This window comes from Mesocricetus auratus, unplaced genomic scaffold, assembly GCF_017639785.1.
Source record: "Mesocricetus auratus isolate SY011 unplaced genomic scaffold, BCM_Maur_2.0 Super-Scaffold_100021, whole genome shotgun sequence".
Lineage (NCBI taxonomy): Eukaryota > Metazoa > Chordata > Mammalia > Rodentia > Cricetidae > Mesocricetus > Mesocricetus auratus.
The window spans coordinates 13,500,480-13,572,568 of record NW_024429202.1 but is presented as its reverse complement, the minus strand read 5'-3'; the positions used below and the strand labels follow the sequence as shown (position 1 = coordinate 13,572,568).

The 72,089-nt window shown below is 38.3% G+C and overlaps 1 long non-coding RNA gene across 2 annotated transcripts; it reads right to left on the bottom strand.

Moving 5' to 3' along the window:
• Nucleotides 1-20,281: 20,281 nt before the first annotated feature.
• On the bottom strand, nt 20,282-34,323 carry LOC110341274. Of its 2 annotated transcripts, XR_002383153.1 has the most exons (5): nt 34,043-34,323; nt 33,479-33,702; nt 22,172-22,274; nt 20,878-20,976; nt 20,282-20,527 (listed from the first exon to the last, which is right to left on the bottom strand). It is a non-coding gene; the product is annotated as an uncharacterized LOC110341274 (long non-coding RNA). The 2 variants fall into 2 exon arrangements; XR_002383154.1 differs by lacking the exon at nt 20,878-20,976 and having other exon boundaries at nt 34,043-34,321.
• Nucleotides 34,324-72,089: the final 37,766 nt, after the last annotated feature.

Below are 72,089 nucleotides of genomic sequence, written 5' to 3'. Positions count from 1 at the left end.
GTGACACCCCCCAAGTCCGTTCTCCAGTACTCTCTTTCAGTACTCTCCCCCTCCACCCCACCCGAACTCCAACCTGATCGCTCATGTTCCCATTCCCAGCTGCTCTTAGCCCACTCACGAAATCTCTTCTATTTCCCCTTCCCAGGGAGATCCTGGCATCTTCCCATGAACCCTCCTTGTTACCTAGTCTCTCTGGATCCATTTTTTTAAAATAGTAAATTTTATTACATTTTGATACTTTTATGTATACTTACACACATTTGTGTGTGCGTCTGTGCGTGTGTGTGCGCGAGCGCGTGCAGAGGTCAGAGGACAATTGTAGGAACTACTTCTCTCCTTGCAGTATGTTCCACCAGTGATCAAACTGAGGTCTTTATGATCTTGGAAGCAGATGGTTTCCTGCTGGGTCATCTCACCAGCCTCCATCCGTCTCTTTACTCGTGCCACCCTTTACTCCTAAAATGCCTTTCAAGCTATAAGGTCAAGGCTAAGCAGTTGTAGATACGCAAAAGAAAAGGGAGCAAAGCAAGCTAGAAAGCAGTCTTTTCAGGGTCTCTCACAGCGCCCCCTAGGGTGGTTTCTTTTAACTACCAGGAAGTTTCACATTACCTTCCTTCTTGCCATTACTCCTGGCTGTATATCCAGGTCTTGCTTCCCCCAGTCATGGCTGTTTAACCACAGACCGTCTGGCCTCCCGATTCCCTCCCTTTCTCCTTGCTTTACAGCACCGCTTGCTTCATATACTCAGATCTTCCCTTCTGCCTCTTATGTCTTCCTTGTGAAGAGCTGCCTTTAGCCTTACAAGAGGACACCTGGGTTTGGTTGGTAGAGGGTCCGAGACTCAATGTCATGGTTTATTAACACCATTAGGGTGTAATTAGCAAATGAAGCAGAATTTCTTGTACTTCAATAGCAGGAACTTATTTCAAAACTTAGAAATACTTTTTTCTTCATGTTACTTTTAGTGTTTGGATCAAAGAGTGAAAGACTTCAGAGAATCAACATGGCGTCTTTCCCACCCCAGCCTCTTTCCTCCAGTAGAGCAATGCTGCTGCGTGCTTGTTACTTTGGAGACACAGTGGAGTCTCATTCTATTAACTGTGGCTATGGTTTTCTTTTTCTGAGATTAACAGGCATGTTCGGTCTTTCCTAGTAGCTGGGAGGTTATGCTATGATGCAAAAAAGGAAATAAAAAGAGGCATTATGTTTTCAGATTGGGATTTCTGATCTGTGGTCACTGTGGGAGGAGGCTTTGGGTGGTCCATATCATTTTCTAAGCTCAGCTGAGTCTGTAGGTCAGAGCTCCACCTTCTTACATTGGCATCCTTAGAATGATAAACTGTGAGGCCATTTTTGTCCTGTTTGATCAGAAAGATGGTAAACTGAGCCATAAAGGCCTCTTTGGGAGCGAGACAGAAGAGCAGGCTTCCAACCTGCTGTTTCGCTTCATTAGAAGTGTGAACACAAACTGTGGGGGGGGGGCGTCAGTCAGTGAAGGAGATCTGGGTACCTTAGGTATCAGAAGTTGTTCTCTTAGCTGTTAAGTTGATCTGTATAAAATGTGTATTTCCATCTCTTTTTAACTTGTATTACCCATATAGCTTTGCATGCAAGCTTTCCTCCAACTTCAAACTGGCCCTAAGTTCAGATAAGAGCAGCCCATGGCATTTGGTACCAAGAAAGATGCAAGTTGAGCAATCCTTTCAACCATTTCTATATTAACTTCTGCAAAAGGAACTTTACAACCTCTTAGTGGGAGCTTGGTTTTGAAAGGAAGTCATCCACTGAGTCTGGGCAGAGCCTGAACTTCCCCTTAAGCCCAGAGAACAAGTGGAGCCCCAGGAATGAGTTTTCCTTTCAGCAGGGTGAAATGTTACTGGTCTCTTTCAAGAACAAAGGACCAGAAGCGGGATGAAGTCTCAAAGTCTGATGCTCAACTGATGGAGAGGTGAGGTATTTGCACAAGGTGAGGTGTTTGCACAGCATTCCAGAGAGTTAATGACATCCCGGCTTAGGAGGTTCTGGTACTTAAGAATCTAGGTTTTTGAGTCATTGACATAGTGAATCTCAATGGTCTCTCTCACAAAACTAAGGCTGCGAGCTCTTCCGCTCAGTTCAATCTGCATGCCTCAGTGATCCACAGCTTAAAGAATGCCAGCTTATACATGTCAACATTGGGAGTTGTGTGCCCTATTGTTGAAAAAAATGGCTCAGTGCTTAAGAGCAATTGCTTTTTGTCCTAGAGGACCAGAGTTTGGTTTCCAGCACTTATGTGGGTGGCTCACAATTGATTGTAACATCTGCTCTGGGGGACCTGACATTCTCATTTAGTCTCCATGGGCACTCTAACACAATTTCATATGGTCACACAAGCACACATGCACTTAAATAAAAATGAGTTGTTTACAAAAGTAGTGTATGTCTTTGTGGCCATATGATGTTGGACACTAAGCAAATGCTTACTGAGCAACCAGTGGCTGTCACAAGGACATTTCAGACCAGTCAAAGTCACCAACACAGAACTAAAGTACCTTTAAAGTTTTGGGCAAAAATAGAGAATTATACACTAGTGAAATATTTTGGAATATTTGGATTCCCTTTGCCTTTGATATTATTTATTTGAATCATCTATGAAGCAAGTCTTTTTTTCATAGTCACTCTGCAGACATGTCCAGATTTATTTTTCCAACCTCAAAACGAAGAGAAAGATAGCCAGTGACTTTTGTAGTATTACGCAGCACAGAAAGGGCCAGAGAGAAGGTTCCTGATTGTTCTAGAATTGATCTTCAATGTTTTGTATACTGTGTTTTTCCTCAACTAAATGTGGCCTTCAGAACAGATGCCACCTCTGACCAAAAAAAAACAAAATAAAACAGCCAGAAAAAAAAACCAAAATCAACACACACACACACACACATACACACACACACACACACACACACACACACACACACACACACAAAGTTCAACAAAAAAAAAAAACAAGATTAAAACGAAACAAAAACTGGTGGTAGAACTTGTCCTATGCTTTTAGTGAGCAACTCCTGCTGATTTAACTGTGTCAGATTATAAGGTTAGTTATGTTTATACCAGATAATGAGTTGTTAAACTCCTTTTCACGTGAAGGAGGGGAATATGAACTGGATCTTTAAAATCTCTTATAACTATCCCTCAGAGATTTCTTATAATGTAAAGGTAGCAGACAGCTCTAGAATGCTTAATCATCAAAATGTATTATGTTCCCAATTACACAGCTACAATAACATCTTGAGTCTGTTTAGAGTTAGCTCCAAATGTCAAGTGCTCCCAAAGAAGAGAAATATCAAAGTCCTTGCAATCTGAAAGTTCTGGAACTCTTAGGAGAGAAGTCAAATGTTCCATACTTGCTGATCAGAACCTGCAATTTATCTTGGCTGCTAAGAATCCTTGGGGATATCATACATTAGAAAATGTATTCCAATGCAATGCAGTCTCTCGAGCAATGTGAGCAACCACGGCTGTGACTCAAATCCTGAAAATAGGACATTCTCTTGTCATTGCCTTCCTAAAAAAAAGCTACTTGTTGGAGGGAAAAAAATAACCCTGCAATTATCCATCACCAGACAGCTTCCTGAATCCAGCTCACCTAAGCTATTTTTTTCCTCCCTACTCTGAGAACAAAATGAATACTGCAAGCAACCAGAGTACTAATGGTCTTTTTTCCCCACATTGCACCCTCCCCCTCCCCAAACCCAAAGCAAGGGACTGGAGAGATTTCAGGAGCCTCTTCAAGCTATCACTTCATAGGGTAGAAGGTGACAGCTTCACCAGGGACTAATGCAGTCCGACATAATTGAATGTGGCCTGGAGCAAAGCAGCTGCCTGCAGCCACTCTTGATTGTAGCTGTCACCAGGTAGAGTCTGCTGCAGGAAAATACATTCTGGTGAAAGGCCATTCCACCACCACTCAGCTCCTTGGTGATAGCTTATTCACTCTTATGCTGTGACCACAGTTTTGTAGTTAGTAAGTGTATCATACTGCTGGTTGAGTGCAGGTGCTGCATCTTTGAATTATCAATAATCTTTTTAGTTTTTTCTCTGTCTCTCCTCTTTCACTGTATGTCTCTCTCATTCTCTTTCTATTGAAATTAAGCTTTACCTCAAAATTCTATTTCTTCACTAGAGTTTAGTCTGAGTCAAAAGTACTATGACATTCATTTTTTTAAAAATATGAAGTTTCACGTGTTCAACGTTTATCTGCCAAGTAAACAATTCCAAGTGTCCTAATTCTGTATACTGAATATCTAAAAATTATAAATTTAATTAAGCTTTATGATTAGAAATAAAAATATCTGACAATTTTATTTCTCTTTCAGTGGTTATTTATAAAAGGTCAGTGATTAGAAATGAGTGATTCAATGATTGCATTTTCTTCTCATATTAGGCATGCTATTTAAGGAGAAACAGGTTAAGTCCTATGTAAAAGATTTTAGCTTAAGACTAAATGTTTTATTAGCATATAAAGTATCATACAATGTTACAAGCAAAGGTATGTTCAATATTTGTATAATTTCATTTAAAAAGTTATGTCTATTCTGCAACACAAGTGAATTAAAAACTAAAAAAGAGAACCTTATTTGGATTTTTCTGAATTAATTTGTTCTGATCTTGTGTTTATTTTTGATTAAATAATTCAGTCACATAACTATACCTGGCATTTGCATCCATATATTTTTGAGGTAATTATAATATTTTACATGTTATTTGCTTCAATTTCCCTATTATTTTTATCGAATCCTAAGATCTGATTGTGATGCAAGCACTGTCCCGTGTTTGCTAAATGAAGAGTGTGAATTATGCAAGCATGCTGAAGTCAGGCCTGAGTGCTAAAATGAGTCCTAAGGATTGGGACTAACTTAAATAACAATCCCGTCTCCTTCTTGGAAAGTTCAATTGCTTTCTCACTATGCTGTCCTTACTTTACGGACTAGTATTTCTAACAAATTCTTGACTACATCTGTCTCTGTAGAACCAACCCATCATATACTGATCCTAGAAAAAATTAAGCTTAATTCTTTCCAGCACTTAGGAAGTTATTTGACTGAGAAAAAAAAAAGGACAGACACAATATTGGGTGGGATACGGGGTGTGAGTGCTCGGGGGAGTTGGGAGGACTCAGTGGTGGAAGGATATGACGTGATCATTGTATAAATATACGAAACTTTCAAAGAGTCAAACAAGTAGCTAAAGTGCTATGTGTATGACTAGCTTTAATTCCAACCAAAGCACCGTTTTATTCTTTTTAACAATCATTATTGTGTGTGCGCGCGCACACATGACACAGTACCATATGGAGGTCAGCCAACAACTTGGTGAAGTTTCTTCTCTTCTTCCACCTTTATGAGGGTTCTGGAAGTCAAACACAGGTCTCTAGGCTTACATAGAAAGTGTCCTTATCTGCTGAGCTATTGCTCCAGACCAATAGTTTTGTTCTTGGTACAATCCTAAGTCTTGACTATTGCAGCAAGTATTTATTATTTAATTCTTAAACCTAAAAGATACCAAAACACTAAATGAATGCCTGCTTATGTCTGGCAGCATTATAGACAAAAACAATTAGGTCATTCCAGTTCTTAAATATCGCTTGAAATGTCTGTATAATATCTACACACACACACACACACACACACACACACACACACACACACGCACGCACGCACGCACACACGTTTCTTGAAATAACTACTCATCTCTCTAATATAAGAAATTAGATTTAGGAGAGATTAGAAATTTACAATTTTTCTCTATTAGAAGTTGAAAAAAAGGAACAAAAGGAACTATGGATTGGTTTGCTGTGTGCATCTGAGGTTTTTCATGTTTGATTTTTCTTAATGCTTTCAATAACCTTTCATGTGATCTATGCTGCTTGATATTATGAAATTGGAAGTCAGGTGGTTTCAACTCGTTACAATTTCTGGACTTCCCATGGCTACTGGGAAGCTACTGTGTGCTGGCTTCCTAAAAAAAAAACGTGGGGGTTTTTCATCATTATGGAATTTTCCTGGAGAAGAAAACTGTTGCCTACAAGTATATTATATTTTGTGATATTTTGCATGATTTTATTTTCTGTAAATTATCTTCAGATGTCCCTTTCTGTAGGCTTTAAGCCACATATATTTCATATATTTCTATCGGCTAAGATTTATGGGCATTGAAATTTCACTGCACATTAATGTTCTATGAAGGGTGTGAATGGGGAGAACATTTGCTTTTGAAGGTGATATTGCCTTGCCCTGTACTGGTCATTTCTGTAACTCAGCATGTCATGAATGATGTTTACAACACAGATCTCTAAGGCATTAGTGATTGAGGTCTGCAACGAAGCATGAAGTTACATAAAATTCACATGCAAAACAATTTTTCCTTGGTATATCAAAGAATAAATTTTGAAATTTGATGATTGTATATTTAATATTAAAGGGTGACATATGAAGGTTCATAGGGCATAAATTACCAAAGTCCTCTTTTGTTCATCCTGAAAACAAGTAAAGAATATTTTGACCTTCCATCTCAATATGCCTTTTAACTAGATTGTCTATAACCAATAGGGTGTCAACATGGAACTTTCATATCCAGAGCCTAAATTTCATGAATTATTGTTTATACTGAACTATACTTCAATTTGACAGAAAGTGACAACCCAAATATCAATGATTATATATTTATACATATATGGCAATAATACACACATAAACACCAATCTCTCAGCAAAAGGATAAGAAATCAAATTTGTTTAGAATTTTAGCTACAGTGCACCAACCCTTTTATGCATGTCTAACACATTTTTTGGTACAGACCTCTTTTTCATGATCTGTTCATTTTAAACCATAGCCAAAGATTTTATGAATTGTTCTATTTTAGTTTAAAGATGTTGTTTTGTCGTATATGCTGACCAATGATACCATGCTTTCCTTCTTAATGAATGAGAACTTTGTAATTTAACCTTGTCAGATGTGTAGGCGGTTCATATTCCTTCTGTACTTTGCTTTAAAACTAATTACATTTCACTCCTGGGTTCACTACAATACGATTCACAAAGGCCAAGATACAGAAACCATCAGTGTCCATCAGTGGATAAAATAACCAAACACATACATAAAAGTGTAAGAAGCATTGTTCCGCGTTTAAAAAGTAAATCCTATGCCCTGCAACATTAATGCAACTTTTACTAAGTGAAGACAAATGTAACAAATATACTATATGGTTTTACTTCTCTGTGAAATCTAAAGCAATAAGGTGAATTTGAAGTAGAGTAGGGCTAGGTTAAGAGGATGGAGAAGTTGAGACAGTTTAGTCTTAAGATCAGCCAATTCTGCACACTTACTGTTGAAAATAGAGTCACGTGTATTAAGTGTGTAAAAGTAGAAACATCTTCACACTCATTGTACAACATACGCATTAAGTGCATTTGCCAAGAAAGAATTGTAAGTCCTCAAACACAACAGAAGGTAATTAATTGCATGAGGGAGTGGGTATGTTAACTACAGTGCATCCTGAACAGAACACCGTCACCTTAAGAACAAATAGTTTGCATTTGTTAATCATGCCTTAATAAAGCTGAGGAAAATGGTGGCATTCACTTGTCAGCAATCAATCATTTAGCTAACATGACAGATACCAACAGTAGTTGTGAACTCCACAGGGGCTGTGGCTGTGTTCCTGAGCTAGGTGAACAGGGGCAGTTTGGAGTGATTGCTAAGTGGCTGCCAATGAGATTGTTCTCAGAGGACTCCACAGTCCATGCCTGTGAGTGAGACACAAGTTTGCCCTGTTTCCTTGAACGTGAAGGAAAGAGTCTATTTTTAGGATTCCGCCAACTATGACTAGTCAGCTGTCGGATGGTATTTAGATTTGGGGAAGGCTATGAAAAGAGGAAAACCACTTGTTTCTCCTCTGTGTCACCATTTGTCACTGCCATAAAGTTGGCTCTGGCTCCTGGGAGCCCTTGGTTAAGTACAATGCCCAGGGCTATGGGAGATGGAGGCCTCCATAGCTGATATGAAAGGTCCTTAATTAAGCACTTAGCATTTCAAGGCAGGCATCACAGCTCACCCACAGCCCGATCTGGCAGTCCGTCACTGCAGATAGGCCACCTAGAAGACTAACGTGAGTTGAGTCGAGTCTTTTGTACTTGAGGCAAGGCGCCTCGAGGCACAGGCTGATCCGGTGACCCTCCCATATACACTTTCTCTGCTGGGAGGAACAGGATATAGGATGTGACAACACTCCAGCCAGGAAAGGAATCCCCCCTCCCTGCTGTCCACCCCAAGACCTCAGAAAGATCAGGGATTTGAGGAGAAACTTAGAATGTCAGTGACACTTCCTGGGCTCAGCTGATCAGTATGAATATAACCAAACCCAATGAATGAATGAATAATGATGAATGTATTATGAAGCAAAAAGGGAAATCCTCTTCATTGTTAAAAGTCAATTATTTTGCAATTACCCAGGGCTTCAGAAAAGTTAACTAGTAAAGAAGCATTTTCTCCCAGACCCCTGTATGTCATTCTTAGAATTGGAGAAAGAGAAACCACGAGAAACATGAGTGTTTGGGGGAAGTTTATCTTTATATTAAGGAGCTGGAAGACTTGGCAGCATTAAAACAGAAAGGGTTAATGGAATGAACTATAGATTAAATTGTAAAGCAATCAAAGAAAACCAAACAGTTTATAGCAGACAACCATCTTCTGGTGTTTGGGTCTGTGTCAAGCCATGGATGTGGAAAATTAAAGCCATACTGAGAAGGGAAATGAACCATGTCTAATACATCCCCAGCAATAAAATGTTTTCACTAGGACTGTAAAACTGTGGCTTACATTAGGAAAAAGAAAATCAAACTATATGTCAATTCCACATCATGGGACATGAAGTGTCCACAAAAATTTATATTACTATTTAGAAGTGTTTCATTCTGGTGTTTTATTGTGATTGGATGCGCCCTCCTCAGTATCTTTTGACTGGTATGAAAATGATTTGAACTACTTTTTTAGCATTTATTTTACATCTATTACCTGTTCTATTACTTTTTATTATTTTATTGTGCTTGTGTAGAGGATTTTGCACAGTTTTCATTATAATGTAACATTAAGTCAATTTATTTGTGTATTACACGCTGTATAATTGCACCTTTTTCTAGAACAATTTGGATTTCATTATCTAACAAAGCAGTGCTGTTACATTTCCAAAAGCTCTTGTTGGAAATCAAGTGCATTTTCAAAGTAGGACAACAGAGGTCAAGTTTGCACCAGGAAGACTTCACTAATGCTGGGACTGTTTGAACATCAGGGGAAGGTCATAATGAAAAGAGGAGAAGGCTTGTTCCTTTGAGCAAATATTTAATTATTCACTATTGTACTAGGTTAAGATCAATAAGGATCAATACTGCAAGAAAAGAAATCGTGTAGAACAAAGGGTTCTGACACGGAACAGAGGAGAGTGAGATATAGATCACGGAATGAACAAATTAATCCAGGAAAAATGTCAATTGTAACTGTGTTAGCTTTATCATTATAAAGGATGTCATGATACCATTGAAATGCTTGGTTTACAAGGCCATAAATCAGGCACAATGAATATGTGTTTACATAGGTATTGTATGAAGTGATCTGTGCCCTATGTAGAGCTGGTATAAATCATTTCTGTAGTCACATAGGTAAAATACAAAACCAAAATTAAGCCCCACACACTGAGAAATTGATTAGCATGTTAAAACATTAAGAGAATGTAGACTGATGGTTTATAGGTATAATTAGATTTTAAATTTGCAATGAGTTAGAAAGTAAAGTTGACAAGTTCTTTAATGCCACAATTGTAGATTGCATACTTGATTATTTATCCCATATTATTTTGGGTTGTTGAATGAGTTTCTGAGTGTTTGAATTTAGGTTCTCATTAGATTCTTAATGAGCTCAGGGGACGAATGATTTCATACTTCACCATAGCTCTGCAGCAAGGAGAGATAATAATAATGTTGGCTTCCTAGTGCTTATTAATATTCCCCATCAAAATAATATTCTGTTGGTTAATAAGGTATGTTGCTTGTTTTATTTATCCTTCAAAGGATGAATTGTTAGCTTCATTTCTGATTCTTAGAAAAGAGATGTATCATATAGGAACTTTCAAATTCTTGAGGAATTTTGACTGTCATTTGTCAAGGTCAGTATGACATTTTCTTTTGGTGAACTTGGTGATGTATGCACCAAACTTTACCAAATAAAGGCATTTGACTAGAATAATTAATTATAAAAATTACAAACTTTTGATCATCATTTAAATTTGCTTAATCATAGAAATTCTAATGTAAATATTCTTTCAAATCTGTGAAATCATGAATCTCAATAAGTTACACACTCCTCTCCAAGCCAAAACTGCATGGAGTGTGAAAGGATATCCTAGCAAAAAGTTACAAGTATTTGGACATGTGTGTAATTCTTTATATGTTGGCCTATACTGCTAAATTGATACTTTCACAGATAACTCTGTGACATACTATTTTCTTATTAATACATAATTGGTCAAGTTGGAAAAACCAAACCAATAGCAATAACAGTGACAAAATGTACCCATGTATCCAGTAATTGAAGAAAACTGGAGGGAACTCTTCTTTTTGTTGTTGTTGTTGTTATTTTGGTTTTAGATTTGTTTTACATTCCAACCACAGTTCTTCCACACCTGCTTCTACTGCCAGGGATCCCTCTGATAGTCCAAGCTTCACCACTGTCTCCCACATTTGGAGGGCCTAGTTAGGTCCCCTGGAGGTTCTACTGCTGTTGGTTTAGAGTTCATGAGTTTCCACAAGCTTTATTCAGCAGTCTCTGTAGATTTCTCCATTGTGATCTTGTCCTCCCTGGCTCATATATTTGCTCCTCCCTCTCTTCAACTAGATTCCCAGAACTCAGCCTGGTTCTTGGTTGTGAACCTCTGAATCTGATTCCATCAATTACTAGATGAGTGCTCTATGATGATAGCTGGGGTATTCACCAATCTGGTTACAGGGGTAGGCCAGTTCTTACATCCTCTCCACTATTGCTAAAGTCTTAGCTGGGGTCCTCCTTGTGGATTCTTGGGAGATATCCAGCACCAGATTTTTTTTCCCCTAAACCCATAGGGGCTCTCTCTACTAAGATACCTCTTGTTTTCTTTTTTTAATTTAAATTAAAACAATCCTGTTTTACATATCAATCCTAGTTCCCTCTCCCTCCCACCCTCCCAAAAGAAACAAAGAGAATAATCTTGTCATGGAAGCTTGTGGGGTGTCTCATTGAGTCACACAGTTTACCCTTTATCCCATTCACCTTTACTTGTAAGTGAAAATTTTTATGAGTAACTGGTCTGCTTTGAGGCCTATGGCCTCCCACCCTATCCCCACTCCCTTCCACATAGGGGATATCCAGAGTCTGTCATTTCATTCAGGGCAGGGTTGAGAGCTTCCCTCTCTGTGGTATGGACATACAAAGTCCATTTGTATGCCAGGGATAAATACTGATCTACTGCCCAGGGCCCCATAGGCTGTCCAGGCCACTTCCTTGACATTTACATTCAGGGAGTCAGGATCAGTCCCATGTTGGCCTCCCAGCTGTCGGTCTGGGGTCAAAGAGCTCCCCCCTTGTTCAGGTCAGCTGTTTCTGCTGGGTTCACCAGCCCATTCTTTATGCCTTTGCTCATCACTCCTCCCTCTCTGTCACTGAGTTCCAGGGGTTCAGTTCAGCGTTTAGTTGTGGGTGTTTGGTTCTGCTCCTGTCATTCACTGGATGAAAGTTCTAGGAAGGCATATAAGGTATTAGTCAAACTCATTGTCAGGGATGGGCATTTAAGGTAGTCTCTACACTATTACTCAGTTTGTCAGTTAGTGTCAACCTTGTAGCTCTCTAGAGATATCACTGGTGCCAGATCTCTCTTCAAACACAAAACTTATGTCCAAATGGATCAAAGACCTCAATATAAATCCAGCCACACTGAACATCTTAGAAGAGAAAGTGGGAGGTACTCATGAACCAATTGGTACAGGAAACCACTTCCTGAACATAACACCAGTAGCACAGACACTGACATTGGCAATTAACAAATGGGACCTCCTGAAACTAAGAAGCTTCTGTCAGGCAAAGGACACAGTCTACAAGACAAAAAGGCAGACCCCAGACCAACAGCTGGGAGGCCAGCATGGGACTGATCCAGATCCCCTGAAGGTGAGAGTCAGTGAGGAGGCCTGGGCAACCCATGGGGCCCTGGGCAGTGGGTCAGTGTTTATCCCTGGTATACAAATAGACATCATGGGTCCATAACACAAAGAGGAATGCTCTCTCAGCCTGGACTCTTAGGGGAGGGCCTGGACCCTGCCCTGAGTGAAATGTCAGACTCTAGATATCCCTTATGTGGAAGGAAATGGCAATAGGGTGGGAGGCTGGTGGGGATGGTGGGGAGGTGCGGGAGGAGGGGAGGGAGAGGGAACTGGGATTGACATGTAAAACAAGCTATTTAAAATTAAAAAAAAAAGAATGGGAAAAGATATTCACTAACCCCACATCAGACATAGGGCTGATCTCCAAAATTAACAAAGAACTCAAGAAGCAAGTCTCCAGAACACCAAAGGATCCAATTAAAAAGTGGGGTATAGAACTAAATAGAAAATTCTCAATGGAGAAATCTAAAGTGGCTGAGAGACACTTACGAACAGTGCTCCACATCTGTAGTCATCAGGGAAATGCAAATCAGAAGAACTTTGAGATACCATCTTACTCCTGTCAGGATGGCTAAAATCAAAGTCACCAATGACAGTTTATGCTGGAGAGAATGAGGAGAAAGGGGAACACTCCTTCACTGCTGGTGGGAGTGCCAACTCGTACAGCCACTTTGGAAATCAGTATGGAGATTCCTCAGGAAAGTGGGTTACCACAAGACCCAGCAATTCCACTCTTAGGCATATACCCAAAAGATGCAAATTCATACAACAAAGACATCTATTCCACTATGTTCATAGCAGCATTGTTTGTAGTAGCTAGAACCTGGAAGCAACCTAGATGCCCCTCAACTGTAGAGTGGATAGAGAAAATGTAGTACATTACACAATGGGATACTATTCAGAGGAACAAACTGAATCTTGAAATTTGCAGGCAAATGGACGGCACTAGAAGAAACCATCCTGAATGAGTTAACCCAGTCACAAAAAGAGAAACATGGTATGTACTCATTCATATATGGACTTTAGACATGGATCAGGGAGTGCCAGCCTACAACTCCACTGACAGAGAGTTTGGGGAAACAGGAAAGACCCTAAGAGAGATATGCATGATACCCCAGGGAAGAGGAATGAGGCAAGATCTGCTGACCAGATTGGGAGCATTGGGGGAGGCAAGTGGGAGCTGGGAAAAGGAGAGGGTTGAAGAGAAGGAGAGAGGAGGTCAAGGGGGAGCAAGAAGGTTGAGTTGTCATTATAGATTTGAAGACAAAGTAATTATTAAAAAATGAAATGATTAAAGACTGTCTTTATAATTATTAAAAAGAATGAAAGTATAAAGAACCATCACCAAAGTAGGAAAAATAAAGCATTTAGAGTAGAAATAAAATACTGAACATAAGACCAAAAATATAATGAATATAACATATATATGCACATGCATATATAACTCTTGTATATGTTTTTTCATAGTTTTGAAAGAGTAAGGTTTTGTGAGGTGTAAAAAGCACCTACTCTTCAAAATGAAATAGCTCAAGGTTTACAAATCCAAACAAAAAATACCAGAAAATAATCAATAATTAAGTTAATATTATAGAGTTTTCAAAGTTTATTACTTAGGAAAAGGGTAAATTACTTAAAGAATAACAATAGAAAATTTAATCAAGAATAGTTATCTAAGATGCAGTCAGCTTGCATGTTTGAAATGGAATGGCAGAGAATAATTGAAGTGGTAACATTTTAAGGATTGGATAAATAATGACCATAAGAGTATATATGTTTAATAGATTACTGAATTTAGAACACAGAATAAAGACATGGGCATTTAAATTTAAAGTCATTCCTTTTTAAATTTTTTTATTTATTTAAAAGTTTTTCTTTTTTATTTTATATACTAACTATAGTTCCCACTCCCTCTGGGACAGGGTTTCTCAATGGTATGATGATCACCCATCTAGGCAGGCTGGAATCCATCCAGCAATGGGATCTTCCTGTCTTTGTCCTACCGGTAGAGGTTTTGCATGCACACTCCACTAGGTCTGGCCTTTTCGCACAGGTACTGGAAAATGGTACTCAGACACTCACGCTTGTAAGACAAATGATTTACCCACTGAGCCAGTCTCCACAGTGTTATTTTAAGTAAGTTAACACGATGAATGTGATTAACACTGTTAAACATAATATTAAAAATTTTCATCCTGCAGAGAACACAACTTTTATTTTGCATGCTGTGAACTGTTTGCTAAAAAGGGAACCACAGCTTGGGAATGGCAACATACGAGTATAATTCTAACATTCAGGTAGCTGGGGAAGGTAGATTCCAAATCAGAGGCTGGTTCAGAAGGCTACATAGGAAGGCCTTAGTGACAAACAGTAAAAGTAGAAATACTATGAACCACAATTGCTTTTTTACATAGTAAAATAAATATAAACATCAGCTTGAGAAATAATGAACAGTATCTGCATGGATGGTATCATCTTTGTTCACTGAGACTATTTTAATGAATCTTGACAGACTTTGTTTATGGGGGCAACATTACTCAAAGTATTTAAGGAGTAGTATTATGAGGTTTTGTCAAAAACAATATTTTTAGCATTTAATGCAGTTATTCTAAACCATAGGTGTTGTAATTTAAGAAAAGCAGCACGTGAGAGAAACATGCCATGTGACAGGATTCAAGGAGAGGTTTTCTTTTTTTTTAAATTAGGGAAAGGGATCATAAAAAGAGGGAAGGGGATAGGGAGAACAGCCTCTGGGGACAGCAACAGTGGAGAGAAGAATGAGGGGCAGATATAGATAGATAGATAGATAGATAGATAGATAGATAGATAGATAGATAGATGGATGGATGGATGGATGGATGGATGGATGGATGGATAGATGGATGGGAGGTGGAAAGACCCCTTTTTAAAGGAAACATAGTGAATATGCATAGGTGCTAATCTTAGTGACTGCAGCTGAGGGCATATCCCGTCAGAACCCCAAGGACAGGCCAGTATAGATACCTGAATACTAACAATAGGACCTTTTGTTACTTTTTTCTTGTCTAATTTTGACAATTACATTTCCTTTTATTTTACATGTATGGATGTTTTGCCTGCATGTATGTATGTATACTGGATGTGTCATTGCTTTTGGAAAAAGGTGTTGGATTACTTGGTACTAGAGCTACTTATGATTGTGGGCTGCTGCATGTAGGTGCTGGGAATGGGGAACAAGGGTCTTCTGGAAGAGCAGCCAGTGGTCTTAACCCATGAGCCTGGGTTAGGCTGACAAAGACTTTATTTTTTTCAGAAGGTGCCTGGAAATCTAAGTTGGCCTTCTGTGTAGTTTTTGACAGATTGCAATCTAGAAACTGATAGACATTTCTCAGCTGCATGAGTGAGAAGGATAACCAGAGGCTTCTCCTTGAAGACAGAAAAGGGACAGCTCTTTATGTCTTCTCTAAAGTCCTTTCTGCAAAGTTCTGAAAGGCATAAACATGTAGATATTTTAAAAAGTGATAAAAATAATAGTAAATAAAAGTTGATTGACAAAAGGACATGCTTCCTGAACGAAGAAGTTTTAGTGATTCTGGGAAGTGGAAGAATAAAAGCCCCGCTCCCCCAAAACCCAACAGAAAACAACAGAAGTCACGGAGCAAGACAAAATGGGAGACATGGAGGTGGAAACAGATGTGGATTAAGAAGAGACCACAGAATATTCTGAAGCAGCACAAGGTGAGTTGTAAGTACACCCTCACTGTGCATCCTGTGTGGAGAGAAAAATGTGAATTTTTAGGCCTTTTTTTTGGGGAGATACTTGCTTTGAATATTCCCCTAAGCAAAGTTGGAATTGCGGGTTACAGGCAGAAGTTGATTTTTTTTAGTTGAATTTCTTTTCTTTTCCTGTTTTTTTTTAAAACATTCTTCGTGAATGCAAATTTGTACTATTTGATTATTGATTAGTGGAAAGTTTTGTTATATGTATAAAATATTATTGCAAAGATCCACCCTGCCTCAAATAAACCAGAAACACAAAAATTGGTGAGGCTGATACAGTGGCTTAGTGTGTTACTGTGTGTACCACGAAGTCTGATGGACCAAATTTGATCCCTTGAGCCAACATGGTAGAAGAAAAGGGTTGACTCTAGCAAGCTGTTCTCTGACATCCACACAAGTACTGTGGCACAAACATGCTTGCAGACAGACAGATAGCCAGACAGACAGACAGACAGACACACACACACACATACACAGACTCACAACACTAAAGAACAATTAAAACAAAACAAAATAGGTGGAAGCAGTAACTCATTAATTAGGACCAATACACAGCTTTGATATTTAGATAAGGGAACATATACAAGATAGTCTATTTGGTATAGCATTTTAAGGAAGAAAGGAATAGAAGAGAAGAGAAGAAAAGAGAAGAAAAGAGAAGAAAAGAGAATTTTATGGAAGGTTAGATCCAGAAGATATCAGAGAAATCAGAGTGCTAGTTGAGGAATATGCATTAAAACAGTCTTCCTGGGTACTTATATATCAGATAGGTGACATATAATCTTGGTACTTATATATCAGATAGGTGACATATAATCTATCAAAGCCCCTGCTTCATGCAAAGTAGGTAATGATATTACAGGCAGGATAATGGTCATTCTTGTATGGGGAACCCTATGGCCTCAGGGAAAAGCGCTGCATCATTGATAGCTTGTGATCCTGTTTTTTTTTTTTTTGATGCTATAATCTCTTCAAACATGACAAACTTATTAGTTCCATACATGCAAAGATAAAGATCTCAACAATAGTAATTTTGAGTAGCCATTGGTTGCGAGTCTGCTCACATTGAGTGCTAAGCAAAGTATTTGAGCTATGAAAACACTAGTGTTTGCTTTTAATTTTTAGTTTTCCTCTATATATTATTTTTACCCAAGTTCCATTACAATTTTGTTTTAGCATTTCATTTAACTAGAGTCAGAGCCTTTAATATCCTAGGCTGGCCTTGGACTTATTATCTTGCCCAGGCTGGCCTTGAACTTAAGGTTCTGAGGTTACCAGCAGGCCACACCATTCCTGGTTTCTGAAGTTCAGGGGATCAAACACAGGGCTTTGTACAAGCTGAACAAGCACTCCACCAATGGAGACCCATCTGAGGAAAAGTAGAGATTATTTTCCTAAATATTAGTCCTCTCAGAAGGACAAGCAAACCTTTACCATATCTTCTGGTAACTTCTGTGTAAATCTATTGCAGCCCCTGTACTCTACTACACAACTGCAGTCCTTGGATATTGCCATTTATAATGGTTTCCTCCAGGAGCTATAAGTGCATCAAAAACAGAAATTTTGTCTCTGACCATTGCCTTTCCATTGTTAACATGAGGCTGGCTCTTTGGAGTAAGGGTCTTGTAATAGAAGATATAAAAAGTTGCTTGGATTTGCAGACGTGGGGTGGGGATTATTCCAAAGATAACTACAAAGTAGATCACAACTATTCAAAACCGAACACATATGCTAGCAGTCAGTAGATCACATGAAAACATAGGTGGCAGGATATCGTGATTTAAAGATTTAAGTAGCATTAGGGCAGAGGAGTAAGGGAGAGTAGGAGGTGGGACCGTGTCAGTTAGGACATGTGAGAAACCTACTACTTGTAAACAAATTAAATAAATTTGAGTTTTAAAAAGGTGTTTGATACTTTGCATGAGTACATAATGACTCTCCAAGCACACATGGGATAATACATGCAAATATCATGTCAGGATTTACTTATGAGGTCAGGAAGGCCCTGAAAGCCCCCAAAACAACACAAGTTATTGCCATTGCTCTTGGTCGCTCACCATAAGTAGATGGCAAGATGTTATTGAAGATATAATACATTTTATTTGTAGAACGTAGATAAACCAAATTGGAACTGCCTAGAGAACTCTGATGGCTAGAATGCCAGAAGGTACTATGTAGGCCAAAGGAGAAAAGTCATTAGTAGTCTTATGTAGCAGTGATTCCTTTTTATAATTAATTAAGTCATCAGTTATTTAATCATTTTTCTCAGCCCAATCATAGTTAATCCTGCCTCTTTCTTCTCTTCCCAGTTCCTACTCCAACATCCCACTCCCACCCTGCATTCACTCCTTCCCCTTCAGGATAGTACAGGCCTTCCATTTGCATCAGCCACCATGGGATATCAAGCTGGTGGAAGACAGGTACCTTCTCTCCTACTAAGACTAGATGAGACAACTCAGCAGGTGGAAAAGGGTCCCAAGAGCAGGCAACAGAGTCAGAGACAGCCCTTGCTCTCATTGTTAGGAGTCCCACAAGAAGACTAAGCCACACAGCTGCAACACATGCCGAGGGTCCAGATGAGTTCCATGCAAGTTCTTTGGTTGGCAGTTCAGTCACAGTGAACCCCCATAAGCCAAGGTCAATTGACTGTGTGTTTTTTGATTGTGTTCATGGTCCTCTCTGCTATAATCCTTCCTCCTTTTTTTCCGCAAGATTTCCTTAAGTCTGTCTAATGTTTGGCTATGCATCATCTGTGCATCTCTTCCATCAGTTGCTGGGTAAAGCCTCTCAAAACAGTGATTTCTAAGTGCCACAATATCAACCTTAGGCAAGATGCACCTACGTTTGTTATAGTGTCAGAGAGGTTATAGTGGTTAACTAATTTATGCCTGGTACTATAAACCTTGCCAAGAGTCCATAACAGGGGAGGTCGTAGGCTCTACTTCAGTGATTCTCAACTTTCCTAATGATGTGCTCCATTGATACAGTTCCTCATGTTGTGGTGACTTCCAAACATAAAATCATTTTTGTTGATTTTCGTAACTGTACTTTTGCTGGTGTTATAAATTGTAATGTAATTATTGTGTTTTCCATTGGTCTTCTGGGGGTTGTGGCCCACAGGTTGAGAACCAATGCTTTAGGGGAATGTACTACTCTTGTTTACTAAACTGACATCAAACAGCATTCACATTTGTATTTGTAGATTAAAACACACCAGTAGACATTATCAAAAAGTAGAATGGTAAACATAATTTCTTCTCTCACTAACATTCAAGTGACACATGGATACCATCTGCTCTTGCTTTCTTTGATTTATTTTCCTGATAAAATAAAGAGGAAATTTTCTTCTTTCCTCTTGTTCTTCTGCTCTTCCTCTTCTTCTAATTCTGTTTCTGATTCTGATTAATCTTTTGCTTCTTTTTCTGCACCACCACTACCACCACCACCACCACTACCACCACCACCACCACCACCACCACAGCCACCATCACCACCATCATCATCAATACCACCACCACTACTATCACCACCACCATCACTATCATCACCACCACCAAACCACCATCACTACCACCACCAAAATCATCATCATTATTGGCACAAAGTCACTACACTATAAAAGAGAGGCTGTCTTCAATTTTAAGAAACATATTTTTAGTCACAAAAATAGTCAATAGCTCCTACCTCCACACAAAGAGCTGTATGTAACTCAAGATTGGCACTATGTTCTATTGTTACTGGAACTTTAATTTTGAGCATAGATACACACAAAAGATCATAAAGTCAGAAAAGCCATCTGGTAGTGATTTAGGGAGACTAAATTCCTCACCCATAGAGTGTCTGAGTTTTAGAATTGAGAATTTTAGAGTTGTCTTTGTCCTTTGCTTGGATCCTGCCAACAATTCAGTCTCTTTACAATGAATTCTTGTTTATTTTAGTTGGTTTCTGTTCTAGTAGTCAAAATTTCAGGCCACATTCTAGGGTTTTCTGCTTGCATATGGTCAGCTGTTAGAGTTTTACTCCATTACATATTTACCTTCATTCAAATTCTTACCTTCTTGCTGTATCATCTGAGTTCAGACTGCCCTACTTGTGTCTGCTCATACTGCATCCAGTCAGTGTTATAGTGATGTCATGTTATAGAATTATGTCCTCCTAGACCTGTTGCAGAGGTGGGCAGGGGGAGAGTGAGTGTCTGGGTCTCAGGTACCACTGTCAACAATCAGTGAGGATACCACTTGACCAATCAATTTATTACATGATCAATCAATATAAATGAAGAATAATTTATTTTGTTTTACAGTCTGAGAGGATATAGTCCATCATATATGTGTATCCTGCACCCATAAACATCGTTAAACACAATTAGGAAAGCTGACAGGAGTAAATGGCAGGGGTGGACACATGGTGCTGGGAGGAGTGTAGAGGAGAGTGCTTGAGTTTCCTAGTGAGGTTGAGATGAGAAGAGCATCCTAACTTCCACAGATATGCTTCTCTCTGCTGAGAAAAATGGAAGCTGACATCTCAGGGCAATTCTTTGTCAGAAATACACATCTGCATGAAGAGAAGAGAGTTAAAAATTTAATCTGCAAAGCTATTTAGAGAGTGGATAGGCCTTGACAGGCCTCCCAAATGTATTCCAAGAACAAGAAGAGTGGATTCATGAAATAAAAAGCTGTTGCGGCAAGCAAAATGAAACTAAGCTTTCTTGACAGAATCAGTTTGCCAAATGACTTTAGAATTGCATGGTCTTGTCCTTTTCTTTTTTTCCTGTTAAAAATACCCTAAATGTATAGGAGAAACTTTTAGAATTACATGGTACCTTTAAAGAACACCAATGTAATATACTTATTATTACTCTAGAATGAGACACTTGAAACAAAATTAGAAAACAATGAACTCACTAAGTCATTGGGAATATTGGCAAGGATTCCTGAGGCATCAATCACAAATGACTCAGAGTGCTCCAACTATCACTCAGTACCGGAAATAGTGCTTTCAACCTATGAAATAAAACAACAGAAACCAACTCCAGGACAATATGTTAGCTGAACTCTGTCCTCATTGGTGCTCTCTACTATAGAAAGTTTACATTTATAGTCTAATCTCTAGTTACTGCTGGCATAAGGAAAATGCATCACGTTTTTTGCTGACTTATACTTGGCATGGGCTTTCCTTGTGTTTGTAAATGCACACTGATTGTTACTGAAGGATAATGTGAACTCAGATATATATATATATATATATATATATATCTTTTATTTTTGTCCTTCATAAGTTGTTCTTAGGGCAAGCTGATCCTCATTACCAGATGGTTAAGAAAACAAAACTCAGTGTCATGTGAAATTTTAGACAGAGATATAGATAGTTGCTTAAGACTGAATATTTTACCAAATAGTTTTGATGCATCAACAAAATTCTGGAATTCACTGCTACTTTGTCAGTTCCAAATTTTAAATGTGAGGAGAACACAGACTGGGTGGGCAAAAGCATGCCACTCTATCAGCCTTCTTGCCATTAATATTGTAGAATTTCTATCCATTAAAGTCCTAACAACTACTCAAGCATAGAGGTTAAGCCTTAACATATGAGTCTAATAAAACACTGCTTTAAATCTTTAATACGTAGGACCTAGCAATGGATTTCATTCATTTAAAGTATGAACTTTTAGACTATACATTTTGCGTTTTTTTTGCCTTTCAATACTGTCATGTCTACTTGTCTACTTTTCTTCACCAATTATGTTTCTTGTTAGTGAGTTGTGGGCTATCTTACCCTCTTTTTTTTGAGACAGGGTTTCTCTGTAGCTTTGGAGCCTGTCCTGGAGCTAGCTCTTGTAGAGCAGGCTGGTCTCAAACTCACAGAGATCTGCCTGCCTCTGTCTCCCAAATGCTGGGATTAAAGGCATGCACCACCACTGCCCAGCATGTCTTGTCCTCTTGAACAAGAATGAAGTTGAGGACCAACACTCAAGGTTGTGCTCTCATGCACACTAAGGCATAAAGCCCACTCACAAAACCATTCATATATTCATAAACATCGTTAAAAACAACACACAGCTAATGAAATAGAAGGATTAAGATTAATCTCATTGTAATAGAGCTATGCTTTTTCCTTCCTTTGATATACAAAATTGCAATATGAATTGTGTGTATTTCCCCACAATACAATAAAATTAGCTGTGATCATATTACTTACTTTTACCAATGAGATATGAATAGAAGTGATGTGTAATCTCTCCCAGGAAGAAAGTATTAGAGCAGGCTTCTGATGGGTGACATCCTTCTGTATATATGTTTCTCTTGTTAGTTGATGAAAAACATGGATTAAACATTAGAATTTACAGAAGTGTATTTGTCTCGTTATAACTGCAACACTTTCAGTAGTTAAAGAAGTTCTAGCTATACTAACAGTGCTAACAGTGGATATTAAGCATAAGCCAAGACTCCCAGACTAATCAGGGTATGTGATCACTTGATATTCAATAGAAAGTCCTGTTATGAATTCTTGTTCATTTGTGAGCATATTTTACTTGTTTTCTTTTTTAGCAAACATGATGCATTTGTATTCATCTCACATTTGCAAGCCAGAGTACATGAATATACATGGATATAAATATAGGATTAAATTAAACACTGGGTACTTTTCCTCAGATGGAGCCAAAACAACTGTTGCAATAGGGAAAAAATCCATCCTGTCTTTACAGTGTTCTGCACAGTTTTTGCTGTTAGGTTGATGTGCAATTCATTATCAAACTCATATTTCATGCAGTATCAATATTTTGAGGTCTTATTGTATATACTCTATCAATTTTGTTATGGCTGTACTCATTATTACAGAACACTTTTCAACATTAGACATAGACATGATAGTCCTCCAAAAATTTATATTCAAAAGTACATTTCATGTTTAAGTTGCTTTCTACTATAAGATACACATCAAAGGGGATACTCTTTATATCAAAAGGATCACAGTTCCTGAGACACACTCTCTTTCTTCTTTGTTTTCTTTTGCTCTTCCTCCACTTTCCATTGCAGTGTTCTGTTACCCAACAAACTAAACTCACTTCATTCTCTTTAGTATTGTTTACTCCTAAAAGAAAATGGTGCTAGAATTAGTTAATGAATTATCTGGAATCCCAATTTTTGTGAACACAAAGGTCAATTCTACAAGTTAAATATCTAGACTGCTTCAGTGTATGAATAGGAAATGATGAGCAGTCACTTGATACTGATCCAGAAGGAAGTATTGGCAGTGCGTTCCTGCTTGCACCTTCTTCTTCCCTTTGGAAGACATGTCTTTGATCATTGATAGGACTGTAAGATGCACAGTCTTTAAAACAGCCTGATGAAAGTGCATGAGAGAGATAGAGGGATGAGAGAGAGAGACAGAGAGAGAGAGAGAGAAAGAGAGAGGGAGGAAGGGAGGGAGGGAGGGAGGGAGGGAGGGAGGGAGGAAGGGAGAAACTGTCTTGAAGAAATGGATGGTTTCTTCAAGAACACCCAAGGCTTATGGGAAAGTTGACCATCATGGCTACCCAGGTCAACAGGACTTTAGGCCATCTCTAGGTCCTTCAGACAAGTTAAAGCAACTTTGGGCACTTTCAATATAGACACCAATTTCTTCCTTCACTTTTTTTTTGTCTTCATTTCTTGTTCCTGTAAAGAGTAAACTCATGAGTGGCTTCAGATGACTGAGACATTTCTTTGTAAGGATGTTGCCTCATGATCTGACCACAGATTCAATTCTTTAGAAACTCTAGTTCAGTCCCTGGACTCCAGGAGAGACTGCATAGACTATTAGTGGCAACTCCCTAGGTTTTAGGCCCCTTGCCATGATTTCCATGAATGATTTCTCAGTGTCAGGTTCAGTGTAGGGGGAATTACTTGGGTTATAGACTTATTTTCTGGTCCTCAACCAGTTACAGGATAGTACCCCTGACTTAGGTTTCTTTGGGCTAATTAGACTCTTAGTTTCTAAAATCCACAGCAATTTCTACCTCAAGAACACACTCTCTGCTTCTTAATCAAAGGAGAATATTATGCACCCACCACACCAATGACTTCTATTATGAATTTGTTTTGTGTTTTAGGATATTTCTTAAAAACCAGAAAAAATACAGAATTGCCCTGAAGTTTATAGTCTAACATGAGTAATTAAAAATTGTGGCTGGCCTTTCCAGTCAGTACACCTACAGTTTGCCTAGGAAAAAATTTCTTTTTGGACCCCACCCCTCCTCAGCCATAATATTGGGGAGGCATAAAATATCTTCTATTCAAGGATGTACAATTGAAATGTTGTAACTGGCAGAGATGGCTTCCTTTACAACAGTGACCATATAATTGGAATTTTATTAACATCAACCAAAACTAGCTACAAACTAATCTTCTCTTGGTACTTAATTATGTCATGGGGCAATGATCATAGTTTTCTCTTTAATAGCTTGAAAACTACTTACATAGATATATCATGTCTGTAATAATCAGATCATTTAGATTATTAATATGAAAAGGGAATTATTCAATTCAATTAGTAACTTTTGTACACTAATTAAGATAAATAATTTCATAGAAAATTCAATAAAATTCAGTAAGATTCAATTTCCTTAAGGTCCTGAGCCACCATGTGTCTTTGATTGTATAATCCAACACAAGAACCTTGAAATTTTATAATCTGATCTAGAAAGTGAGGTATGCCTCAGCTTCCTCATTTAATAACTTCCTCAACTAATGCACAAATCACAGGACAAAAGATAATGAATTTATATAACTTCTATTTTTGTTTGAAAGAACAAAGTGCAAACCAACCATATAGAATTTTAGATGCAGAGTTGGAGTTAGTCAAGAGTAGTTTATGTTTATGGTGTATTAGCTGTATTTTCCCTCCACTTAGCTTTGACTGTGTTTCTGTAACATGAGCACAAGTTAGCCTAGTCGGATGGGAACCATGCCTCATTCTGAGTTACCAGAGGATTCTCTGTAGTATTACCCATATAGTACAGCAGCTCTGATGGACAACATGAAAACTGTTGGAGGACAACATAAGAAACAAATAGAGCTTTGAGACCTACGTCATTGGCTGTATAGCCATGTCAGATAGCAACGGTAAATAAGTCAATGTCAAGAATACACAAATAAAAATTATGCCCATGACCCTATTAAAAAGTGGGCTGCAGAACTAAATAGAGAGTTTTCAATAGAGGAGTCTAAAATGGCTGAGAGGCACTTGAGAAAGTGCTCAACATCCTTAGCCATCCGGGAAATGCAAATCAAAACAACTCTCAGATACCATCTCACCCCTGTCAGAATGGCTAAAATCAAAAACACCAATGACAATTTATGCTGGAGAGGATGTGGTGAAAGGGGGACACTCCTCCATTGCTGGTGGGAGTGCCAACTGGTTCAGCCACTTTGGAAATCAGTGTGGAGATTCCTCAGAAAAATGGGAATAAACCTACCACAAGACCCAGCAACTCCACTCTTAGGCATATATCCAAAAGATGCCCATTCATATAACAAAGATGTCTGTTCCACTATGTTCATAGCAGCTTTATTTGTAATTGCCAGAACGTGGAAGCAACCTAGATGTCCCTCACCTGAAGAGTGGATAGAGAAAATGTGGTACATCTACACAATGGAGTACTATTCAGCAGAAAAAAATAATGGAATCATGAGATTCGCAGGCAAATGGATGACACTAGAAGAAACCATCCTGAGTGAGGTAACCCAGTCACAAAAAGAGAAACATGGCATGTACTCTCTCATATATGGATTTTAGACATAGATCTGGGGAGTGCCAGCCTACAATCCTATGGCCAGAGAGTCTGGAAAACAAACTTTATTTAGTGGCTGATCGAAGAAGAGGCAGACTCCCTTGGTTAAGTACGGAGCTGAACTCAAGAAAGCCAGTAACAGAGAGGGAGGACTGATGATCAAAGGGATTAAGACTGGGCTGGTTTAACCCCCAGAAACAGCTGACCAGACAAAGGTTAACTCTTGAATCCCAGGCATTAGCCTGGGAAGCCAGCATGAGACTGATCAAGACCCCCTGAATCTGGGTGTCAGTGAAGAGGCCTAGGGAATCTATTGAGCCTTGGGCAGCAGATCAGTACCCATCCCAAGTATACACACGGACTTTGGACTCCCATAGAACAATGTGAGGTGCACTCTCACCCTGAACTCTTGGGAAAGGGTCTAGGCCCTGCCCTATATGAAATGACAGACTATGGACACCCCCATGGAGGGCCTCACCCTCCCTGGAGAAATGAGGGGATAACGGGGGGGAGGGCACGGGAGGAAGGGAGGGAATGGGAGAGGGACCTGGAACTGACTTGTGAAGCAACCTTGATTCTTATCTAAATTTAAACTGGAAAATAAAATTTAAAAAAAAATTATGCCCATGTCTAAAATAGTAGTTCTTACTCTTGAAACCTAAGTTCTTCATAGTATGTATTTACTTATTGTTCGTTTTTTCAGTCCTGAGGTTAAGTTCATAGTCTTAGGACTGTTGGGCATGCACTCTAACAGAAAACTATATTTCCAGCCTGCTATATGTTTTTCAGTCTGCACCTTGAGATTATTAAGTGAAAATTATATGATTACCTTATTCATGTAATTAAAATAATAGAAGCCTAGTTATAATGTCTGAACCAAATTAAGAATTTTCTACCTAGTTATGTTTGTATCTTAGTATATAAAATCTTTGGTTCACCTATACCAGTAGACATATTAAGTTGATAAGCTGATATGGCTTGAGTATATCCTCTAAAGTTTATTTGTTGGAGATGTAATCTTGGGTGAAACAATATTGAGAGACGGTACATTTAAGCAATGCTTACAAACTTCACTGTGGTTATGTGTGCCAGGATCCTTAGTAACTCAAGAGGGTAAGGAAAGGTATTACCAGAATACATGAGTATGAGACCAGATTAGCCAAAATAGGAAAATCCTAGCAACAATTACAACAACAAAGCAGTAAACAAAACCCCTGGGTGATTAGGTCATGAGAACTTTACATTCATGAATGGATTCAGGCCATTATTATTGGAGGTGGCTTGTTATTAGGATAATGGTTTCCTGAAAGAAGAATGAGTACTTCTTCATCTGCAGTAATTGTTACACATACTCTCTTGCCCTTCCAGCAGTCACAGTGGAATGAAACAGCCAGAAGGTCATCACCAGATGTGGGCCTGTTTAGAATGCCATCTCAGGTATTCTGTTAGGGCAACACAAAATGGACTAAGACATCTACAGCTGTACAGAAACCACTGAATACAGAAGCTGCAGTTAGATTCTGAAAAATTTATGGATATATCATGATATTTAAAGCGGTCAATAACATTTAAATGAATTTCAAATAAATTGAGTCAATTCTCCCCTAGATCTTCATTCAGAGAAGTTTCAGGATATGAAATTTCAATATACTAAAATTGGAAATACTATTATTATTAATATGAGAGCATAGAGTTTGAGAAACAGATTTTTACACAGTGACCTTTATGCCGAGATATTATTTTTGGCGTGTAATAAAGGTTGCACATTTTTATATGATACTCAACCACTACCAGTAATGTCATTCATAACTGTGTCAATTTGAAGATATACATTTACTTTGCAGTACTACTTACAGATAGTTCTAATGTCCTTTCTGATAGCCCAGTGTTCACTATGACTGAGTGAATTCCTGGGGAGATGGGAGAGTGCACCAAGTGGTAAAGAAATTGTTTATTGAATTTACAGTGACCTGAATGACTCAAAGGGAGATACTGCAATCCCACTCCAGAATGGGTGATGACTTGTAAGAGCTGCATTTCTGGAGTTCCCTGCCCAAAGCTAGGCAGTTCCACTGAAGAGTTTCCTCTCCCCAAGAAATGTTTTGTTACTTGTCGTACCCCTGGCAATGGCCTCCAGGGGTCTTGTAACTTCCTGAGTTTTTAATTTTTGAGCCTTGAAAGTTTTATGAACGTCCTGAGCCTAGTGAAGTTTCCCTTCTGCTTCTAGGAGACAATATTTCAATTCAGAGAAAAAAACTATAGATGTGCAACCCATACTGTAAGTTAGAGTGTGGTCAGAAGGGCTGTAGAACAGTATGACTGTCATGTACAGAGTCAAGTGGGAATTCTGAATAGCTTTTCTTTCTTGAGGATTCTGTAATTAAATACTTCATACCCATGTAATCAATCTTTGGTTATTTCCATATGCCTGTGAGTAGGTGTTTTCCTAAAAGTAGACCATTTTTCTACTCAGAATTTTAAAAATTTCAGATGAAAATCATGAAATTTTTGGGCTCATACTTGGTTTTACAGACAAATATTTTATTTTGGAAACTGTTTTCTTTTCCCATATACGATGTAGAGCTGGCGGTACTCTTGGATTCAAACACGTAATCAGAATGGCTTTTATTTTGTAATGGGGTTGTGCAGACAGCAGTTACTGCACATGTGATATGCCAGTCTGATCAATAGACTGATGAGGCATGACTGCCCTGCACTGCCCAGCCCTACCATTTTCAACCTAATTAGCAGCTGCTCAAAGATGGGAAACAGGTGCAGATCCAGGGCCAGACCAGGGAAGTCTGCCTGTAATTAACGAGGAAAAAAGGGTCAGATATTGGGAAGAATATCAAATCGGCCCACTGGGGTTAGCATGCTGGCCTCAAAGGCATAGTCACCTGAGATCTTAAGCATGCTAATGTAAATTATGCAAGCTTTCAAACAACGTGGCTGCATAATCAGTTGGCAGAGTGGAAAATGATTTTTCCCCTGTAAGAGAGTAGGGAAAAGGGCATCTACAAAACTTAACTTTATTTATTTTTTTAGCATAGTGTGGACTTTAGTGAAGGGAAAATATAGAATGTTGGTATTTTCTCAGAGGCAACAAAGGATTGCTTGCAAGCTGTTAACCAATTGCAAATCTTCAAGAAATAGTTGGAGTTTGTAGGAAAATCTAATAGTCAGGTTATTTAGAGAGTTATGTTCCTAGAGGTGTTTGAAAGTAGATACATTACACACATGAGCTGTGATATAATTATATTGGTTTTGGTTATGCAGTTATTTGAATTATTTCCCATGACTTTGTTCCCTTTAGACTAACGGGGGCTAACAGTTAGACTAAGCTTAAAGAAAAAGGAAAAAAGAGATAAATACCTGATCAATATATGATGAGCAAGACTGTATGCCAGGCTGATGATTTTGGATTTAATAATCAAGTTTTAAGTATCAAAACATTCTTCTTGTTGTCACTCATGGAACTTAAAATCCGTCCTAGTTTGTGACTTTGCACTCAGTCCTTTTAGCATTTAGCTTCTTGACTCCCAGTGAGCTGTTTCTTACTCAGTATCAAATATCCTAGACTATAAGTCACTAAGCAATTGGTGGCAGGTCTTGGGTATCTTAGCCAAATGAGTTGCTATACTAAAAAATATTCCTTGAGCCTCAGATGCTCATAAGAGTCAAGGTTTTTGTTTCTCATAATGCATGTTTTAATAGGCTGGCTTGGACTCTGTATTGATTTCATTATAGACATAACTAAAAGGGACATTGTCTCTCAAGAACATCTCTGGAATGCATTCTCTGCTTGAAGAGCCAAGGCAATAATGAGGCAGTTTAATAACCCTCCTTTAAGAAAGGGCAGTGAGTACTTTGAACAAAATCAAACCAACTGGAGTGACTTAGGTAAGTCTATGCACTATTACAGAGTCCAAACATTGCTGTAGTGTGAACTCAGGTATCTACTTGCAATGTCAGGATGAAATAGAGTCCTGTGGCTATAGTATTTGCACGTGTTCAATGCAATTCCCAGGTTTGCTTTCAGAATTTCTTTCACTGGCTCAAGAAAAGTGTCCAAAATTGCAAGTTTTTAAAACTATACCTTAAAACTTGGCTGCCATATTCCATACATGTACTGTGATACTAGAACTTGGCGATCTTATTTACCTCACAGCAACACTGACGTCTTGGGATATCATCCCTGTGTATGGAATTCATGGCTCAGAGATTTAGATTTTCACAGGAACTTAAGTATCAGCAATGGGGGTGGATTTGGGGGGTGCTAGCTCACTTTAGACCTTCTTCATGATATCTCTCTATGCTCCCCTGTTTGGGTTGGGCTTTTTATCTTCTTGTCTGAGTCCTAAAATGCCAGGATTGCAGGTATGTGTCAGCACACTCATCTTAAAGTACCCCCTTTTAAGGCATCATGTTACCTTTACAGATGCAGGAGGATGGGCAGAAATACATGTCTTGGGCTTTTGTCACAATCATACTCTGATTCTGAGCTGATTAGAAGAGATGGGGAGGATGCCAGCTGAACTTTAGCCAGTGATTCTGGGCCTAGAGGAGGCTGATAGAAATAGAGATTAGGACATGCAAGGTAGGGTCCCTTGAATGCAATGCTTTGTGTGACAAAGTTTCTCAACATTGTCCCTAGCATTGCCGTTAGATAATTATTCTTTATTCTGTGTGTATGTGAAAGGATTGTTTTCAGGAATCTTAGCAGCATGCCAACCTTTAGTAACTGGATGCAAATACCAACTTAACAATTGTGAAAACCAAACAGTGTCTTCAGACATTTATAAATGTCTTACAGTGCGATATGGATGCAAAACACATTTAGCTAAGAAACATGGTTTTCTATCCAAATGATATAGTCATACACAATCCAAATAGCACTGCGTATGTAAAATCTAACTCAAGCATTACAGGCTGTGTTGTGGAGTGGTCATAATTAAACGCATTATTTGATCCCTTACTATATGGGAGGCACACGACTAACTTGTGAGAGGAAGAGGTAGCAAGTCGTTGAGGGAGAGCAGTCTAGTCTTACCCAAATGCATGCTAACTGTACGTTCATAGTGGAGACAAAAAAAATAGGAGACAAGGCTGGAGTCTGTTAATATATACAAATACAACAAAGAGTATTGAGCAGAATTTGATAATGGATAGAAAAGAAGGAAGCTAAGTTTTTATTCTGTGTCTCTCCCCAAGAGTAACTTCAATTACGTATGTTCAGATAGATGCTAAAGCCACAAATGTTTTAAAATCTCTGCCTCCAACCCCAATCCCAGTACATAAGGTATTCAGGACGGATGATGGTGATTTCGAATGGACTCCTAGTCCCACCTTAGCTTTGAGGCTAAGATCATCCAGGAGAGATGATAATTTGAATTAATTGACCTCCTTTTACTTCAGTTTAGGAAGATAAGAATGGAAAGAGAGGGCATAAGGAAAAATACTGAAAGAAGAGATGAAGAGTCTGTGCGGTGTAATTAAGAATGCTAGCAAGTTAGCATTACAAATATCAATTTCAAGGTGCAGGATGATTAGGGCAGTAGAGCTTTGGGCATAACATTAACTATAATTGGCATAAATAATCCTGCTTTAAACTGGAGAATAGTAATGTAAACTTGTAATATTTTAATTACCATTATAGTCCATGTTACAGACTAGTAGGGATATACCCCAAATGAAATTTTCAAGGTCTCTTTCCACACTTAACATGGCAGGCCAGAGGAAATCCAATCATATTCAGTAAAGACACCATTTATGTCTTTTTGTGTGTGGTTGCTTAAAAAGTTGGTTAAGAAAATCTGGGTTAGGTAAGCGGGGGGGTGTAGTATATTTCTATTGGAAAAGCATTACAAATTGACAAAATAATGGAATAAACAAGAGATATATTTTGAGTAAATCAACTAGCTTGTTTTTGTTGTTTTGCTTTTTAGTACTGGGAGTACACATAGAACCTCATACATGCTTGGTAAGTACTCTATCTAAGTTACATCCTCTTATGTACTTTCAAATTATTATTATTATTTTATTTGAAACATGATTTCACTAAGTTGCCTAAGGTGGCCTTGATTAAACTTGCAATCATCTGGTCTCAGCCTCCTCAATGGTCCAGATTATATAGATATCATATGTAACATATAACATATGTGAGATAGTACATAGCTAAGATAAAACAGATCTATACTGCCAGGTAAGACTTTCACTAAGCATTAAAAAAATAAAAAGAGGGCTGGAGAGATGGCTCAGAGGTTAAGAGCACCGACTGCTCTTCCAGGGGTCCTGAGTTCAATTCCCAGCAACCACATGGTGGCTCACAACCATCTGTAATGAGATTTGGTATCCTCTTCTGGCCTGAAGGCATGCATACAGACAGAAAATTGTATGCATAATAAATAAATAAATCTTAAAAAAATAAAAAGAAGGAAAGTAAAGAAAGAAAAATTATCCAAAAGTTAGGGTCAGTTATCTTCAGAGGAAGAACGTTACATTGTCGGTTCTGTTAAAACATCAGACAGCTCTGGAAGGCCCTCATAAGTGCATGCTACAACTCACTTAATAACCAATGTGTGATTTTTCTTGTAAAATTCCAATGGAAATTTCATGTGCTGATGTGTACGACTTGAGACTGTTAGACGAATTTTTATTCCTATCTTATGAAGTTGTATACTTTTTCAGTAGCCAATAATCTAGGAGTTTTGCTTTGGTTAAAGACCAAGGAACATAGGATGCTAAGTACTGTTCATGCAGATAGAACACTTTTAGGGGGAATCTACAGATGTGGGGATTGATTTAATAGAAAAGTCTCCTATATGCTTACGAGAACTGTTTTAAGTAAGCTTAAATTTTCTAATAAGATTTTTAAGTACAAAATATGATAATGATGACAACTATTTGAGAACAGGATCTCATTATATAGCAATGGGTGGGCTATAACTTGGCATGTACACTTGGCTTGCCTCAAACTCACTGAGATCCACTTGTCTCCCAAGTGCTGGGACTAAATTTTTACTACAATGCCTAGCCACCAGATAATACTTTTAACAGCAGGGTATTAAAATATATTAGACAAGTCAGCAATAAAATAATCGATTTCATCTCTTTAAAAACTCAAATCTAAATAGGACAGTTTTATTTAAATCACTGTTAAGTAAATTTAACTGGGATTGTTGTTTCTAGGTAATCTGGAATTACAATTGTCTGCTTGCTATGTGTTCAACAACCACTAAATGAACACATGTGACTTGTAGGGCTAATATGGTCTCACTGTTGTCCCACATCATGCTGCATATTATTAACAGGGAAACACGAGGCTGTGTTTTATAAATAGCAGTAAATAGAGCAGAATCATTTAACATTTCCATCAAGTTCAACAGCTGCCCTCAAACCTTCTTTTAAAATTCAGAGGTTCAAAATAGACATGCTAAGATTTATAAAAATAGATTTGTCTGTCACCTCTAATTTCACATTTTTTTAAAAAATGAGTTGTGTTTCAATGAAAATTTTCAGATAAATTGAACATCTGAGCATATGGCAATTGGAAGATAATCACGGTTTTCAGAGTTTGGAGACAGACAACACAGGGTAATTGGTGAAGATGATCTTTTTTTTGAATAGCCTAAACAATTTTATTTCACTCACCCTGATGACAGATGGTAGATATAGTTATTACTAATTGCATTTTATGGCAAGGAAGAGGTTGAAGAATAAAAATGTTGACTTACCTGTGGCTAAAGCCATATGTCACCTTATAAGGAGTTTGAGTCTGGTACTAAAATCCTGACTCCTTCACTATAGCATTTGTGACGTTGGGGACACATCTGGGGCTTCAGTTACTCAGCTTTGCTATGACAGAGCTCCCCATTTCCTCTTGGATCAGTGTGCTCCATGGATAAACAACACTGGGATCACTTCCATGTTTCTTCAAACCATGGCCTTTCACCCTGACCTACAGAATTAGAATGCATGTTTGAAGAGCCCAGAAGAGAACTTGGCAGGGAACAAGGAAAGGGATTTGCTAAGCAAGTCTATCCCTGGAACTCATGCAAAAGTGGAAGGAGAGAGCTGACTCTGAGAGTTGCTCCCTGCCTTCCACGTGTGCACCATGGCACAGGTTTTCCCCATCATGTTCTTACATACCTAATAATACAGAATTGGAAAGCATCAATGTGCCCAGTCTGAAGACCAAAATGACTCCTGTCAACATGGCACTCCAAACAGATCTAGGTTTAAGGTTCTCAGTGATTCCCTCCAGTGACAGCACTCCCCATGTGATCTAAGAGGCTTACCCTTGTAGAAGAGGTGGCCTGGAATATGCCACAGAATGAATACACAAATCAAGGTAAAGACATTTTGCACAGCAGGGCTTCAGCTGTCCTGAGCAAGAGGATCTTCAAATCTCCGGAACCCTGCTGTCAGTTTTATCGGGGATCAGGTTTTTCCTGAACACTCAGAACATGATGATCCTGCTTCCTTGTATCCATTTCCTTCTTTTAGAGAAGGTGGTCTAATTTTATAGCAAAAGTTACTTGTTCCTGATTTTATGTGGCACAAGCGGTAACCCAAGCTGTCTTTCCCCTGCCATGGCTTCCTTTCCCCTCCTCCTCCCACCCGTCCAGGCCTCACATTACTGCCAGGCCATTTACACCATCTGCTCATTAAGTGTCTGTTGATGGGAGAATGGAGGACACCTGGTGACCATGAAGTCAGGCCAATACACGGAGGAAAATCAGCAAAGTGGTACAAAGTATAAAAGAAGCTAGATCTTGGCAGTCCAGAGGGTTGAATTTCAGAGAAAGGAGGGACAAGTGAAGCCCAGAGCTGTCCTTTTATTTCCTGACCTTGTGCTCTGTGAGCACTGCCCTTGGAAAGCACAGAGAGTCCTTAGGAAGCAGAGGCACATACATTTTTTTTCGCTGAATAGTTTCTCCGAGTAAAGCAAACAGTATACAGGAAGCCTCCTATGGGCACCTGTTGGACTGAAGATGGCTGAAAGGCCATCTGCGTGCCCAAGTTGCTAGCTAGGTCACTCCTTCTCATTCCACAAAGCCTGCCCAGTCAACTGTTTATCAGTTTTGAAAGCACATTCACATAGAAAGACCTAGGTATAACCTGCAGAAACATGGCCAGAGGGCTGCTCAATGGAACACTGGGCCTCAGAGAATCAAATAAGGATGTACAGCCCTCACTTTCCTCCACAGAGCCTCAGCAGTCAGTCATACCTCCCCTCGGCTCAGAATATCTTCAAACCATCTGTCATCTGTTTAGGTCATGGTTTCTATTTACAACATGAAGCTGTATCAGTTCCCTTTCTAGTTTGTAAGTTCCAAGTCTGTTAAAAACTTTCTTAACCAGGTATATCAGTTTTTACAGTGTTCAGGGTCTTCGTTTCAGTACAAAGTATATTCTAATCAAGTGAAAGGCCTTCAGACCAGAGTCCTTGCTCATAACTTCTTGTGGGACCATGCACAAAATAGTCGATGTCCTGTTTCACATTCTTTATCCCTAGAACAGGATAATGATAGCCGCCTGCCTTACAGGTTTGTTGTAAAAACTGCATTAATACATGTGTAAGAAGAAAGAAGTAGATTCTCACACAGAGTTGCCTTCTAAGCAAGTGTCTGCTATTGTTATCGGAGAAGTACGATCACTGGGAAACTTGTTTTCTTTCATTTGCACCCACGGGGAAGAGAGGCTAATTAAAGCAACTGTTATGATCAGCATTTGTATGGATTCCAGGCACAGAGGAAAGGTGATAAACCTCTCCCATCTCCCCATTCCCCACCGCCTTCCTTTCCATTATCTTATTATTTGATTCCCACTTCTTTTAGAGAAAATAAGAAAAAAAAGAAAGAAATCTATGTAATGATTCTTTCCTATGGCGTCTTCCTTGTCAGCAGCTGCTTCATGACCGGAAGGTATTGATGTATTGAAGGTTCCCTCAAGCTTGCTCAAGCAGGGAATTAACTTCAAGCTCAGGGGTGAGCGGGGGCTCTACTGAGCCCAAGTACCATGCTGCTCTTCCAGCCTAGTCCAGTTCTGTACAGTGGGTCAAGTCATGGGTCTTGGAACTAATGTGATTCCAAGCGGAAGGGTGCTTGTGTGAAGGGATGGAGAGAGAGACAGAGAGACGGAGAGATAGAGAGAGACTCTTTCATTCCTCACTTTAGACAGACATGGCAACCAAAAATATTGTTCTACTTATAAAGAATTGGGCACATGCAGTGATCACAATGTCTTGGCGGAAGTGAAAATAATGGGGGAACTGAGGCTGTATTATCTTAGGATGGCTACTGACTGTTCCTGTCAAGGGAGCCAAACATCAGCAAACGTTCTGAGTTTTAAGGAGAACTCCAGAAATCTGGATTTTTAGAAATCATGCGGAATTCCCATGTTTTAAACAGCATCTTAAATATACATAAAACAGTGAACCTTACCCTTTAGCTTCAATATGTCACTACATTGTTCACAATGAGTGCTATAGTTTGTATCCAAAGTGTCCTGAAGAGGACCACGTGTTAAAGGGTTTGTCCCCAGCTTGTTTTAATAGAAATTAAAGGAACATTAAAGAGGTCATGGCTAACAAGAGTGTTTGGGGGCATTGAAGACTCTTTAAGGCAGTGATTCTCAACCTTCCTAATGCTGTTGAGAGATCCCAACTCAGCATTTTTAGACCCCCTAGAGACTAGCCCATCACAGAGTGACTTCCCCTTCTGCCCTCTCCTGAGAAACCAGAGACCTCAAGATAAACCTAAAAGTTAACCCTCCCTGATCCAGGAACTAGCTCACCACATTCCTGCTCAATGTTTAACTGTGCAATGCCTAAAAGAATGCTTGCTTGAGATGACCTTCCTGTTAAGACATAAGCTATCATTTAACTTCCTCATCCTTTATGTTTATGATGTTTGCCTAACTCCCCAATTCAGTTTTTCCCTTTTAAAAACCCCCAACTGCAGCTACTAGGGGGTCGAACTCCCCTGCCCCTGTGAGGGTCATGAGCTCGACCCAGTACACTGGTTCTCCGAATAAACCTCATGTGCTTGCAGCAAGAACAGGTCTCTCTTGAATTATTGGGGCAGCGGCTTATCCCGAGACTTGAGTGAGAGTCTCCCCACTATGGGGGTCTTTCACTGTGACCCTTCAATAGTGCTCCTCATGCTGTGGTGACCCCAATCCATAAAATTATTTTCATTGCTACTTCATAACTGTAGTTTTGTCACTTTTAAGAGTCATAATGCACAATCTGTGTTTTCCAATGGTCTTAAGTGACCTCTGTGAAAGAGTTGCTTGACCCATTGGAGGGCTTATGACTCACGGGTTGAGAACCACTGTTTAAGGGAGTGCAGGCTGCTGTTCTCTCCCTGTTTCTCTTTTGTCTTCCTAACATGGAGTTAGTAACTTTCCTTCCATTCCTGTTCCCTGCATGTTGTATTATGTTCCCTAACCACATGATGGAAGAACTGACCTGTTCCATCTGTACCACTCAGACCTAGATTCAGGGCTTTCAGTTGGCCTACCCAACATCTACCCCATCGAAGAACTGCTGGAGCATGTCATGGGACCAGTACTGCAGACCCAAAACTGCAGGATCTCCACAACACAGAGAAACAACAGGATATCCAAGAGGAGTCCTGGTGAGGATCCAGTGTTGATAGTGTGGCAGAAGCCAGAGGCTGGGAACCAGACCAGTGACTCAATGAACATCTTCAAGGAAAGGTGTTTGGGCAAAAAGGTAGACTAGGTGACACACTGTGACACACTGCAGCTCCCACTGAGAGATGTTTCTCTCTTTAATTTGCAGTTTTAGTACCCTTTCTTTTTCTATTTTGGGGACTGCAAGGGGTGGAGGTCAGATGCAGAGAGATAGGGAGATGAATGGGATTGGGGTACATGATAGAAAATTCACAAAGAATCAAGAAAAAGTAAAAAATAGAGGATCTCATCTGGTATATAGACACAGAGGTGGAGATGGGATGAAAGAGATAAATGCAGAGAGGTGTGTATGAACAGGGAGAAAGAGAGAAAGTGAGAGAGACCTAGAGAGGGAAAAGGAGAGCGAGAGAAAGAGAAAAGGAGAGGGTTTTCAGATCAAATATGATTTCCATTTGAGGATTTGAACAGTTTTTTAAATTTTACTTTGAAATGATTTTAGACATTCATGAAGCTTTAAATGTATTACAAAGACATTTCACATACATCCGTTTAGATTTCCCGAATAAAGTTTGTATTTACTGTGTTTGCTTTGCCCTTAGGTCTCATTCTGTTTGTCTCATTGTATGTATGTCTAAGTTTTTGTACATTCTCTGGAACTGCTTGCAGGCTCAGTGTCCTACTTTTAAAGGTTTAGTATATTTATCCCAGACAATAATGTCCTTTTCTTTCTCAAAGTGCAATAATCAAATTAGTAGATGACCATGCATGTTACCTAACTGTGAGTTTATGCAGCCACATTTCTTTGCTGCCAAAAAAGCCCCAGGCTTAAGTCCCAGTCCTAAGAGTGTCCATACTGAATTTTGTGGCCATGCTTCATTAGCCTATTTCAAGTAACTTTTTTTTTTGGCTTAGAGAAAATAGTTCCTGCTTTTCTTTCATAACAAACATCAAACTTGTTTTGTATATTGATATTTCAGAACATAGGTCATCCATCAATATTTCAGAAGATAATTTATAATCCTTTGATGTAGGTTTGTTTAATATGTGCTGAGGATTAAATTCCAGTAACTGGTGAGGTAGGAACATCAAGAGGAACAGCTGTGTTCACAGTGCAAGTTTGCCTGAATGGGAGCATTTGAAATAGACCGTTACTTTGCTTTTGGGAGAGAAATGCTTTCTATATGAAGTGCTTGACTAGTAACTGTGGTGACTCCCATGCAGGCTTTACCACAGGCAGGGGGAAACAATCCATGAAGAGACAAGAATGAATCTTGGCTCAGCCTGATTTTATTGTAACCAGTGCTGGACCAGGACTTCTGGCATCTGTTCCAGATCATTTTACTTTATCCATATTTAAGCATAGCACACTTTTTGAAAAAAGTATTCAGATAATAATGAACTCAGTCCCAAGTTCACAACAACTTAAGACATGATTCCATTGAGATTCCTTACAAATTACATCTGGAATCTTTTGCAAGAATGCGTACTGTTGACTCAGATATAGTGCCCAAGATTGAGGGTCTAAGGAGCTTGACTGTCGTAAGCATAATGCTTATATGTGTCAGGATTAGCCAGGCCCAAAGATAACGTCGAAGCCATTCAGGCTGTTGCAAAGCACAAGTAACCTCACTCATACGAGTGGGTTTTATGGTCTAAAATAATTCTCAATATTTAGGGGCAAAGGTACTGAATAATTACAAAACTAAATTCTGGGACATATAGCAAAGTCTGTCTCATCCAACAGCAAAGGATCACCAGGTTGTAAAACTGCCTCAATCCTAGCATTCCAGGAAAAGCAGCTGTGTACCTCATTCCATTAAAGAGGTAAGCTGTGTTTTCACTTTCCTGCTTTCTTCAGTTCCTATCTGGGTGCACAAGACTTTTTGCTCTCTGCAATTAACTAGTTTTCTGATGATAATTATGCAATTTTTAGCTGTATGATATAAAGATTCCACTAAAGTTTTCTACCATTATTCTTCTTCTAGGTCATATTTGTTTTGATGATTGAACATTTAGAAGCACAAGATACTGATACTGAAATGTATATATATATATATATACATATATATATATCTGTGAAGTTGATGGAGTTGGTGTATGCAATAGTAAAATAGGACAGACAATATTGGTCGCTGATTTGGCAATAAGAACTTTCATTCCTAGGCAATAAGAAGATTACAATATGAGATAAGAAAACTCAAGTTTAACATGAGCATAGAGATGCTGAACTATGCCATCCCCACTTTAAAATAAAATGGCTTATATATGTAAAAAGCTGCAACATTCAAAGGTTTGATAAGAAGAGTAGAGATAGGTAGGATCAACATAGTAAAAATGGCAATCTTGTCAAACACAATCTACAGATTCAATGCAATACTCACCAAAATATCAGCATAATTCTTCACAGACCTTGAAAGAATAATACTCAATTTTATATGGAAAAACAAAGCAGGATAGCCAAAACAACCCTGTACAATAAAGGAACTTCCAGAGGCATCACCAGCCCTGAGTTCAAACTCTATTATAGAGCTATAGTTCTGAAAACAGCCCATTAGTGGCAAAAAAATAGACACAGGTAGACCAGTGGAATCAAATTGAAAACCCTGATATTAACCCATACACATATGAACACCTAAGCTAAAGTTATACAATGGAAAAAAGGAAAGCATCTTCAACAAATGATGCTGGCATAACAGGATACTGACATGTAGAAGATTGCAGATAGATACATATCTGTTGCCATGAACAAAATGTAAATCCAAATGGATCAAAGACCTCAACATAAACCCAACCACACTGAACCTCTTAGAAGAGAAAGTTGGAGGTACCGTTGAATGAACTGGTACAGGAGACTGTTTCCTGAACATAACACCAGTAGCACAGACACTGAGATGGACAATTAATAAATGGAACCTCCTGAAACTGAGAAGCTTCTATCAGGCAAAGGACACAGTCAACAAAACAAAACGGCAACCCACAGAATAGAAAAAGATATTCAGCAACCCCACATCTGACAGAGGACTGATCTGCAATACATACAAAGAACTCAAGACACTAGTCACCAAAACACCAAATAATCAAAAAGGAAAAAAAGGTGAGATGCAAACTAAATACAGAATTCTCAATAGAGGAATCTAAAATGGCTGAAAGACACTGAAAAAAGTGCTCAACATCCTTAGCCATCAAGGAAATACTCCTGTGAGAATGGCTAAAATAAAAAACGCCAATGACAGTTTATGCTGGAGAGGATGTTGAGAAAGGGCAATACTACTCCACTGCTGGTGTGAGTGCAAACTTGAACAGTAACTTTGAAAATCAGTATGGTGGTTTCTCAGGAAAATGGGAATCAGTCTATCTCAAGATCCAGAAAATCTTAGTCATATACCCAAATGATGAACATTCATACAACAAGGTCATCTGTTCAGCTATGTTCATAGCAGCATTATTTGTAATGGCCAGAACCTGGGAGCAACCTAGATGCCCCTCAACTGAAGAATGGATAAAGAAAATGTGGCATATTTACACAATGGGGTACTACTCAGAAGAAAAAAAAAGTTATGGAATCTTGAAATTCGCAGGCACATGGCTGGAAATAGAAGAAATCATCCTGAGTGAGATAACCAAGCCACAAAAAGAAAAACATGGTATGTACTCACTCATATGTAAATATTAGACATAGAGCAAGGGATTACCAGCCTACAATCCATACTGCCAGAGAAGCTAGGAAACAAGGAATGCCCTAAGGGAGACATACATGGCCCCTGGAGAAGGGGAAAGAGACAAGATCTCCTGAGCAAATAGAGAGCTTGAGGGAAGATGGGAGGGAGTTAGGAGAAAGAGAAGGGGAGAAGAGAAGAGGGGAGGAGGACATAAGGGAGCAGGAAATTTGAGTCAGTATGTGAATAGAGGAGAGCAGCATGAGAGATACCTTAATAGAGGGAGCCATTATAGGTTTAAAGAGAAATCTGACACTAGAGAAATGTCCAGAGATCTACAAGGATGACCCCAATTAAGAATCTAAGCAATAGTGGAGAAGCTACCTTAAATGCCCTTCCCCTATAATGAGATTGATGAGACTTATATGCCATCCTAGAGACTTCATCCAGTTGCTGATGGAAGCAAAATCAGACACCTACAGCTAAGCACTGAGCTGACCTCCTGGAATCCAGTTGTAGAGAGGGAGGAGTGATGAGCAAAGGGGTCAAGACCAGGCTGGGAAAATCCACAGAAATAGTTGACCTGAACAAGGGGGAGCTCATGGACCCCAGACTAATAGCTGGGAAACCAGCATAGGACAGAACCAGGCCCCCTGAACATGGGTGACAGTTAGGAGCCCTGTGCTGTCTGTGGGACCTCTGGTAGTGGATAAGTATACAAGTGTACAAATGGATTTTGAGAGCCCACTCCCCACAGAGGGATAATCTCTCAGCCTAGACACATGGAGATATGCCTAGGCCCTGTTCCAAATGACAGACTTTGATTATCCCTCATGGAATACCTAACCTTTCCTGGGGAGCAGAAAGGGAATGAGATAGGGGATTGGTGGGGGGCAGGGGAGGAGGGGAGGGAGAGGGAACAGGGAATGATATGTAAAATAAGATTGTTTCTAATTTAAATTAAAAATAAGTAAGAAAAAGAAAAAAGAAAAGCAGAATATAGGCAAAAGACTGAAGATATTAGCACAAGATGATAGTTCTGAGTTATAATTATTTTTTTCTATGGACTAAAATGAAATTATTGATTCACTTATTTATCTGTTTAGTTTTTATTAGTTCTTTGAGGATTTTACAGTGGTTTGATCATATCCACCTCCTCACCACATTCCTCTCCTACTAGTTGTACCTTCTCCCTGCACTCCCTATGCAATTTTGTGTCCTCTTACACACACACACACACACACACACACACACACACACACACACACACACCACATCCAATTCATGTTGCCTATCTCTTCTTGTATATGTGGCCTTCTATTGGAACATGGTTGATTTACCAGGGTCTACGCTGTTAAAGAATACTGGTTTCTTTCTCCAAACATTAATTAAATGTCAAATGTTACTCCACTAAGTGAGAAACTTCATGCCCACCCATTTTCCTCATGGTGAGATTTTGTTTGGTTTGACCTTATGTATGTTGTGACAACAGCTGTGAGTTGTCACAACAACTGTGAGTTCATATGTGTAGCTCACTTGCTGTGTCCATAAGACACATAATCATTTATTTCTAGATTAAGATGACATTCTGTAATTGGAAACAGCCTAGATGTCCTTCAATGGAGGAATAGATAAAGAAAATGTGGTGTATTTACACACTGGAATATTACTCAGCAGAAAAAAGCCCCCCCCAATCATGAAATTTGCAGGTAAATGGATGGAGCTAGGGAAAAAATCATCTTGAATGAAGTAACCCAGACCTCAAAAGACAAGTAAAACATGTACTCACTTCTATGTGGATGCTAGACTTTAAGCCTTTAAAAGTCATTTTATAATCTAAATAACACAGAGGTTAGGTGTATAATAAATGACAGGGGGGATACTCTTTATGTCAGGGAAAAAGAATGGCGAGAAGAGACAGAAAATAGAACCAGAATATTAAATGAAAAAGGGGAGGAAAGAAGTAAGGGGGGAACAAAGAGAGAAATAGCTTTAAAGGGCTGTTGAGGGGTCATATGAAAACATACTTCAGTAGAAGCTTCTTAAAACAAATATACATTAAAGAACTCTAAATAAAATCACCAAATAACAATGGAGACAAATCCCCAGCTAGACGTCTCTCTCCACCAAATGAAACCTGCAGTGACAGGAATGGGCTATACTCAATTGAGTTGGTAGCCATAGGGGCCCCATGGAAATCCCCAAACAACTCAGTGCTACTTTTGGAGGTTTTTTTTTTTAAATCTCATAATGCTTTGTCTGGACACTTATTTTTCAGCCTTATAGACCTTTCCCTTCTGGTTTGAAATTTTGTGTTTTCACGGGGATTTCTGTGTGTGTAAGTGTGTGTATTTGTGTTTCTTTTGACTCTTTTTTTTTCCTATTTGCTTACTTTGTCCCATTTAGGTGTTTTGTTTGTTCACTTTGTTTTTTAATTTTTATTTTTTGTTTGTTTGTTGTTGTTTGGATATTTTCTAAAGAGGGAGATAAAGAAAGGGTGTGGATTTGGGTGGCTGGGGAGGTGGGGGAGAATATGGGAAAACTTAGGGGAGATAAATGAGAGATCAGATTGTATGGCATGAAAAAATCTATTTTTAATAAAACTTAAAATAATAAAGAAGACATTCTGTGGAAATGTCTCATGAGTCTGTGGAATTTGAACAGCACTAGAGAGCAGGCTTTTTAAAAGGGCAGGCAGGTACTAGCTGGAGCTCAAGATTTACCAACCAATATTGTGAAATCTTCCAAACTTTACTCCCTGGAGCTCAGATTCTTCATTTGTGAAGTGGAGGATTATCTTGCCAGACTCTCATGAGGATTAGCAACATAAACAAAAGGAAAACATTTAACGTAGTGCATCTGGTAGGTTATATATGTCCAATCAATGTGGATTTGTCTTCAACACTCTTTTCTGTCTTAGACACTTTCTAGGGCTCATTAATTCACTCCTTCAGAAAAAAAATCCACTGGGAGAAATTTCAGCATCTAGTAACATGGAAAATATTTTAGGACAAAAAAGGCACAGGGAGTTTTGAATAAATGTAACAACCTGACATGTTGGAAATAAATGTACCGTGCATGGTGTTCTAAAGTCATGAAAACACATATCAACAATGAGTGAGATTATGCATGGATGTGAATTGTTCGTCCAAAGTATTTACCCTATCAACCTGAGAGTTGCAAGCTTCTCTTATCTTGATTCTGGGGAGAATTTCTCTGTTGAAATGTAAGTTGTTGATTGTGTCTGCGGTTCAAGAATTGTTTTTGCAGAGTAGTTGAGAAGTCTTCTGTATAATGAAAGGAGACTGAAGCAGCATGGCCCTCTGTGGATAAGACAATTGAGTGGAATCGCTGGTGTGTATGCACGCCTGGGGATCAAAGCTTCTCAGCATCTTCTGTGCTCACCTCAGGTTTCCGCAGGCATATGACATCATAGTCCAGGTAAGGCTGCAAGAACCACACATGTGTATTGCCTACTCACTAAATGAAGTTACTTTTTTGCCTTCGTGCACATAGATATTTATGCTTCATTTCCAGATCTGAGGAGATATGCCATCAGATGGGTGGGACAAGGGAAATTGCAGATTGACTACTTAAGTAAAATAACATAAAAATTCCCCATTATGACTTTCTTAGCCATGAGTTTTGACTATGTTTATAGTGCCAGGGTGAATTCTTTCCTGTGTCCCAGGTCTCAGTTCCAATCCAGAGAGTGCAGGGTTAGCACCATCGGTAGTTTTGACACTATTATACCATTGGGTACATGGTGTCTGTTAGGCCAAAATTGCACCATTCTGGGTTCAGCATTATCACTATCTCCACCAGATAAAGCCAGTTTTCAGCATGGAAGGTGAAGAGCTCCAGAGACTCCATTCCTAGATGAAGAACTATTGGCAGTTGATCACTGTGTAAGGGAAAGTTCCTTTAACTGTGGGCTGGTCAGTGGTAGGTTGCCTGTGGATGACCCTGCACTCATGGCATACGGGCAGCATTAGTTGGACTCAGTGCTTTACAAAAGAGGACATGACACAGAAAGGGAGATATATTGGGACTGTAGGGTCTTGGAGGAAAGAAATGCAGGGTGGGTATGAATAAGATACATTGTATACATTTAACCAAATTTCAAATAATTAAAAAAAGCACAACTCAAATTTCTAGGCAGGTGGTTTCCTTGTATAAGGTGGTGATTTTAGGTATTTAATTTTGCATTGCATCAGATTAGTATTTTAAGATTATCTTTTATTGTTTTGGTTCAAGGCTCTGTGTTGGTGTGTGTGTTTGTGCACATGCATGCATGTGTATGTTTAATCTTTATTTGTATACTGAAGTAATATGGACTTGTATGATTAGGTAAACTTTCATGGTAGAAGCAATATTATACAATTACTTACCTTAGTTCATATGGCTAGCAGTCTTCATTGGCACTTAACTCCTGTTTTGTGTCTATTTTTATTCAAATACTTACAGAGAGGAGTTTAGTTAGTTTCTTGTGGTGACTTTCTGCCTGTTAACACTGTTTAGTCTAAGTGTCAAGTATTAGAGAAAAAATAGAGAAAGTAAAAGCAAAAATGTGCTAGAGACTTTGTAATCAGCCACCCATGAAATATTTATGAGGTATGATTTTCCCTAAATGAAGGCCACAGTTATAATTAGATTAAAAAGCAGTACTGCTTCTGCAACTTCATTGTGGGCTTTTCCTGTGAGTATTTGTCAACAGCTCTCAGAGTTTGGTTCAGGTTCAGAAGATTTTTCTTAATGTCTAAACACCATGCTCCATGTATAATTAATGCTTCAAATAAAATGGAATGAACCAACCAGGATTTAAGGAAGGAAGCAACAATATTGTAGTTCTAGGAAGTGTTATTTTGAGAAGAGGACATGGAGTGAATTGAGAGATGCCAAGGTAGGCTCTATTGCAGTTTTTAAAAAAGGATTCAATCATCAGTCCCCATTAACAAGTGGTTTGGGATCCATTAGTGCAATAATTAGTGGTTTGATACCCATCAGTGAAATATTGGTATAGATGTCATGGGAATGACCAAACATTTTGTGATTTGATTTAAGGCCTACTTCCCAAGATGAAATACAAAATAGGCACCCTTATCAGAGCCAAAAACATGTGCTATATAGGTCATTAAGCCCACAATGGAAACCTATTTCTATTGTTATACTGTAAGGACATAGCATTAAACTGATTACAAATAACTTATAATCATACCCATAGGTTTTTGAATCTCTCAACCCTCATCAGAGAAGTTTATTTTGCAGTAGATGAAAATGAATGCAGAGACTTACAACATCAAGGTGCAGAAAATAAGATTTCAGATTTCCCAGTCCTAAATGGGAAATCTATGTCACAGCACTTCTTCCCAAAATTTCAGGGTTCATTGTGGAAGAGAGGACAGAGAGATGGTAACAGCAGGAAGCAGTGTATGGCTACAAGGAAACTGTGTTCGCTGGACAGAGCAAGGCATTTGAAATGTACACATGAACTCACAGTCATCATGTCAGCATCACAAGACCCATGCAAGCTCAAGCCAGACAAAATGCCATCAAGAAGATGATCATGAATTTTTCCCCATCTGAGTGACACTTGTCAGCTAATAGTTGCTGGGAGAGTGAGAGTTCATTTTCTTTAAGTGCATGGCTGGACCCTTGTAGGTCAAACATACTTTAGGGGATGGTCACTTCCCCAAGTGTTCCCAGTAGTATTCATTGGATATAGGTTTATTTAAAAAGCAAAATTTTCAAAAAAGAGGACATGAAGTTGGGAGGGTAGGCAACAGCAGATGGATCTATGGAGAAGATGGGGGAGTGTGAATATGATAAAAATATGATATATGAAATCCTCAAAGAATTAGTAATTTTTAAAAATAATCTGATAGCTATGTATATCAGTAAAGTAGCAGAAATGAGTAAAGGATAAAATCAGAAATGAATGTTAACTTCTACAAGGAAAACTTAGTTTTGCACTCCCCATTGCTGCCCCTGATTTTATGAATGATGACTAATATGATTTAAACATGAAACGCATGTTCAAGTGTGTGAACAGTTGAACACCAGCTGGTTTGGGGAGATTGTACAACCTCTAGGGGGTGGGGCTTCACTGGAGGGAGTGGGTAATGTTATTTGGATCTTACAGGATATTGTCCAGGTCTACTTCTGGCCCAGAGTTTTCATTCTTCCTGGTTTGTGCTGCGATGTGACCTGACCACCATGAATCCAGTGACAAACCACATTTTCCCAACCTAATACAATAGACTGCATTCCCTCATTAGCCAAACATAAGCATTTTCTAAGTTGCTTCTTTTCAGAAGAAAAGAAGTTGCCTCGTTTCAAGGGTGAAAAATGAATAAAGACAATGGAAAACTGAGATGTCAACTTTTTACTGTGGTAAACCTTGCCTTGTGATACTTAAGTGTTGGGACTGGTTTGCAGGTTTAGTGTGGAAGAGTTTGGTACCATTGGCTAGAAAAACCCTAAAGTACAGTAACTAGAGCCTAATGAGAGACATTGGTGACAGTGTAGAAACCAAGAATGCCAAAAGAAAGGCTGATAGAGGCTGTGCTTATGTAGACATAAGGGAAAAAGGAGTCTATGAAGAATTGGGTTTGGGGCTGGAGAGGTGGCTCAGTGGTTAAGAGCAAATGCTTTCCTAGAAGCGGATCAGAACTTGATTCTTTATAGTCATGTCAGGGAGCTCACAATTGTTAATAACCCCTTGTCCAGGGGACATGGTGCCCCTTTTGGACCTTCAGGAGTACTGAGTTTGTATATACAAACCACCAGACTCTCTGTCTCTCTGTCTTTCTTTCTCTCTATATATATTATAAATTATACACATTATATATAAATATCTGTGTGTATATGTGTGTGTATAATTAAAAATCAAATGTTAAGGAGCCTGGCACTCTGCACAGGCATGACAGAAAGTGTCCTCAAGGTCATGACTACCCATAGAAGGCACTACCATGTGAAATTTGAAACTCATTTGAAAGGTATTCACTTGAAGGAAACTGTCTGAAAAGATAAACCTGAAGGGTGCCTTTGGAAAATGGACACCTTTGGAAATGATTTCCTTAATTCAGACACATAAGCAATAAGCTGCCACAGTCATAAAAATACCTCAAAGGGTGTCAAAAGCATGCCTCCAGCTGGCGGGAGAAGTTGTCATTGTCATTCATGTATCTCTGACCTTTGAAGCAGGTTGAAACAAAGAGTTATGGTATCATGAAAGCTTATATCAAGGGGCCAGGAAGTTTCCAGGACAAGGTAACGTAGCAGGGGTCAGCTTCTTATTCATGGATTCCCCTGAATGATCTGCATGTCATTTCATAATGGTGAGGTCTAATTTCAATGGCATCTCCAGGATATTAGAAACATCTGTTAAAGAAATTTTCAGAGCTGGGGTTGGTGGCACAAGCCTTTAATCCCAGCACTCAGGAGGCAGAGGCAGGCAGATTCCTGTGAGTTTGAGGCCAGCCTGGTCTACAGAGAGAGTTCCAGGACAGCCTCCAAAACAATACAGAGAAATCCTGTCTCGAAAAACCAAAAAAATTTTTTTTCAGCTATGGGACAGGTAGCAACAGACATGTAGAGGCAGGCAATACTTCCCAGGTCCATTAATGCCCAGATGATATGACAGAAGTCTCAGATTTTGGACACGGAGGCATAGTCTTTGGGGAATAAGGCTGTGTTTAGTTTCACTTTCATCTCATTTCCTTTCTATGCCTCAGTATTGCATTTTGGAGTGGGAGCTTTTACTACGTGTGGCTGTGTATTTAAGGTTTATAATATTTTTTCTTTTTCTTTTCAAGGGGTAATAGATAAAAGATTATATTGGGTCTGAAAAGAAGCTTTGGATTTTGGAACAATGTTGGATCAAGTAAGACTTTCCAAAATTGGAGGTTGGATAGAAAGCATTCCGCATTAAGAGATGGCTATTGGCTTGTGGGGGATTGGGCGTGCAATGTTATGGTTTGAATATGAAGTATCCAAAATGATTTATGTGTTTAAAGAGTTGATCCCCTGACCCCAGGTAAGACTCCTGACAATAGTGGAGAGGGTGCCTGAACTGGCCTTCCCCTGTAATCAGATTGATTACTACCCTAATTGTCATTGTCCAGTACCTGATGGAAATAGATGCAGAGATCCATAACGAAGCACTGAGCTGAACTCCGGAAGTCCAGTTGAAGGGAGGGTGAAGGGATTTTATGAGCAATGGTGGGATGGGGGGGTCAAGATCATGACAAGGAAACCTGTAGAGACAGCTGACCTGAGCTTGTAAGAGCTCATGGATTCTGGATGAACACCAAGGGAGCCGACATGGGACTGACCTAGGTCCTCTGCATCTGGGTGACAGTTGTGCAACTTGGTCTTTTGTGAGGCCCCTAGCAATGGGACCAGGACCTGTCCCTGATGCATGAACTGGCTCTTTGGAACCTGCTCTCTATGGTTGGATGCCTTGTTCAGTTTTGAGGGGAGGAGCTTGGTCCTGCCTCAAATTAATATGCCATTCTTTATTGATTCCCATGGGAGGTCTTACCCCACCTGAAAGGAGTTGGAGGAGGAATGGATGGGGAATGAGCAGGTAGAAGGGAGGTGGGGGAGGGAACAGGAGGAGAGGAGGGAGGGTAAACTGTGGTTGGTTCATAAAGTATATTTAAAAATGATGAATAAAAAATAATGTACAAAATTAAAGAGTTGATCCCCACCTGGTTTTGTAAGATTGTGGGACTTCAGTAGGAGGAACAGATCTGAAATAGTTAGGTCATAAACGTGAGGCCTTATGTTTAAAAAAAATGCAGCCCTGCTTTTATCCATTACTCTTGCTTTTCCTGCTTCCTGGATGGCAACAATGTAGTGACAGCTGTGGTGTGCTCTTGCCATCATAAACTATGGACCACTATGTCTTTTTGTGGTGGAATATATTCTCTCAAACGATGTGTTAAATGTATCCTTCTTTTCTTACACTGCCCATTTTTAGGTCAGAGTGATGATAAAAATATCTATAAGTCATGCATTACTAATAAATCTCAGAAATTGTCCAAAAGAATTAGATATAGAATCAGAATACCATAAAAATATTCAACTAGAATCTTTCATATTGTGTGCTAGTTTCCTCCAATGTCTTTATTTGATATCTACCTATCATGAGAGAACTATAGGCATCACGAATATAAAAGTCAATTCTGAGGGAAGATAACTGGTGACAGGGACACACACACACACACACACACACACACACACACACACCGAAAAGGACCTATTATACATAATCACATATGGCAAGAATAAGGATCCTGTAGGAGAGAAATGAATCCTGCAAAGTCAACTGGGTTAGTATGGATGGGTGATGAATGAATAAGTAATAAAAGATACATTCAAATTAGTCAAAAGGTCTGTATTTCCCACGTGAGCATTTCCTTCATTACAAAACAACCTAGGGCAAGCCCCATATGTTAGGCATTTACCAGCAAGACAAAAAACAGAAGTATGACACTATCCTGACAATTCAGGCAAGTCCTCTACTTCTGTTAAGGGTATAGAAAATACCTCCTGGGAATAGAATGATAAATATAAACATGCTTTTTTATATAACAGCATGAAATTATCTATTTATGAATTTATGTGACATATTTGACTTAGAAAAGAAAATAGGATAACATTAATGATCTAAAGTATGACTGGAAGTAGTGCAAGTTGAAGATCCATATCAATGTTAAAACATACATGAGGAGAATTGAGGTCTAGTTTCTAAGTGTTTGTAATAACGTCCATGTGAAGTAGAACTTGAGGAAAGTATTTAAATAGACACAGCAAAATATTCTAAAATTTACACTGAAGAACAAAGTGGGAAACTGATGGGGTATGTCCTTCTGTATATAGATTTCCCTTATTGGTTGCTGAATAAAAACACTGTGGCCAATAGAAGTTGGGAGATTGGCGGGACTAGGAGATGAGAATTATGGGAAAGGTTGGTAGGAACAGTTGCCATGTAAGGACTGGGAAGAAAGGACACACCAGGTATTCTTCAGTAAAATAAGCCTATGTGGAAATACATAGATTAATAGAAATGGGCTAATAATTAAGACAGAGCTAACCAATAAGAAGTCCTAGTCATCAGCCAACAATTTTATAACTAATATATTCTCTGTGTGTTCATATAGGGCTGAAGCCCCTGTGGGCTAAGCAGGACCGGGATGTAAAGAAACCTGAAACAGGAAACTAATAGAGAATGCCTTCAACTTGCATTTTCATAAGACTATTTATATTTACACTTAGAGTTATGATTATATAGTTGTAATCAAACATTTTGTAAACTTAGTTCTGTGCTAAACACAATATGACTTCTCTCTTCCTTATATTAGCTTTGTACAGATTGTCGTCTTTAAACTGTTCAATGTAAATTAAAAAGAAATTCAAAGCTTGATACTTAGTTGCCAAAAATTTAAAAGAAAATACAGTATTAGAAATAATGCCTGTTAACATTTGGTGGTATATACATTACTAAGAAACACACAAAATAACACTTATTTTTAAAAATAAAATAACTACATTTTACCTAATATGTTTTGTTTTTCTATGTTAATAAATTTGTTTTTATAGTAAACTTATGTCCTTAACATTTTCATAACCGTCCAATGTTCTGTTGCATGGGTTTAATTCAAGTTATTTAATAATTATTTTTAAGATTTATTTTATTGATGTACATGTGTGTGTATCTGTGTATGGGTATTTACATATGTTGGTATAGGTGCCCATGAAGGTCAGAAGACGGTGTTGGATTCCCCGGGGCTGTAATGACAGGTGTTTGTGAGCTGCCAAATATGGGTTCTGGGAATTGAGTGAGAATTTTCTGTAAGAGCAGTGCATTCTCTTAACCATTGAGCTGTCTCTTCATCTCCTTAACTCTTTAAGGAGATTGTTAATGCTATTATTGCATTGTGAGTCTGTGTATGCATGTGTTGTATTTCTCTTTGTGTGTGATGTGTGTGTAGACTGTTTATGCCACGAATCACATGTGGAGGTCAGAAGACAACTTTGTGGAGTTAGTCCTATTCCTGTTTACGGGGCTGCTGGGACGAATAGCTATTCACTAAGCCATTAACTGGCCCTCTTGATGAATAACTAATGCTTAGTTTTGGATACAAAACTTCCTGACTTTGAAATAGTTTAAATAAGTTTGTGAGATTAATATGAAATTATGAATTTATCCTCAGTAATTTACTTAAAATTAACTTTGTAATTTCAGAGACAATGAATGTACACATTGTTAAAACCCCAACTTGTACCTTGCTGTATGTTTTCAGAATGGTTGCCATTATTCTTAAATGGCTCTGCATGGAGGTGCCTGCTTATAGCACAGTGAATGGCTCCTGAGTTTCTGTGTGTACATCCACTCAGCTCTGCTATTCCTCAGTACCATCTTGGTCTTCTTCCTTTACTTCCCACCTTCTGTGACCTGACAAATGTGCTATTATGTCTCAGATTAATATTGAAATTTAATTATTCCTAGTGGATCCAAATATGTTTATTAACAATTTCTATCACAATGACATCGACTCAATGTTGATGACTCATTCCAAGGCTACAGTGTATTTCTGAAGTTATAAATAGTATAGTCATAATTTTTATGTATATACATACTTATGAAAAGCTAGTTTATAAATTTGGTTTAGGAAAAGATTAACAAATATAACTAATACTAAAATAAAGCAATCCCATGTTTTCCTTCCTCAGAATGCCACAGTAGAAGATTTGTTCCTTTAGTAGTGTTATTTTTTTTTCTGTCCTGATTAAATTGAGAACATCCTTCTTTTCACTTGGAGGAAGCTCCTTTAGCTTCTTCAGTGACAGAACTGACAGCACCACAGTTGTATTCTGGGGTCAAAACTAAAATAAGGATTGTCTTAAGAGAGGCACATGTTCTCACAGTAGTTAGACTAGTAACCAAGATGGCTACTAAGTCACTACTGCAGAGATTAGGCCCATAGAACATGGGTACACTATTCAAGAGGCAGATTCCTATGCTGCTTGGGGGAGAGTGGGCAGAATTGTGGGACGTTCTAACATGCCACCCAGAAAGGAGAGGAGTACTTTTTCTGAAATTTTCCATTTCATGCATTAGACCACAGATGGATGTAAGTAAACAAAGCTTTAGAAAGTAAAACCCACCCCTATGGTGGCCACTGTTCTTGATTTGCGCACTCACACTCCAGTATTGTTTTTACTGTTTACTTTACCAGTATTGCCTGCATCTCATTGATTCAAGGTAAGTTACATGAATGTATAAATCCATTGAACATTGTGACTTTCTCAATTTTAACAGATTTCTCATCGTTTAGCTCAGGAGTTTGAATCAGAGTCCACCGTCATTCCTGCATTACTGAATTGTTCTCATTGTGGTGACCAGAAGCCAAACCAGGCAGAAATAGGTAACACTTTAAAATGTCTATGAAAACTCAGAAGAAAACTTTGTCTAGCAAACAGTGCAGAATAACACTGAATCAATTTTCTCTACCTTTCAACTAACAGTAAGGTTATTTTTTCTTCCTTTATTTAAAGATTTTAGACCTCAGAAGATGTGTCTTATGGGCTCAATTTAAAATGTGCTATGTTTTCCAAGTTTGCATTTTCTAAAGATGGTGGGAATGATACAGCTGGGATATCCATGACCTCAGGACTTGACTTGAAGTGGAAACGAGTATCAGTAATCAAAGTGATTTGGGTTCATGGGTACCCATATCTAGGCTCACACGCAGCATCAAGAGATGTTCCATGTTCAGGAAGGAACTGGAACTGGCTGCTTCACCCGCCCTTCAGTGAATCCTTGTGTGACTCTGACTCCACACGTGGGAATCATCACACTATATTGCAATTCTCTACCAGACTGAAATCTCAGAGTTTCACCTTTGATTTAGCTAGTATAGCAAGATGGGTATTCATATCCTTATAGACATGTCACCATCCCACCCTTAATTTTTTCCTCTTGGTGTTTGGTGTTAGGGTGAAGGGCGAAGGCCACATTTGAACATAAGTCAGGTTTTTTTTATTTTATGTGGGGGAAAGCCGGGGGCGTTTGTAGAACTTAAAACAGAAATCAAACCTTTAAAGGTCGACGGCGTGTGTCTTGCTACTCATATTCTCTTCTGGCTTCTAACTTTCCTTAGGCTTAAAATACATCTGGAGTCCATGGTTCCTTTGTTCTTTGGAGAATTCATTTCTTATTCTTTCAAAAACACTGTTTTCTTTCTTTTTCTTTTTTTTAAAGGGCAGCAAACAAACACAATAAGGGTTTCTGTTGATCACAGGTTTGGAGATTTGCTGCTCATAGCTCTACAAAAAAAATTAGGCTGCTCTCATTTCTGAATGCTTTTTTCTGTAGAATCCACACTAGGTTTATGACATTTTCACTGGCCAGAAACACCCAGTCTGGGCCTAGTTTGCTTACAAGAAAACTAGGAACTAATGGGGCACAAGAAGTGGTTGTTAGCTTACCCTGAAATAAAGGAAGGTGAGAAGTTACATACGGAAGGAATGCTAATGAATGATCCTCAGTATTTTCTTCTGTATTTCTAGATACAAAGTTTGGCATCAAATTTGTTTGCTATCTTGTACCTGTTCTTGTTTATATCAGTATAATACTTAGGGACTCGAAGCTTGTTGCTCTGCTCATTAAATTTTTTGAATGCCAAGAATGTTGGATAGAAATCTATACTGCATTAAAAATCTAATGTAAAAATCCAAATATTGCTTCTTAAAATGTTCTCTCTCTCTCTCTTTCTCTCTCTCTAAGTAAATATATATAGTTATTCTTTAGAAAATTATTTTACATCTGTATGTAAAAAGTGTAAATATCCCTGGATATTATAAGGAAAACATTCTGTCTAATGAGGAGACTTCATTTTCTGTATTAAAAAGGCTTTATAATTTATAGTTAGATAATGAACCTTGGTTACTTAAAGTTTGGACTGAATCGAATTGTTAGGAGTAATTTGGTTTCTTACTATGTACATTGATCACTTTTGCTTCGTTTGCCTAAGGATTTCTTTTTCTTTTCCCTTAGATCACCAGTATTAATCTTGTTTATAGTTCAAGATTTTGACTTCTCATTAATTCATTCACTGCAGATATGTGTTGGATAAAGACTGAGTCCAAGAAGATAAATTGTTTATCAACCTTGAGTTCCCAATCCAAAGAAATCTTTGTTACTTTAGCATTACAACTGCTTGGACTGAATTGGACAGAATTTCTCACTTTCTCTATTTATTTTATTTAATCTCTCTACTTTTGCATGCGTTGAATATTTATCAGCTGAGTTGAGAAAAACTAAGTCAAGCAGGATATAAATTATATCAAACTTATCTTGATAAGTTTGTAATGAAGTCCAGCACAATTCTGTACCTGTCATTCCATTACCAGATACTCACCCCATGATATTCATGTGAAAATAGGCAGAAACAACCTTGGGTCAAGTTTGCTTGAGGCAGGTTCCATGAAAACCCTAAAACATACTAGGAAAATTAAAAAAAGATTCAAGATACTGGGACAAGAAAGGTGTTGAATGAGTGGCACAAACCTTGTTTGTAATTTCAAGCTGGTCTTAAGGAAATGGAAGTACAAAATTAGTCCAAACATGAGGTTCATTGTACTTCTAGAGTGGGATGTTGTACTCTAATTTCACTGGCTCTTTTTAGTTTTAGATGTTTTATATTTATTTATTTACATACACACATACACACATAGAGAGAACAGACAGACAGAGCCAGAGAGAGTGAGAAAGACAGACAGACAGACACACAGGCAGACAGATGGACAGACAGATAGAGAGAGAAAATGTGGAGGTCAAAGGACAACCTTTTGGTATTCTGGGAATGAGACTCAGGCTCCAGGCTTGTGTGAAACGTGGTTTCACACACTGTGCCATCCCAGGAAGCGGGTCATATCACACAAGCAGCCATCCCGTGTATATATGTGCCTCACACTGAGCCATCCCTTGTATCAGGCGGTCTCACCCTGAGCCATCCCATTTAACAGGTGGTCTCATACAGTAAGCCATTCCACTAACACAGGGTTTATTGTTTAATCTGTGAGAATAAATAAAACACCCCATACATTTATTAAATAATTTTACCTGATGATAAACTCATTTTAGTTACTTAATTTAAAATAAGAAATACCTCATCTGAGAAAATTCTTGTATTTGCTAATTCTTAAGTAGTATAATATTTTATCCTGTACAGATTTTCTTTATGACAGTGACATATTCTGATAAAAATTCACTCATTACATTTAACCATAGCCAATCTTTTACAATCACTCTATATTTACTGTCAGTTTTATACTTGTTTTTCTTTAAAGATGTATTTATTTGTGTATGTATGTGTTTGTATAGTGTGTTTGTGCTTGTGGGTCTGCCATCTGCCGTATATGTGCAGATGCCTGCAAAGGCCAGAAGAGAGCTGAATATAGGAGGCTCCTGACTTAGGTGCTAGGACCAAAATTCAAGTCTTCCCCCAGTACAGCAAGGGCTCTTGAATGTTGATTCAATTCTTCCGTCACCATACTTGTTTTTTTTTTTCAGACAAAAACATAACTGCATCTTCAAAAAAATTCTAAATGTCTGTAACAGCAACAGAACTCCAAGAGCACTATAAAGCAAACTATTTGGTGGTTGGAGAAGCCATTGATGTCAAGTTTTGGGATGTCTGGAAACAATTAGCTATATTCCTGTATTGTTTAGATAGGGTCTTACTATGTAGCCCTGACTGGTTGGGAACTCACCAAGGTCCACCTACCTTTGTTTCCTGAGTGTTGGGATTAAAATCAGTTGCTGCATCTACTTGGATCACAACCTGAAACCTGCAGCACGGCAGAGAGAAGGAACTGGATGGAGAGGAGTTCAATAGGTAAGAGAATGCTGGTGGCTTGGGCTGGGAAACCTCGATGCTGAAGGTAGACTTTAAATTTTCTCAGCTAAACTATGTCTTCATCTACAATACATGCAGTGTCAGTCAATGGAACGATCTGGGTCAGGGTGGCAGCCCTTTATTATTTAATCAGAAATATGATTGGATTTTCCTAACAGTAAAGTTTGCCTTAGGGTTTACCATTAATTAATCGTCTCTAAATATTAACTGACATTCATTCTAGGGTGTGAACAAAACTCTCCTCCAGGGCACATACTCTGTGGAAAAACCTAACATTTCCATGCTGAAAGCCGAAAGAATGACATATTTTTAAAAGCATGACTGGCGAGCACAGAGGAAGAGTAAAGACCTACAGATCAGAACTGGAGTCAGGGGACCCAAGAGAAATGGCTCCGGGGACGGGGTACGGGTGGGTGGGTGATAGCTAGAGAGTAGTTTTCTTCCGGCTTCGAAAGACATTAAATCAAAGAAGGAAAGGTGGAGAGCAGGTTGGCTGAGGAGCCATTTTGGTTTAGAAATCTGTGTGCCCAAGTGGAACAGAGTGATACCAGGTAGCACCGCCATAAGAACTTGCTGTCCGGACAGTTTTTCCTCCACAGGGAGAGCTCTGTCTGCAATGGGTACAGCTCATGGTCTTGGGCTACAGAAGCAGGTTTAATGAGGCTTTTATTTCTAGATCAACTTACAGAGTAATGGAAAATGTCTTACATTAAAATTTTCTTCATAAAGCAAAAAATTAAACAAAAACAAAAACCAAACTCAATAGTAATGTTAGCTCATGCTACAGTTTGTTGTTCCCCACAAAGATCTTTTTTTTTTTTTTTTTTTTTTTTGGTTTTTCGAGACAGGGTTTCTCTGTGGCTTTGGAGGCTGTCCTGGAACTAGCTCTTATAGACCAGGCTGGCCTCGAACTCACAGAGATTCGCCTGCCTCTGCCTCCCGAGTGCTGGGATTAAAGGCGTGTGCCACCAACGCCCGGCTTTTTTCTTCTTTTTTTAAAATTGATGTTGCTCTGAAGAAATTATTCAAACAGTACTTTTTCTCCTATGAAAACTGAGATGATTTAGGTCAAGCTAATTGTGAATATGATCTGAAAACATCTCCATAAGGTATATAAGACTATAAAGCAATTGCTACCTATCATTAATTACTTTAGGAAGTTTGTTTATAAGCACATGCTGTTCTGCAAATCTTGTGTTTGTCTAGGTAAATATCTTTTGAAACAGCATGAGGGGCTGACTTTCTGGACCCAAGACAATCAGGTGAAGAGATAGTTCATCAAGACTTGTGTCCACAACTTTGCCTCTTTCTATCTGCCAATACCCAAATGCTGTGCCAAGAACCTCACTCAGCCATGACCAGTGTTTTCTCAAGAGACCATCTAAGAGTACTTGAGCCCAGGTGGCCAAATTTACAAAGCGTTTCAGTGACTCTCCTGTTTTGAGATGTTGTGAGAGTGGGACCATGAAATGATCCTCGAGTGCCAGTCAATTTCAGAGACACTGCTTCCTTTCACCCATCCTCCTTTGTAAGCTTTGTAGAGAAGAGACAGTTCAAGAAATTGAAATCACAATATGGATATTTTCAAGGTGTTATTCATATTTTATATTTTAGAATTGGGGACATAATATATTTGTGTAGTTCATTAAAAAGTACGGAACCTGTGTAGATAGCAAAACAGAATTCAGAAGGACAAATTTCTGGGATAATTAGAAAACAAATGATATAGACATGGAACAGGATGTCAATAGTCTATCTCTCTTGACACTGATGCCCATTCATGGCAGGAGAATGTGCCTCTCCTTATATTTTCAAGTCTCGTTGAGGTTTCAGGTAAGATAGACAGAGGACACAGTGTGACTGTTCATCTTATTCAGTCTTCTAAAATGGGCCTGGTCTTTAGCAAAGAGCTTGCACAACAATCAAATAATAGATTCTTAATGTGTAAGTTGGTTGCAGAAGACAGTTAATGAATACTAACTCTGTACCTTCAACATTTCAGAGCTTGGAACTCTTATTTCTGAGTCTTAACAAAAAGTTCCCGTTCTCTTACCACTTGTACTTTATTTCCATCTGTCTCAGTTTTTCATCAAATCACACTTGCATTTTTATGTGTTTGTGAATATACCGGCTTTCCCTTCAGATGTCTACTGTCTTACCAGTTTTATCCTAGGCCATTAACAGCCTCACCCAGACAGCCAGCTGCCTTTCTCTTTCACGCTTCTATCTCATCCAGTCTTAAATGGCTCCTAGTGACGCCTTCTCTACCTTCTTTCTGCCAATGCCAATTTCACCCACCACTAGAAGAGAATAACTGCCACACAACTGCGTGGTCTCTATAGTCTCTTCTGAGCCTTTGACACTGTCTTAGAAATGTCCTATAATTTCTGTAAGTACTGCCTCAGTTCCCCACATCTGATTTCTAAAATTGTCTCTTGCTTTCTGCAAGGTACCTGCCCTTTCTTTTCCTTTCACCGGCAGCATTATAAAACAAAAGAGAAGTAGGGGTGACTGGGTAAGAAATTTCTTAGCTCACTCAGCTGAAGTCAATTACGTACACCTGCTCTAACATATCTTCTTCCTCTGAAATAATGAGAATGGCTGTTGTCCTGAGACTGGCCCTTTACCAGTGATCTCACACCAATCCACTCCAACCTCTTTGTGTCTTGCTGCACATTCCTAATGCCTGAATCTCCATCCCTGTTTCCATTGGCTCCTTGAGTCAATATTTAAATGAGCACAACTGTTTTCAGTTTTAAAGGAAAAAAAAGACCCCTTTGCATATCTTCTTCCCTCTCCCCTCTAGCCCCAATCCATTTTTTCCTCCCTTTGTCCAGGATGATGTCCTTGAGCTAAACCTGGCATTAACTTCATAGCTTTTCTTCTGGTCCTTCTCTCTGAAGTGTCCTGGAAATCATTAGTGCCAAAGAGGACTAATTAGCTGTTTATAACTTAAACTCATATTTGTTGATGTTTCTTTTGTTTTCTCTACTATTTGTTACTGTATTATTGCAATCTCAGAGGAGATAAAGAATGAGATCTCTGTGTAAGGCAATATTCAATAGGTAATACAGTGTATCATGGAGTATGTGGGCAGAAGAACACAGTGGAAATATTTTTGGATAGAGGAGTAGGAAGAACGGATATATGGTGGCATGGTGTTGTTGGGAAAGCTCTTGAGTGCCTATGAAATGAACTAGGACCATATTGCACAGTGTCTAGGACCCGTAGTGACTACTGGCAAGGAGGATGCTACAAATTGAGACAAGGTAGCAATCATTGACCCGATACTGTGCATAGCTGTTCCTATGCTGTGATATTGGTATTGGGACCAAACTCATGGACTCTTAGAAGAGGGCAGTAAAACAATAATGCTGTTAGGACATTTAAGTAGGCTAAGAATTCAAGTGGGGCTCCAGGAAGACATGAAAAGTATCTGGAGTAGCCTTGGTCCAAGGACAGTGCAGATGATATGCAGATTAGTGATTTATTTCTGGAGAGGTGAATATTGATATTTCATCATGTTCTATGTCTGGTCAAACAACTTTCCTCGAGATATTCATGTTTGCTTTTCTTTTTTATTGCTTTTAAGGATTTCCTTGTAGTTCATTTCTACAAGTTTCATTTTATCTTACATTTAAGCTGTCATCATTCGTAGATGATATTGTTTCATTGCACTGATGGGTCTTTTTGTGACTAGTGGGAAAGGCACTTTTTTGTTTCCTTTTGACAGTTGGCTCGCGATTTTTTTCTTTACATGCTGAATTGCTTTCTTGCTCCTGAAAATATATTCAACATCACAGCTCTTCTTCATGACAGACAAAAAAGGCCTTGGCAGATTCCAACCTCAGGAAGAAACTATGTCTGTCTTTATAGCACTGTCAACAGACTCTTGTAAGCATGCCAACAGACACCCTTGCTTTCACAGTGCACTTCCAGTGAATCAGGGATGGATGATGCAATATTCTTTGATGTTGTTTTACACTATTGATCATTGTGCATTTATCTGGCTGTTAAAGAGTTGGATTGAGCTTGGATTCTGCATGCTGTTTGTATAATTTCACAGGTAATAGACTAAGGTCAAATCTAAGGGTTGTGACTTAAATTTGATTAGTACCTGAAAAGGTCCAGATATATTGACAAGAATATATTTAAAGTTGTATGATGTCTGTACTCTTTCACATATGTAAGTACATGAAAGCTAAAATGATTTACAGTTTTTACAGAGACTGGGGAGATGGTTCAGCAGTTAAGAGTATCTCCAGAGAACCCTAGCTTAGTTCCGAACATCAGTATCCTGTGGCTTTTAACTGCCTGTGACTCTAGCTCCAGAAGGATGCTACACTGAGGGCAACTGCACTCATGTGCACAGACTCCACACAGATACATCCACAGAACTGAAATAATCCTACAAGTGTAGATACATCCTGTAATAGTTCCTCTTTTGGTTGATTTACTTGGAGATCTTGACCCTCATTTGGTGTTCCTGCCATCATCTATAGCAATTCATCATAATTACAGAGAGTTAGACAACTCATTCTTCTTTCTAAGAATGCAGTATTTCTTTAAAGTTCCTTCAAAGTTCAGTTTTACAAACTCTAAATCCTCTAACATACTAATATGACATACATTATACTCAGTGTCTGCATAATTTTTGTAGAACATTAATTCCTGCTACCTCCTTGAAGGTGAGACTAAATCTTTGTTAGCATCAACTCTACAACTCCTAGACTACACAGACAACAATTGGTGACAGTTGCACAGTCACAATAAAAATTGGTGTGATAGAATCCAGTGTAGTTCATGTCTTTCAGTGATTCTCTTAGTGTATTGAGGTTTTTGGAATTATATTTACACACACACATACACACATGCACACACATGCATACACACGTGCACACACACACATGCACACACATGGTGAATTCCAAACCCATACCCCATATAGTCAGTCTTTAGTGTATAGTTGTTGTAATGCTGCTTCAAGATTGGCAGGTGGATACCCAACTGCATAATCTCACTTTTACTCACATTCAGAGAAATTCCAATAATCTACATTGCTCTAAGCCAAGACTGTCTGTACTCAGGTAAGTAGTAGTTGTTCTGCAGTTCTTAGTCCTCACTTCAGAATGGTCTTAACTGTATGTCTAGTGAAGGACACACAAGAATTTCTCTAGGAGTGATGAGATGGAGCAGTAGGTAAAGATGACTGCTTTCAAGTTAGTAGACCTGAGTTCAATTCCTGGAACCCACATGCTAGAAGAAGAGAACCTACTTACACATATCTCATGCATACACATATAAACCCACATGTAACTATCCTCACTCCCATACATATACAAATAAGTACATGTAATAAACCATTTAGAGAATTTCTCTAGCTATTTGTTTTAGACCCTTATTGTCATGGTATCACAGATCACATTTTATTTTTTTTATTTTTTGGTTTTTCGAGACAGGGTTTCTCTGTATTGTTTTCGAGGCTGTCGGTCCAGCCTGGCTTCGAACTCATAGAGATCCGCCTGCCTCTGCCTCCCGAGTGCTGGGATTAAAGGCGTGCGCCACCACCGCCCGGCCCACATTTTATTTTAAGAAGCTTTGCTTAGATATGTCAACATAGTGTCAGTTTTTCCCTGATAGACATCTGAGTAAAGACTAGTAGTATTCTAAAAAACACAGAGCAGTGGTCCTTAGAGGATCATGGACTTGTGAATAGTTAAATAGTCTGGATCCACCCCCGGATTGTGGAAAGAGAAAGCTTGATAACTGTGTATCTTTTACAAACAGTCTCATAAGATTTGGTGTCCGTTTTTTTCACCTTCCTACTGACCTGTGGGCAACTTTGAGTTTCTGCTTTCTCACAAATAAAACAAAGTTTATTTATTTCTTTGTGAGTCTATGGACTGAAGACCATTTCAAAATTGTGTGGTTGCCTTCCAAATACAATCACTAATAGGAATGTTTCTCCAGGTTGTTGTAATTGTGGGGAGGGTACCATTCCAATTTTCTTTCATGTCTTCATCTTTGAAGTAAGTTAAACCTAAGCTGATATGGTAAGCAATTTGTTCTAGCACCCTAATATCTTTTTACCATGGGAATTTTATAGCATTGGAATTCACATCAGCATGCCCATGTGAAACCACAGGAGCAATTTCTTGTTTCTTCCTTCATATCCAAGTCATTCTGGGAAGGATGCCTGCCAGGTAGAAATCTTCATTGTCCTCCCTACAGCTTAGCTGGAAAACTGAGGAAGTCTGTAGGATATGATAATCATTTGAAATCTTATGGTGGTTGCATAAGAGCCATATGAGCTTAGCACCTATAAACTCAAATGCCTAAAATGAATTCTGATGCATGAGCTCAAACACTCATATACTTTATAAAACAAAGTTATTATATGTCATTTAGACTCAAAATCGTTGAACCTGCAAAGAATGCTGTCTCCTTCCTCCCAATGCTCCCTGACTCTTGGGCCATATCTTTTTCTTAGCTTCATTTGCAATGTTTTAAACAGGCTATTTCTTCTATAGTTTCCACGTTACTGTTCTTAACTTTAAACTCCAGGTTTGAGGCCTTAGTAAATTATATCTCTGATATAATGACTACTTAATGGTCGCTGGTAGCATTCTTAAATCTCAACAAGGAACACAAAAGTTTCTAAAAAGAGAACATGTGCTCTGAACTATTTTTAATAACTAAAATTTGTGTCATAATAAAACTCCATTACACAACTTAGAGAGGCAGAAAGGAATAGTTTACTCTTCTTTGCAGAATGCCTCTGAAAACTGAATCTATTTGCAGAGATAAATTTAGTGAAGATTTTAATTGACTCTCTCCATATTGTACTAATAGCATATTGGAATTCAGGATTTCACTGTCTGAGACTGTCTGTCAGTCTGTCACTTTTTTCAAACCAAATATTATTTTCAAGACAAAAAAATAACCATCTGAGACCCAAAATAAAACAGTGCTGTAACATTGTGTTGCGATTTGTGAAAATAATCTTACCCTGCTTTTGCTCACCTAGAAAACTTCTTACTCTGTCACCTTGCCAAAACATGGACAACTGCTTAACTTTATCTAAACTCATACACTATTGAGCTGATAAATCATAGTGGCTTTGAAAAATCCAATATGTTCCAGCTGCCTCATATGCAAATTAAGTGCATGCACTCAAATTCTTTATGGAAATTTTAGTGGTTAAAAATATTACACACAACCACAATCCAGTGTTATTTTTGCATTTCCCTTGGGAAAATTTACCAGAATGTAGACTGCTTAAAAAAAAGATTTTCAAATTTTGTAATTTCTAAAGTTTGTTTTATTTTAAAGAAAGCAACACCTCTCCCTGTGAGTGTGAGTATATATTAGTATAAGTATATATATATAAGTATATGTATATGTGGGTGTATATATATACATATATATAAAATGAAGATCTGTACATATATAAACACACATACATAATCAGCTCTTCTTGTTAGCTGTAGCCGTGTGAAGTCCTGTTGAGTACTATATTACTGAATACTGGATTGTTGTTTCGTCAGTACTCAGAATTAGATTTGTGTGAATCTCTGGTCATATTCTTTTTGCTGACAAATCAATATGTTACCGTGTCTTGTGTTGTGATTCTGCTTATAGATACCTCATTTAATTTATTGCTGATTCATCAACATTGAATGTATGGTCAACAACAGTCAATTCCTCAAGTTGAAATATCCCTTCTCAATATATCAAGTCACTAACATTAAATTTATGGCCAATGTCCACAGAGAACTTTTGCTAGAACTGTGGGTTTTAACGTCACATTTCCTCATAGAGGTAAATTATAGCTCTTCATGGCTGTAAAACTCCTATAGCTCTTCACAGCTGTATTTAGGATCATTTTAAACAGAGATATCTATAATCCAAACCAAGAGAATATGAGAAATATGACACTCAATAGACCATGAAACGAGCTGTCGTTTGTAAATTGAAAATTGAAATAAGTATGTAGAGGACAACATTATTAAATCAAACTGGAAACATGAAGTTAAAGAATTAAGTTATCTTTTGCCCATGGAACAGTCATACTGAGTATTGATTAACTTGAAAATATTAAATATATTTAGAAGCAGGTTAGTCAAACAACACACAATCTATAAGATATTGAATATGTATTTAGTGGTAAAGATAATTAAATACATATAGTATGTGTTCACAATGCAGAAATAAAAGGATTGAATAATATAATAAATCAATAAGGGTAGTTTCAGAATATAAATCCTGATTCTTGTTTGATGGAATTTAGTTTACCCTCAAGTAACTTTATGTTTGTTATTTAGGTTTTAATAAATAATGTTATTTTATCAAATAATATAATAAAATTTCACTTAATTTAATTTAAAATTTTTAGCCCTTTGGTATATGCTGTGTGTCATGTGCAATAGTAATCATATAATTTATTCCACAGACTCCCTAGGGTTTTGTTTGAATAGAAGTATCTATTACGTGATTTGGAAATAAAATGTTCTAAAGAAACATGTGTTGAAGTTATTGATGGAATTTTTCCTTCTTAATCTGAACTGACTATAGACACTTAAATCAACCTCCACATATTAAAAAATATCATGATGTGGTCTTGTTAAACAATATAACTTTCTGTTCTTTTCTAAAAATCATGTTACCCATAGATTTTTAAAATTTTCAAGGGATTTTGATGTTAATTTCTATTTGTTATATTTTATAAAGATGAGAATAGCATAAATCAATGATTGAGTTACAGCACACTGTTTTTTAAAATTATGGAAAATTATTTAAATTTTTATGAAGTAAATTACTTTGATGAAAAATGGCCTTGTGGATAATTAGATTCATATGGAATATGTTAAATATTTGGAAATGCAAGCCCAAAATAATATAATAAACCTATGTTAATATTATTTAAAATTTTAAATACTCATTTTGAGAATTCCTGCTTAATGAAATTTAACATGCCTTCCAACTATTCTTTCTTCTCATACATTTGGCCATATTTTGTTTCTGTATTCTTTCCCCTTCTGTATGCATCTTCCATTAGTTTAATCACCAAGGCTGTTCACTTTTGCTTGGTTCTGTTTTTCTTGGGTCTTCTTGTGATTGATTAGTCATGACTGGCTATGTAAATTAACTAAATGGTTTGCATTGCTGCACTGCGATACAATTTATAAGAGGTCCATGATTTTACACTAATTAAACCTCTGTATTTTATCAGTACACACATTTACTATTTTTCAAACTTGAAGCAATTAATTTTCTATTTAAGAAAGCTCACTTACCTAATTCAAAGTTTTCCATTTTCAGCTCTAAATCTATGTTTTAAAGGAATATAAGTGGAAAAAATAATTTTCTATTTCTTTTTATTTGTAAGCTGTCTTCTGAATGCACATTAATTTGGGCAGTCATTCTATTTTAATAAAGTGTATTTTTTATTTTGAAATTTTCTAGTTTTCTTGGAAGGATAGACAAGTTTCTCTAGCATAATAATTATTTTAGTGATAAATTGTGACTTATTGTTGTAGCAGTATAAACAGAAACTATTTTTGATGAAAGTAGATTTGAGCCTTCGTGACTCTCTGAGATCCTTCTTTTCCTCTTGACATTTCCCCAGTAAGTAAAACATTTATTTTTACTAAAAATTTACTGTTATTTCATATGGGGCTATATCTCAACAGTAACTGAACACAAAATTCACAGTATGGGAGGCTGATGTTGCTGCCTGCAGAACAAGCTGGGTTTGGGTTCTGATATGCAGTTTTCATTGTTAAATGTCTTTTCTAGAAGCTAACCCACTTAAGAAGGTTCTGTATAAATTTGACAAGAGCATTTTCTAAGCTCTGAAGACCAAGCCAGGTATTAACAATGCAACGCTCATAGTGTCATGTTTATTAATGACTCAGTAGGAGGGACAGACTTAAAACAAATGTCGAAGTAGTTCATTCTTCATACTATTTTGATACTATAATAAACCAACAGGATAGAAATATTGGCACAAAGTATACATCTTTTCTCATGTGTCTTTTCAACTTGCCATTGAGATGCCCAGGTGACTTTTTAAATATTTATATTTGTTATATTTTAATTAAAAATAAGTGACTTTCTCTATGTTTACATACCAAGCTTCTCCTAGTTGTTTAAACCCAGACTCACATGTCAATGTGAAATCAAAGTGATAGCATTTATGAAGTTTCTCAAAGACCAAAGAACCACAAGATATGCATAATAATATTGTTTCAACTTAAAGAGCATTGGGAGCCCTATTTATTTTATGAAGGAAAAGACAGACTAAATTCTGGTATAAATTATAAAGACCATGTACAACAAACAAAGAGAAAGGTCTCTTTTTTCCAGTTTTAGTTATTTGCATTGTTAGGAGTTTTTCATGTGAATCAATGAAAAGTCACATCATACGGAAGCGTGTGGCATGTTAACTCTGAGGGTGCTCCTATCGCTCCTGAGTGTCACTGCACAGTGGTTAGAAAGGAGGGGATGCATTTCTGGATGCCATGAGACAGGAAGCAACCTTCCCAGGGTTGCTGACTCCAAAAAGAACAGATGCCTGTCTAGAGGCAAAAGTGGCAATTCAGATCATACAGCAACAACATTATACATGGCTCCATCTGAGATGACACCTAAAAGGAGAAACAGGGAGAAGATCAGTGGCCAGGCATTGGAGGGGAAAGAGATGCAGTAAAGTCAGTTTCAGTAAATGTATTTATTTAGTTTCAGCAAAATGGTAGATTAAAAAACATTTTTATAATTCCTTTAAAAATAAAATATTCTTCTACTCCTTTATGAATCCTCGCTTTATGTCCCTTAAGTTAATGCTATGCTCTAGATACAGTGGATTCTTCCCATGATTAATGGACTCTACTCATTTTAAGGGTATGAATTCTGAAGGACATAAAGAAACAAAATGAGCCCCAGCTCCTATGAAATAAGAGCATTTATCAGCTGTGCTGTATTTGCAAAGGAAGGTGCCATTGCCCTTTATATTATTGTTGGAGCTCAAGACAATGCTTCTTTACTTAGGAGCAGATGTTTGAAATCCTCCAGGAGGTTTCTATAAGACTATGGAAATGAACTTGGCATGGGTACTGGGCTCCCAGGTGGAGCGGTGCACATCAGCACCCTTAGATGTATTAGATCAAGGCTAGTCAGAGAGAGCAACAGAGCCTAGCCACCAAAAGCCGAGCGCTTTGGTGACTGACAGGTACAGGCTCCTTCTGAAGCATGAAAAGGAATGCTAAATGATCTCCCTGACAGAATAAATCTTCTGTTTGTTTGGTCTGGACCAGATGTGCTACAGGCTGATGTGGAAATGTCTGCTCATGCCAATTTCACTTTAAATCACAATTTGGCAGGCCAGTTAGGTTCGAATGTTGCAGCCCATTTAGCAATTTAAACAGAAATGTTTTCTAACAGTCTTTTCATTTAATTTGCAAATCCACAGCAAGGCTTAAATAGTGGCTGTAAGAAGCAGTTCTTTGGAGATGTGGGTCACTTTTAACAGAATTCTGTGCTTAGATGGAATGGGAAATACTGCTTTGTTTCCTGTACTGGATGGACACTATGTACAAATGGAGTAGTTCTCTGTGTCTAGCACTGTGCTAGGGTTGATTTCTGCATTTTTGTGTTCAGGGATTAAACACAGAGGTGAAAGAAGAAAAGTAAAAGACTGCTTACCAAGTTTCAACTGTCCTAGGCAATTGTCAAAATTTTGAGTTAGGAAGTACCTAAAAGGATGCACCATTTTCCACGTACATTATATACTTCAAGTTGGTGTGCAGTCTAATACTCACCATAGGTATGATACTAAACACATTTTGGAAAAAATTTAAAATTAACTTAAAACTTCAAACCATTTTTAAAATGAAATACATTATTTTCAAGATTTCATTTTTTAATCAGAATAGTGGCTAATGAGTAGATGTAGTCTTCTGTTCCAGTATTCCCAGTTCCATGAATGCAGGCAACTCATTTACCACTTGCTTCTTTCATTTCTCTCTTCTAAGTGCCTGAAAAGAAGCTTGGTGCATCTTTGCAATGCAATAAAACTTTGTTAAAGAAGTTTATTCAAATAACTGAATGGATATTGTCACTTTACTGGAAACCAGAGAAAGTGTTTGTCAAAACAATATTCATGTCTGTGGATGCAGATGTCAAACTTGCACTCATTCTACAGTGCTTGACTGAAACTGGACCAAAACTTTCAATTAAGAATAGGACATGAGGGCCTGGAGAGATGATTTAGTGAGTAAGGAAACTTGTTGCTCTTACAGAGAACTTGAGTTCAGTTTCCAACATCCATATGATGGCTTACAGTTACCCATAATGCTAGTTCCATAGGGTACACTAGAGTCCTCTGAATTCTATGGATACCAGGAATTCACATGGTGACCTATACACATAGAATAAAAATAAATAACATTTTTTGAAAAAAGGACTAGGAAAAAGCATGGCATCAATCAGTGGGATCCAGGAAAACTAAACTGCTACTCATTTATGAAATGCTCATTTGGAGTTCATCAGTCTTCTGAAACCTATACTAAAAAGCTGTCACTTTTTTCAAGCTCCAGCACTTCTCAGAGAAATAATGGCAATCGCGAATGCAACTGAATATTCTTTTTCTAGAAAACATGATCTAGATATGAAGGTGACTTTATTTTGTAGAAGAGAGTGTACAAAAGGGTTTCTTTTTGCTTATGTTGTTTTGAATACTGCACTTAAATGAAAATGTTTAAGTAATATCCAAATCTCAGAGTCCACATCAGACAGGGATTTTAAATCTAAATAATAGAAATGACCAATCCTGACTGGCGAAACAAACCAAGCCAAATCAGACCAACCAAATGACATGTCAAATATTAATTGAAAAGCAGGATAAAAAAAACATTTTGGAAAAATCAAAGGTCAGTTTCTTTAATGTACAAAGGCAACCCCAAGTCAATTAAAGCTCAGAAAGAAAGATACTCAAATAAATTTATGTTTAGTGAAAGAAAGACTAATTAAATTCCTGGCAATGTATCATGTTTTTTCAATATGGCAGACTGACAAACGCAAAAATGTTTGAGAATACACAGTTACAAAGAGTATAGGCCAACTTGTGATGATTTGGGAATGTTTTTAAATTATAAGTTCACATGTTGTGAATGGGTAACTCTACACCCAAGAATATATTGTGGAGTACTGCATATAGGTATGTAATCACTTGCGGCTGTGGATGTATGCATCTGTGACTGAGGATGCATGTACCTGTGACTGTAGATGCATGAACCTGTGACTGTGGATGCATGCACCTGTGAGTGAGGATGCATGCACCTGTGACTGTGGAAGCATACACCCGTGACTGTGGAAGCATGCACCTGTGTATAAGGATGCATGCACCTGCGACTCAGGATGTATGCACCTGCAACTGAGGATGCATGCACCTGTGTATAAGGATGCATGCACCTGTGACTGAGGATGCATGCACCTGTGTATAAGGATGCATGTACCTGTGACTGAGGATGCATGCACCTGTGTATAAGGATGCATGCACCTGTGACTGAGGATGCATGCACCTGTGACTGTGGATGCATGCACCTGTGACTGAGGATGCATACACCTGCAACTGAGGATGCATGCACTTGTGACTGTGGAAGCATGCATCTGTGTATAAGGTTGCATGCACCTGTGACTGAGGATGCATGCACCTGTGTATAAGGATACATGCACCTGTGACTGTGGATGCATGCACCTGTGACTGTGGAAGCATGCATTTGTGTATAAGGATGCATGCACTTGCGACTCAGGATGTATGCACCTGCAACTGAGGATGCATGTACCTGTGCCTGAGGTACATGCCCCTGTGTACCAGGATACATGCACCTGTGGCTGTGGAAGCATGGACCTGTCAGTGTGGATGTGTACACCAGTGACTGAAGATATGTGCACCCGTGGTTAAGGATACATGCACCTGTGCATAAGGATGCACACAAAAGGATAACCAAGAAAAGTTCAGCTAATATTGTTTGTTGTCACAAAATACTGGACATATCTTACTAATAGTCTATCAGCAGGAGAAATACTAATTGTTCCACTCCTATATTACAAAATACTATAAAGCCATTAAAGTAAAGTTCAAAAGTACTTAAAATGAACTAGCTCATTTGATGTTACATTTTACCTTTAGTTATTGTGGGCATGAGCATGTGTGTGTGTGTGTGTGTGTGTGTGTGTGTGTGTGTGTGTGTGTGTGTGTGTGTGTGTGGTGTGTTCAGGTGCCAGAGGACAAATTGAGGGAGGCAATTTTCTCCTTTTACAATGGGGGATGTCTGAGCTACTGAATTCAGGTAGTGAGGTTTGGCAGTAAGTGATCTACCTGCTGAGATGTCTCAGTAGCCTTTGTTTGAACTGCTTTGTTTTTAAAACATGAGAAACATTTAAAACAAAATGTGGCTTTTCTGTTCTTGTTTTGTTTTGAGCAAAGCTTCTCTGTGTAGCCCTGACTTTTCTGGTACTTGCTTTGTAGACCAGGTTGGCCTCAAACTCAGGGATTTGCCAGCCTCTGCCTCCCCAGTGCTGGGATTAAAGGCTTGTGCCACCACTCCTGGTTTAAAACAAAATGTTAATTCCTAATCTTTATTTACTCTAAGTCAGTAAAAATGTACCTTAGCTTCCCAAATGTTTGAAAACTTTTGTGGTGTGTGTGTGTGTGTGTGTGTGTGTGTGTGTATGTGTGTTTATACTGTTAATGTACCACATGGCAAAATTAGCAAAGACTACCGGAAATTTGCTGAAATATCTTATAAGACAGTCTACAGCATTGCTCTAACCATGAGATAATGTTTACAGGAGATACTAGAACTGTCTAGGAATTTTCACACATTTGGTGTTTTATTTTCAGATATAATCTAAGGGATTTTTCCCATGTGTGGAAACTTTGGAACAATGCAAGTGCCATTTTGTAAAATGACTACTCTAGTGCAGCAAATGCTGCCCCAGGTACTTGGAAAAGTTTATTATCCTCCTAATATTAAGTCATGTTTTAGTCACTGCAGGAGCAACCCTCAAAAACAGGAAGTTTCATGGGCTCA